This window comes from Stegostoma tigrinum, chromosome 16, assembly GCF_030684315.1.
Source record: "Stegostoma tigrinum isolate sSteTig4 chromosome 16, sSteTig4.hap1, whole genome shotgun sequence".
NCBI lineage: Eukaryota > Metazoa > Chordata > Chondrichthyes > Orectolobiformes > Stegostomatidae > Stegostoma > Stegostoma tigrinum.
Window position 1 is genome coordinate 53,435,625 of NC_081369.1, and position 72,089 is coordinate 53,507,713.

The 72,089-nt window shown below is 42.8% G+C and overlaps 2 protein-coding genes across 2 annotated transcripts; one reads left to right on the forward strand and one right to left on the reverse strand.

The window, feature by feature from the left end:
• Positions 1 to 1,726: 1,726 nt before the first annotated feature.
• On the reverse strand, positions 1,727 to 17,756 carry cenpn (centromere protein N). Its single transcript, XM_059651555.1, has 11 exons — positions 17,526 to 17,756; positions 12,803 to 12,980; positions 12,467 to 12,512; positions 12,126 to 12,185; positions 11,944 to 12,023; positions 9,450 to 9,620; positions 8,192 to 8,293; positions 7,563 to 7,620; positions 6,592 to 6,707; positions 5,286 to 5,412; positions 1,727 to 4,404 (listed from the first exon to the last, which is right to left on the reverse strand). Exons 1-11 carry the CDS (start codon positions 17,528 to 17,530, stop codon positions 4,292 to 4,294), a joined length of 1,056 nt encoding a protein of 351 aa, XP_059507538.1. The 5' UTR covers positions 17,531 to 17,756; the 3' UTR covers positions 1,727 to 4,291.
• Positions 17,757 to 25,840: 8,084 nt separating this feature from the next.
• On the forward strand, positions 25,841 to 49,228 carry cmc2 (C-x(9)-C motif containing 2). The gene is made up of 4 exons (XM_048546759.2): positions 25,841 to 25,924; positions 35,066 to 35,196; positions 39,514 to 39,585; positions 42,663 to 49,228. Exons 2-4 carry the CDS (start codon positions 35,116 to 35,118, stop codon positions 42,735 to 42,737), a joined length of 228 nt encoding a protein of 75 aa, XP_048402716.1. The 5' UTR covers positions 25,841 to 25,924; positions 35,066 to 35,115; the 3' UTR covers positions 42,738 to 49,228.
• The last annotated feature ends 22,861 nt before the right edge of the window (positions 49,229 to 72,089 follow it).

Consider the following 72,089-nt stretch of genomic DNA (forward strand, 5'->3'; position numbering starts at 1 on the left):
TTTATACTTGATAATAATTGATCATTTTAGAGCTCCAATACGGCAAGGCAAGTCAGATCACTCTGGTCCTTTGTCAGTACCCAGAAAACTTCAGAGAGGAATGGGACAAGCAGGTTCACTTGTTGGGGTTTTTTTGTGCCCCATCCCACCTTCAGCCCACGCTTTCAAGAGATCCCTAGTGGTGGCAATTGTTTGATTTAGAATAAGTTGAACAAAATATGCTCCAACTGTGAAGAGCTTTGTATAAACAATTTTATTAATTGGATAATTACTTTCCTATCTAGTGTCATTTTGCAGCTATTAAGAATATTTACTTTTTCCACACCTCTACTCCAAGAACTCAATGTCACAACTTCCAAAATTCTGCTTACGTTTTAATTAATTTGGTCTATAGTCTACTGGAGAATAAACAGCAGGGTATCACAAAAGAAACAATCCCTTGGAAATGCCAATTGGTTCGGTTAGGAGAAAGTATACTTTGAAAGATACTAACAGTTGCATGACATGCTTGAGTCTAGGGCCTGGGGTCTTTAATACTAACTCTGCATTTCTTTTCCTCAGTAAGATATCATATGCATCTCGTGCAAAAGGCATGAAATTTAACTAGAGTACAGGACTGAAGCAGGTCATTCAGCTGAACTGGCCTAGGTTTGTGACCCACGCGTTCTTCTCTCCTCCACTCATTATCATCAGATCCTCTTAGCAGAACGTCTTATTCCTCAATTACTCATTCAGCCTGAAAAGAGGCGGCATCTGTACTACCTACCTCAAAATACACTACGTAGGATTGAATACCACATTCTAAATCGCTGACTCGATCGTTGCTAAACACTAAATCATTCATGCTTTGTTGAAATTTCACCTAACTCTGTATATGGTCCCTAAGGTTTACGTAAATCATGTATTGCACATCAATTTTAGTTAGTATCTTAGGATTAAAAAGAAGTTTGCATTGGGGGTAATGGCAACCATTTAGTACATTTGAAGATCACATAAGTTAGTTGACCATATTAGTATTGTTGGTACTTAATTTGTGAATGCATTAATTAGGAGGTATTTAAAAACTTTAACTCACAACTTCTTTCCAGATTTTCTTTTCTTATGCTTCCAATCAGTTTTGATTTTGCCCATGTTCTGGGTGTTAACCAGTAAGTGGCCAAGCCCAAGCAACTGAATTGAAGCTAGACTTCTGTATCTGGAGTTACAAATGCCCTTCAAAACAGGAGGAAATCAAATCTAAACAAAAACAAAAATTGCTGGAATAGCTTAGTAGGTATGGTGGCATTTGTGAAGAGAAATCAGAGTTAAAGTTTCAGGTCCGGTGACCCTTCCTCAGAACAATTATAGCCTGGTTCCAATCCATCGTCACTGCCAGCATAGTGCATTTTCATACCTCAAGTATCTAGTCTCCTTACGGTACTGAGATATACCATCTGTCACAACATATTTGGTTTAAGCACTAAATGTGCGGAATAACTTCAGCCTTATTTGCAAGGAAGTCAATTTTATGTAGATATAGCAAGTTTGGACTATGCTGTAAAAATACAGAGCGTGCATTCCTGGATAAGTTGTATGTAAATCACTATCAACTTACCACCCGTCACATTCAATGGCAGTTAATAGCAACATACACTAGGTTTGCCAATAAAGCATGCACATTCTATAAACACAGAAAAAGATTACAAGCACTCGATCTTTAAATTTGAACACCAAAACAAAGTAAAGCTCCAAGTAACTACAAAAATTTATTACATTTACATAAATAAAACTATTCAACAACTTTACATTGTGCAAATGAAAGTCAACAGTTTTCAAAGAATACCTTAAAGAACAGGCAGGGCTAGATTCCTAATTTTGCAACAAGACTGGACCAATTCATCCCCACCAAATATCAGTTATACTGAAGTTTCATTTGGACTGCATGTAGAAAAGCTTTAATGATGAGTTGTTGTAATATTTGTATAGTTAGACCTTCATCAGGAGCTTATCAAAAATCAGGTTTATAAATCAAGTAATTAAGACACATGGACATTTAAATCTGGGTGCAATTCCCTAGCGTGCGCAAAGTTGTAATTTGAGTTAGGATAATACAATTAGCTTCCATTTCCAAAAATCTGAAAAGGAAACTGGTACATTTTTGATGACTGATATTCATGTCCTGCAGATAGCAACGTGTGGACAGTCAGGCTCAGCTGTTATATTTCAAAACTGAATAACTGGACGTTCACTGCTGATTCATACAAAAATACAGGGATTTCAAATGAATGGCTAGAGAACAAATGTTCATAAACTCCAATTGTGTGCAATGCTCCACATTGACCTGAGGTCACATATTGTAAGAGCTCACCACAAGGAAGACAACTGGAAAACTACAAACTTGAATGCTGTTTATTGGATGTGCAGATCCAGAAGCTTTTAGTCATTATATTGCAATGAGTTATTTTTAACTAGACACAAAAGATTAAGCCCAATGCAAGATCTCAGATAACCAAGTGGAAATGATAAGCACAAATGAATATGAATAAAACAAGAATACTTATGTTTCCTCGCCAAGACATTTTAAGCAAAGCCTGGGTTAAAAATGGAAGTGGAGGTGTACCATCTCACTCATACTCTCCCCAAAATGAAACTTTATTCACATACATTCCTTAGAAAGGAAAGAAGAATGACCTTTCTAGCAGCATAATTTTGAACGCACCTTTCACTGGAGGTATAGTCTTGATAGAGCAAGCTACTAAATTCTCATTATTTCCACGGCAAAAAGGAGAATTATTATTTGCATGAAATACAACTTGGCAAATGGGAGTGAAATTTGACTTACGTTAAGTTAATTCTAAATGATACTTAAAGCAGGGATTTAACCAAAACCTCAACTAACATTCTGACTTAAACTTGGTATATGGTTTTAAAAAGAAAATTCACTTCTGGTAAACTGGTTTTCTTGCCAATTAAGGAATAAGTGGATTTTGTTTCAAAAGATCTACAACCAAATATTGCAAGAGCATATTCAGCATGTTCTTAAACGTAGTGGCTGCTCCATTCTTCCAGATGCAGATTAGAAAGCGATTTACTAAACATTAACTTACAACCCACGTAAATACAGGAATCTGACAGTATGCAACTGGAAGACCCACAGTGAACCACTTTTCACTTCTAACCCACTAACCTGGGCTTAAAATAAAGTCAAATTCAATGTAATGAAGCTTTAATTGGCCATCCCAAAATTTAGAGTGGAACATTCTCCAGTTATGCTGGTTGGCACATTTTCACCACATGAAATTTCCACGTGTTTCAGTATATAAGGGATGTTTGAGATAGAAGTCAGTTTGTTGTACTCTTATTGATTGAGTAAGTAATCTTTTAGTAATCATGAATACAAACAGTAGAAGCAGCAAAATAGAAACAATTTCAGTAGCTTCGGGAAGGAAAGAACATTTTGCAAAAGTACAAACGTAGCAGTTTTAATGAAGTAATTAGTTAAATATCTAAATTAAAACACCTTTTACATTTTTTTTAAAAGCTGAAAGCCCAGATGCTACAGAAATATTTATTTGAAGCTAGCGTCTGAAAGGGAAATTTTCAATGAGGAAATGTACCAACTTTCTGAAAAATGTAATGGCACAACCATATTAGCACTTGCAAACCAAAGCTGCATGACATTGCAGTGTTTTAGTCTATACGCAGCTCCCACACAAAAACACACTCAAAACGAGTTGTAACAATTCACGTTATAGCAAGAACATGAACTTGGAGTGGGCTGTAGGGCACAGCTGGGCTGAAAGACATCATTGGCGGGGGTGGGGGGTGTTGTTTAATCAAAGTTATTAACCATCTATTTAGCACGTTGAACCGTCATAGTTTAAAAGGTTGCCAAATTCTTTCACACATCTAGACTGACGCTGTTATGCACTTGTGGATCTATGACTGGCGTTACCAAAGCTAACATTGAAAGGGGAATCACACTCCTGCTCAATTTCCCCATTCCTGTACATGGGGAACCCAAAAAGCATAAAACAAAATGACTTTCAAATATATAAATTTCCTATCCTTGCAAGAGACATTATGCAGGAAGGATATACATTTTTAAACTTTGAAAAGACAGGAATACATGAATAGCTTCTGATAAAGTGAAGATTAATTTCAGGAAGTAACATTAACAATGCCACATTCACATCGTGCAAAAAATTTGTCAACAGACATGGGTAAATTTAAAGCTTCATTACAGAATAGACGAGGCCAGAGTTTTCCATAGGAAACATACAAGTATTTACAGAATGTCCTAACTATAAAGTTAGGGGCCTGGTGTATTTGGCCCAGCTGTCCTTTTATCCATTATTTTGAAATAATTCTTCCCTTTTTGCGGTATACTGCTGAACATGGTTGAAATGGGAACATCAGCAATCCCTGAAACAAATTGTCATGGTTATATAACAGAAGTCTGCTGCAAGTCTTCCATCAAACGCGAACTTCAGACATTCTATAATTTTTTGCTCAGTCACCTCTGAAAAGGTACAGAGCAAACTACAAGCAAGCATTTTATCAATTTAAAAACCTTGGAGGTTTTCATCACCAACAAGTAGTGAATAAACTAAAATCAGCAGAGTATTAACACAAAAAACCACTCATTAAAAGCAGACAGTATCTCTTGCAAGCAATCCAGAAATTTAGATCCTGTAAATGCATCCCCAGCCTTACAAAAAAAAGGACTGCACACAGTTCTAAATGCCACACTTCAGAAAGAGTGTGAACAGAAAAGATTTTGAAGGATGTTTCTGGGGTTGAAAGACCTCAGTTTGGAAAATAGATTGGTGAAATTGGGAATATTTTCCTTGAAGAGGAGAAGGCCAAGATGAGATTTGATAGAAGTTTTCAAAAGAAATCAGAAGGGATTTGGACAGAGGCAGTGAGAACCTGTTGCCATCTGTAAAGAGATCAAGGAAGAAAGGGCAAAAATTTAAAACTAATTTACAAGAGAAACACATGCAAAGAGAGGAAAAGAAAAACTTCCAAAGTGAGCAGTCAGGATCTGAAAAGCAGCGCTTTGGAATGTGGTGGATGCATGAAAAGGACAGGAGTTAACCAGATGAAAAGAAATATTGTATAGGTTTATGGGGAAAAAACGAAAGAGAGGCAGAAGAACAGCACTAACTCAATGCACAGACAGCCAGTGCACACGTGGGCTGATTTGCTTCCTGCACTGTAATAATTTTAACACAAAAATTGAGGTGGCAGGAGAAAGAAATAAGGAGACACACATAATATAAACAAATGCATCACACACATACCAAGTGCTGGAAGTGCTCTCAATGACTCAAGGATGTTTGGGCTGGAAAATTTTGCCACACATCGGAATGGTTTTCTTCTGTCTGATAGGATGCCCATGTTGTGTTCATCCTTAAAAACAGTTTGTAACTGGCAGAATATATTTGTTATTAGAATTAGGGATACAACAATTGCCAATTTAAAATAACAGTAGAACAGCTTATTAGAAACTCATTTTTCAGACTGAAATATAAAGACAACATATTTTTATAACTATTTTTCATCAGACTTCATTCAGAGAAATATCTCACAGAATTGCTACTCCCTGTCACTCATTATCAACCTTAAGTGAAAATGCAATTGCAGACATTTGGCTGTGAACATTTACTATCATGGAATATGCTTTAATTAAACTAAGGATAACTTGCAAGTAACATTAAGACAGGTAGCAAGAGTTTGCTCAAACTTGCAAAAAAGGAACAGAAGGCAGAGTGAACATAGGCCCTTTGGAGAATGAGACTGGTGAAATAAGAATGACAATTTAGAAAATAGTACAGAAATTGAATAGGAGTTGAAATACTTTACATCAGTGCTCATGGTACAAGACACCATAACATCTCCAGAAATACCAAATAATTAAAAAAGGGACTAAAGAAAATGGAGGAAATAAACAAACTTTTATTAGAGAAAAAATGCTAGGGAAACTGTTGAGAAATAGAGGTTCCCTGGATCTGATGGGATACATCCTACTGGAGGGAGTAGTTGCAGAGACTGTGAATGCAATGGTCATAAAATTTTCCAAGAATCCTCAGATTGTAGAAAGGTCCCAGAGGTTTAGGAAATTGCAAATGTAACATGTTTATTCAAAAAAAAAATTAACAGAGACAAAAATAAGGTAACTACAGGCCAATTAGCTTAGCCTCTATATTCAGAGATGCTGTCAAACCTGCTGAATTTTTCCAAAATTTTCCATCTTTATATTAGATTTTAAGCATCCTCAATATTTTGCTTTTATTTAGGTGGACAGAACTTCAGTACGTATGCCTCATTTGAAAAAGATAATGATCAAGTCAGCTGATCCTCAGCAAATGCCCTGCATTAAATGTCAGTTAAGTTATTTATTAAAGACTGCAGAATGGAGCTTGACAAAAAACGTTTGGACCAAATGGGCTAGTAATGAACTGGAGCTACAAACTAAGACAAAATGACAAATCTCTGGAAGTTCCAGTACTCATACAGAGTGGATTATATGGCTTTCCTGGCCTAACAACATATACTATGATCTTCAATATATTGTATCAGATTAGAGAAACAGTATTCAGTACAAACCTTGTAATGAACCTCCTCCAGTTTTGGAAGCGACCCTTCCCCAAAAGTTGCACATGTTAATCTTTTGGCATCTTCTTTCTCTCTAAGATTTTCTATGGTGATTCTTTGATCTTGTACTTAGAAGACAGAAGGAGGAAAAAAAAAGTAGAAAAAGTGTCATCAGTGCTACCTGTCTGGGTTAAAGATCAGTTAACTAATTTCTATTACTCAGTAGGAACATCTATTCTGTTTGAATCAGAAAAACAAGCAGATTACTTAAAAGCTTCAGTTTAATCCTGCAAAAGATATCTATATTAAAAGTTAACATGAGAACCCCCTGCAGGATAGCTTCACTCCAAATATATAGGTTACTGCAAAATTGAATAAAGAAAAATCACTATGCTCAACCTATTATTGGTGTAGATGAATGTGTACCATTCTGCTGGTGTGTGGCAGTCTTTACCTCTGGTTCGGAAGTTAGAGCTCAAGTCCCACCTTGCCCAGAGGTATGTCATAATGGTTTGTGTTCAGATTGGATATAAATTTGTTTTTCCAATGTTGCTATATCACAGACAGGCAATACACAAAAACAAACCAAAAGTCCAAGCTTAACAAAAAATTATTAAATTCTAAATACTGTTGCTGATAACAGTTTATAATTTCCACCACTGTCAAGAAATCAATGCTAAGTAAAGAAAAACTATTATTTAGATTCTATGGCACTCTTCCTCTGCCAGCATCCGTAAATAAAAGGTTTTCCCACTATAAAGTCACAGCACTTAACTGCAATCAGGAAGGAGGTTATGTGCACCTACAACACAGAAATAACATACATTTCTTTCCCAAAAAGGTCCAAAAGTAAATACACCTTTTTATAATTTAGCACAAGGCATCGCTCCAACCGAGCCTATTATCATTTTAGTTCAGTAATTCAATTGACTACTGCCAGAATATGGGAAGACTGCAACCGCGTGGAAATAATAAATCAGTACCAGATTCCTGGTTGGTGTTTATCTGTTGGAAAGATTTCCTGTGGTGCATAGAAAGTGCCTGAAATTAAAATAAAGTACAATGTCAACATAAGTGTAATCAACAGCTTTATTTACATAGCAACTAACAAAGCAAACCTTCCTAAGGTTCCCATAAAAAGAAAAGCACTAATAACAAATCCTTGATGGCAGAGGCAACAAAAAAGCTTTATCCAATGAGCTATGTTTTGAAAATAACTCTTTAAAGCCAGAGACAGATCTCTCAAGAAGTGGTTTGGATAACCCAGGACTCATTGATGAGTGGAGAAGACAAACAAAATGTCATTAAGACTCTATTCATGTGGACAGTAAAGAACACAGGCAGTATCTTTTATAGGCAATGGGTCTGCCAAACAGTAGTTCTGATGCCCGAAATCTTTTTAAGTCTTGAAAACTACTATCACTCAAGAGGAAATCAAACCAAAACAAAAAGGAACAATCTATGAGTACCTTTGCAATACTTGATTCGCGCCTGAGAATTGGGAGTGGGGTGGAGGAAAATGTTTTTCAAGAAATCAATCCAGCTCAGTGTCAAGAACTCAAACCTAGATTGCCGCAAATATTTTAGGGGAGTAAAGAATGCCTTTTATTACCGGATTAAATCTTTTAAGAGTAATGTCTCGGAGGGAGTCCAAACAATGTCCTCGTAGATCTAATTCTTTGAGCATGTTATGGTCTGTAGCAACAACAAGTGCCTGAAAAACATATCAGTCAAATTAGGAAAGGATTAGTACTTGAAACTTCCAGTAATATGCACCTAATTCTAAGCAAGGGGTGAGAAACTCAAACTGTTCATGCAGTCCAGCCAAATTCATGCTGAAGTTGGTAAGATGATCAGAGTTCAGTAGCTTTAAAAGATCATATTTAGATTATTTCCTAAAATGCTAGCATTGCCTCCACTGCAAAAAAATTAAAAAAACCCTAAAAATTCATAGCCAAGAGATTTTTAGTCAAAAGTCCTTGGGCCCTTTCAAAGTCCATAGGGAGTGCACATTTCATTTTCATGGCATGGAACAAAAACAACATGCCAATTAATATTTTCTGCACTAACAACACCGTATTCCTTTCAAATGGCCGTCAGAATATTAACCCACGATCCCAACAGTGACAGCATGCACCGATCTCATACCGGCAGCACAGTGGCTCTGCAGTTAGCACTGCCACCTAACAGCGTCAGGGACCCGGGTTCAATGCCACACTTGGGTGACTGTCTGTGTGAAGTTTGCACGTTCTCCACGTGTCTGCGTGGGTTTCCTCCGAGTGCTCCAGTTTCCGCCCACAGTCCAAAGTTGTGCAGGCTAGGTGGATTGGTCACGCTAAATTGCCCCTATCGTGTTCAGGGGTGCGTAGATTAGGCGGATTATAGGGGGATGCTCCAAAGATCAGTGTGGACTTGTTGGGCCGAAGGGCCTGGTTCCATATTGTAGGGACTCTAGGATTCTAATTTCACCTAACGAGGGGACCAAATATCCAGAGTCAGCCCATAAATTTAAGAAAGGCTGTAATTTCAATTTAACTTGTTTTTTGGGTTTCTGATGAAAGACTTGGAAACATTAGTGCTCCTTCCTCCACAGATGTTTCCTAGCCTGCTGAGTATGCCCAGCATTTTGTATTTAATTTCAAAAACCCAGCATCTTCAGTATTTTGCTTTTGTATGCTTGAGAGATATACTAATAAACTGTAAGATTAGATTGCTTGGTTTACAACTGGATACATCTGAAGGCATGTACTAAAACACAATATAGTACAACAAGTTCTTAAATATTATTTTGGAGGAGGGAGAAATGGAAACACATTTATCAATGTTACATAATCCAAATTTTCAGTAATATCCAAGTGGAGCTGTTTTACCTGAGAAAGATACACTCTGTACTGTGCAACAATATTAGCCATGAAAACATAAGGAGTCTGTGGGTAGTACACTGCATAAGCAGCCCGTTGCTGGTTAGGTGGGGAGTGGTGTTTGCCCCACGCAATTCGGATCCAAACTGCTTCCCCATGCTCCAAAACGTTGACCATGACCTATGGAAGAAAGTTCAATTGAGATCTGAAATTACAACCAGTAATAAGACCATCTAAACATTACTATAATTCTTTTAAGAACAACAATCCACAGAAAGTCAGATAGCATGATTTAATTGAAAATGCATATGAACCATTAACTTGTTGGAATTAAACAACACAAAAGAAGACAGATGGCAAAATTACAGTGCTGGTTTAACTCTTATAAAACTTTGCCCAAATCAGCCACTCGTTCCACCATCTTAGGTTACTCAGGTCATCTGCAAACAATCCAGAACAGTACACAGAGGTTTGATAATCCAGTTAGCAGATGTTAAGGAGGAAATGCTGGAATTAGACACTGAATCTGACAAAGCTTTAATGAACTCTAGGTTTTCTTTTATACACTGACCAACCTGCTTTGTGCCTCAATGTCTTATCTTCATAATTTTACAATTTCTAATATTTATGCACCTCTACCCTGAACACCACTGTTAACGTTATCATATTATCAATCAGTGGCTTGGCCCAGTTGAGATTGCTCATCTCAGTCGAACCATGTGGTTGAAACCCAGTTTAAAATTTAACAAAGCCTAGAAACTTCCATGCAATTATGTCCAGGTAAATGTTTTCTTAATCCTTGATAACACAATTGAAACAGAACCAGTGGCATTCAACATCAAACAAAAAACACAAAATCACACAGTTAACGTGATGACTTGATTAAAATGTTTGTTCATTCAGCTTTTTGGCAGTTTGTGGGAACTTTACTGGTAAGTAACAAATGCTGAATTTGACTGTATAACAGCTCAAACAGAAATGCAAAGTGTCTCAAAAAAAGGAAAAAGAAAATAAAATCACATTTGATGCATGGTCACTGCTACAAGCACAAGAGGCGGCTATTTAGTTCGGTATGCCTATGCCAGCTCAGAAAAACTATGCAATTGGTTCCATTCCTCTGCTCTTTGGCTCACAGCCCCACAAACATCATAAATAGCAGTGGGCTAAGTATTTGCATTGGTGAACTAGCCGAAACCTACATGTGACTTTGAGATTCTCAATCAGCTTCACAGGAATTTATGTATTTACAGTTAAGCACAACACTTTCTTGACTTGTTTGCAAAATATGACATACTGCTCCCCAATATTTAGTACTGATCTTTTATACAGAAATTTAACAGTTTAATGTACACCAATAAATGGAAAAGAATCACCATCATATCCAAGCACTCTAATGAAAATTTTTATGAGACAGGACTCAAGTACCCAAGTATAGGATAGTCCCAGTTTCTTCATCAAACTTGGGCTTTGATTGAAAGTCTGCTCTAAGGTTAGAAGGAGATATAGGAAGACTGCAAGAACTGCAGATCAAAATTCAAAAAACTTTGTTTTGTCACAATTTGTGACACACAAGATCTTGCACAAAACAAAAACACAAACTTTAAAAGGAGTCCATAACCAAATACAATCTTTTGATTTCCCCACTGCTCTGTTTCTTAACTCTCGCTCAGAAAAAAAAAGACCCTTGAATGTGCATTTTGTAGCATCATCCTATGCTTTTAAGTCACCTCAACTGGAACATGAACCCGAACCTTCTGACTCAATGGAGACTGTTTTAACCATTCACATATAAGCTGACAAATTCTGATAAAAGCTGCAGTGTGACAGGGCTGGATTTTTCCAGTCCTGTGGAAAAGTGTTCGGTGGGTACAAATAAAAGGGATGCGGTGCTCCAAAATTATGGTTGGAGCACTCTAGGATACATTCCAGAGCCAATTCTGCTGAGACAGGCAGCCAAATAGCCTAATGAAGTGCTTGCTCAAGGGCCACTTTGGTTGAGGATTTCATTTATGTAGCAGGTCCCTAGCATGCGCAGAAGCTGAAAGCTCCATGTACCATGATGGAGCCACAGGAATAAAAGGCTGCAGACCCATCAGTTAGGCCTGTGCAGCAGTTTCTCTTTGGACCCGATGTCCTCAGCAGCTTTAGTCCTCTGATTTATAGACACATTTGCCTGCCTGCCACAGCAGCACCCATCGTTCTCAATAAGGTTGTTAGATTACAGGACCTCAAATTGGGCTTGCTAATTGGGAACCACTCTCTCTACTTCATAGTACAGCAATGGTGCAGGCAGACAATGAACAGGCCACCTCATGGAAAGAGAAAGAATATGCCAAAAGGAGTGGGCTTGGAACGACTATACGAACACAATGACTGATTTGCTCACTGCCTGGAAAATCCAGTCTACAGCACCTTCTCACTGCACTTAGAAAGGCAAAACAAAATGAGTGCCATGGCTGAATGAATAGGAGCTAAAGGTGATTTGGGAAGTAGCACAACTTACATTTCTAATGAGCATTTTGAGGTTTCTTTCAAATGTTTTCTTGAAGTCTCCAAAATCAAATAAAGTTGCTTCCTCACCACCTGTAAAAAATATGAAATGATGAAACAACATCTGATTGCAAAGCCACTACTAAATGCTGTGCAAAGAAATGGGCCTGGAATTTTAAAAGATGATTTACATACCTTTTGACCGAAACATTTGATAGGAATTCCATCTTTTCTTCTGAGGGTATGCACAATTATCTGTATGTGTATACAATTCAGAAAATAAAACACAAGGTAAGCATCCTGGCATTTAAATGTCAATATAATAAATATTTCTTTTGATAGCACGTCAAGCAGAACGCAAATTAAAATATTGGCATGCAGCAGGGGTATAAACTGGAAACAGTTAGCAGATTCCAGTGTTTAAAACAAGAAAAAAGGTCAGGATGGAAGTGTCTAACTTGATAGTAAAAGTTCTACTGTAAACTGGTTATAAATGTGACGGACTAAGCTGTGACGCAAATTAAATTAATACTTACAAATAATGTCCAAATCTGCTACTTGATTTAGGGTTACTCCATTGCCCTAGAATAAATTTTAAAAAATATTTGGTACTGCTATAAAAAATTTCTAAGCCACTGAAAAATATATTTGATTTTTTTCTGTTTTTCAACATACAACATTGTCACCATCAAACACACTAGTGTTTGCTTAGAAAAGAAATGGCACATTTTAATATTCATAAACGTGGCAGAGCTCAAGAAGTTAAATTGATTAGCTGCCAAAAGGTTATTTCTTTAAGAGACTATTAAAGGGGTTCTATAAAGAAGGAAACTCAGTCATGCATAAACTATTACATATACATTGCACATCACCTCACAGAGTGCAGCTATCTCCAAAATTAGGTCTTTTCGTGTATATTCCTTGAAGTTTACTTCCTGGAGCTGACTTGCAGACAGGAAATCCCAGGATTTCAGTAACTTGGGGAAGTCATCAATTCGAAACCTTGAGAGCACTTTAATTAGATATTCTGTTGCATCCATTTCCAGGTACCTTATAACACACAAAAATCTATTGAACTGAGTGCAGAATTCAACAAGCTTCAATAAGTCAGCTGTGGCTCAATGGTAACACTCTTTCCCGAGGCAAATGATTATGTCCCAGACCACACTTGAGCCTTAGCATTCAAACCTAGGATAGCATTTCAATACAATATTGAAAGAGTGCTGCACAATCGGAGATATCATCGTGGAGAGTTTAAACAGATCTGGTCAGACTTTTCACGTAGCCACAATAAGTCTAACGGTGCTATTCAAGGAGGAGCAGGGCAGTTCTGTGTTCTGGGGAAGGCTCAACAATCAACATTAAAAGAAGATAATCACGCCAATCGACAGTTTCCAGTGCACAAATCAGCTGTCATTTTCTCTACATCAACACTCCTTAAACTGACATCTGTAGGCCTGTAGAGACATTCCAGGGGTCTGCAAAAATGTCGGTGCTTGCTGATCATTTAGGTACCAAACAGGAGTTTGGTGCGAGCTGGGAGTGGAGTGCAGCTGCGACAAATGTAGTGTAAAAAAACCATCCATGTGGTGAGGAGGGGAAAGCACAAGGATGAACAATTTCTGCAGTAAAGAAGGACACTCATTTCACTGACATCTCTCATAAATCGCAGAAATAAGGGCTTGGCCTTTCAAGACTGAGGTGAGGAAGAATGTCTTCACTTAGAGGATGGAAGGGCTTTGGTGCTCTCCATCCCATAGGAGTGTGAAGTTCACTCATTGAACAATGCAGAGATTTCTGGAGTTTGATGGAATCAAAGGATAGTGACATGGAGGGTGAATAGCTATTATCTAATTGAATAGCAGTGCCAACTTGACAAGCTAAATTAGCAACTTCTGCTCCTATCTGTAAGTAAATAGTCCTTTCATTAGGAATATTATTAAAGTCAAATGTTCATCACTTTTATATTCTAAGTATTACAAATACAATTACAATTTTGATGGGAGGGGGTTAGTCAGCAATTAAACTGCTTCAAAAGGGGCCCTTCACTCCACTTTCCCAAATTACAATAACAACCATTCAAAACTAACATACAAATTGTAAAACACTGAGCTCCAGGTACTCTTATGGTCGGACATAAAAATGCAAGTATTTCTCCCCCCATCGCCCTAAATTTCTACTTTCACAGACAAGTAAATAACACCAAATTGGGTGCGTTCAATGCTATTCTATTGTCAATTGAAAATTAAACTCAAGATTTAAATCACAAACAGCAAGAGGGACATGTGACATTCACAATTTGTTCACTCATTAGGAACAAAGTCTGTGGAGCTGGAGTTTCAACATGACAGTGGATTCAGATAGATCTAAAACAATTAAAGTGTACGATGTGGAGGTGCTGGTGTTGGGCAGGGGTGGACAAGGTCACAAATCATATGATGCCAAGTTATAGTCCAACAGGTTCACTTGAAAATCACAAGCATTTGGAAGGCTGCTCCATCATCAGGTGCTTAAAATGTTGTAATCATTCCAGCCTCCACCACTTCCTCAGGCAGCTCAGTCCATACACGCAACACACTCTACGTTAAAAAGTTGCCCCTTAGGTCCCTTTAAACCTTTCCCCCTCATGTTAAAACTATGCCCTCTAGTTTCAGACTGCCCTACCCTGAGAAAAAGACTTTGACTATTCACTGTGTCCATGGCCTTCATGATGTTATAAAATTCTATAACATCATCCCTCAGCCTCTGACGCTCCAGGGAAAAATAGCCCAGGCCTAGTCATAGCCTCCCCTCATAGCTCAAATCCTCCAACGCTGGCAAATTCCTTGGTAAATCTTTTCTGAACCCTTTCATTTGACAACATCCTTCCTACAGTAGGGAGAGCGGAATTGAACGCAATGCTCCAAACGTAACCTCCAATGTCCTGCACAGCTGCAACATGACATGCCAACTCCTATACTCAATGCACTGACCAATAAAAGCAAGCATGCCAATTGTCTTCTTCACTATCCCTTCTAATTGTGACTTTACTTTCAAGGAACTATGAACCTGCATTCCAAGGTCCCTTTGTTCAGCAATACTCCCCAGATCTTACCATTAACTGTACAAATCCTGCCCTGACTTGCCTTTCCAAAATGCAGCACGTCACATTTATCTAAATTAAACTCCATCTGCCACTCCCCAGCCCATCTCATCAAGGTCCTGTTGTACTCTACGTTTACCCTCTTGACTGTCCACTACTCTACCAATTTCAGTGTCAAACTGCACACTTACTAACCATACCTCTTGTATTCACGTCCTTTCATTTCTATAAAATGACAAAAAGCAGTGGACACAGCACCAATCCTTGTGACACACTGCTGGTCACAGGCCTCCAGTCTGAAAAGCAACCTTTCACCATCACCTTCGAGCCACTTCTATTTCCAAATGGCTAGTTCCCCCTATGTTCCATGTGATCAATCTTGCTAATCAGTCTACCATGCAGGACCTTGTCAAAGGCCTTTCTGAAGTCCATGTTAATCATGTCCACTGCTCTGCCTTCATCAAGCTTTTTTGTTACTTCTGGAAAAATCTCAATTAAGTTAGTGAGACATGATTTCCCCACACAAAGCCATATTGACTATCCCTAACCAATCCTTAACTTTCCAAATACATGTAACTCCTGTCCCTTGGAATCCTCTTCAACAATGTGCCCACCACTGATGCCAGGCATAAATATGAGTAATTTGAGACACTGGCATGAAACATCAGGGCCAATGCATTCCACTATGCAATCTTCTCAATACGCTTGGGTTTGTTGTAGATTAGCTGAGAGCAATCAATTACCACGATTAATCAACGAATCTATTATTACTTTAATCACAGGACAAGAACGGTATAATGAGGGTTCCAAGTAGATAGTGCTTGTCACCTTGAAAATAAGAATTAGGCCTTCAGATGCACAGGTGCAAAATCCAGTCAAAACAAATACAGGCTGGGGTCCAATCAGAGCATGAAATCTAACCTTAAACTGTACTCAAATTCACAGCCAAGACATCTTTGCTATAATTACATCTTCTCAAGTATATACAATGAAACTTCTCATCCATCGTATCCTTGAATGCAGTTCTCTTATACATAAAGAATTAATCTAGCTTGAATGGCACAATGACTGACACCTGATACAGAACAGAAAACAGAATCAATAAACAAAGTGGAAATATTTAACATGTTCATTAACATCTGCAGGCTTGGAGAGAGTTAACATTCAGTTGAATATGGATCTTCGGAAACAAAGGTTGAAATGTGATAGGTTTTATAATGTTAAAATGTAGGGGACAGAGATGGAGAACAAAAGGATATACAGATGAAATAACAATGTTGCATAATAGGCAGAGACACTGGAAATGGTTGAGCAAAGAAACAATGTTGCTCTTAGCGAGCGTGAACTATGCGGTCTGAAAACAAGATTTGGATCAAGTTAAGTGTTATCAGGAACAGGCAGAGAAAGAGTTAAAGCCACAGTCCGATTTTATCAAAAGGGAGCACAAACTTGAGGAGCTGAATGGTCTACTCGCATACCTAATTCTTACAGGCTTTCACCGTCACATTGCAATAAAATAAAAGATAGGGAACAGACATTATTGACGAAGCAATCATCAGAGGCTCACTGATGATGTAACCTAGAATGGTGACGAAACATCTGAAAACTAACCTTCCAGCTCAGCGAGCAAACTCACATCCAGAATCCAAGATAACAAAGTGTGAAGCTGGATGAACACAGCAAGCCAAGCAGCATCTCAGGAGCACAAAAGCTGACATTTTGGGCCTAGACCCTTCATCAGAGCCTTGATCTGAGTCTGCCACATTCCTGCCTACCCAGATAACTCTTCATCCTCTCATTTGTCAAGAAGCTTTCTGCTTCTGCTTTAAAATTTTCAAAGACCACATTTTGAGGAAATAAAATCCCAAAACCTCATAACCCTCTGGAGAAAAATGAATGCATGTGTCATAAACAGGCAATGCCCACAATTTTCAAAATCTTGTCAAGATCACTCAAAATCCTGCATGTTTCTGTCAAGGCAATCTCTCACTCTTCTAACCTCCAGCAAGTATAGGATTAGCCAGCCCAACCCCTTGCCACAAAACCTACCAATTCTGGGTACCAACCGGTAAACATTCTTTGAACTGCTTCCAACTCATTTACATTTTTCCCTTAATAAGGTGAAAAATCATGTACAGAGCACATCAGATGCAGCATCACCACTGTCAGACGTAACTGAACCATAACCTACCTACATCTTTGCATCCAATTCCCCTTACAGCTATGATAACGAGCTGTTAGCTTTCCTAATTACTTGCTTCACCTCTCCATCGAATTATTGGGACCCATGCGCTAAGACACCTAGATCCGCCTGTACCAACAAAGCTCTGCACACTCGCACCATTTAAAATCAGCCGTTTTTAAATTAAATGCATCCCATTAGAATAGGCAATTGCATATATTCCATACATTGGGCAAAGATCTGGACATTCACTACAGCAGAGACAATATCATATTCCGCCCAGAACAGGACATAGCCGCGCTGGGAGTGGTCACTTTTTAAGAAAACATACACCATTGGGAGCCCAGAGGTAACAAGGTGGAGAGCTGGATGAACACAGCAGCATCAGACGAGCAGGAAAGCTGACGTTTCGGGCCTAGACCTTTTGAAGGGCCGGGGTTAATAGAAGGAAAATGGGTTGGAGGACCCAGACTCATTCGACCAGCCCTCCTCCTCTGAACCCGAGGACCATCTCCGGTCCCACATTGCTTCAGTTACCGAGACTGGCCACTGGAAGTCCCAGTTCCCCCGAACCTACGATCGCCATACCTTACCTCAACCTCCAGCTCCAACCGCCACCCGTAAACCCCGCCAAAACCACCCCGTTTTCAAAATCAGCCAATCAGCGGACACCGACCGCTGGACCCACCCCCTTCACCCCGCCTCTTCGCCTGACCCGCCCCTCCGACTCAGGCTCCGCCCCATAACCTGCTGACTCCGCCCTACCAGCCGCTGACTTGCCCCATCACATCAGGCCAGCGTCTCTAACCCAGACTGAACGCGAAGACTCTCCGCCTCCCGGACTCGCCCCGCCCCATCATACGCACGCCCCTTCAAAGACCCGCCCCAGCACCGGCACCTCCCCGCCCCTTTACGGCTCCGTCCCTCCTCTTCAACCCCGCCCCTTCACCTCTTCGTCCCGCCTCTTCAACGTCTACGTCACGCCCATGCCCGTGTCTGCAGCCCAGGATTTTCTGAAGAAGGGTCCCGACTCGAAACGTCACTGCAGTGCTTGTTATCTCCGACCTTTGGGCTTGCCTCCTCCTCCCGCTGCCCAGGCCCTCCATATACACCGCCACCCAGCCTGGCGAGGAGGTACTGCAGTTGCCCGCCTGGAAAGTTAACCAACCACCAAGTTATGCCAGCTAAAATACCTCAACTTAGAAATAAAAACAAAAGCAACAAAAATAATGGACGTAGTCAGTAGTGGAGAGAGATAATGGGAACTGCAGATGCTGGAGATTCCGAGAAAACAAAGTGTGGAGCTGGATGAACACAGCAGACCAAGCAGCATAATAATAAAATGTGAGGCTGGATGAACACAGCAGGCCAAGCAGCATCTCAGGAGCACAAAAGCTGACGTTTCGGGCCTAGACCCTTCATCTGATGAAGGGTCTAGGCCCGAAACGTCAGCTTTTGTGCTCCTGAGATGCTGCTTGGCCTGCTGTGTTCATCCAGCCTCACATTTTATTATCTTGGAATCTCCAGCATCTGCAGTTCCCATTATCTCTGAGACCAAGCAGCATCTTTGGTTTGGGCAGCTCTTTTTGTACAGCTGCTGCCTGACTCGCAGAACATTTCTAACATTTTCTGTTACGACTAAAAGAAATATTGTCAAAACATTTCAAACAGGACATTACAGAAAATGAAATAAAATACACATTTCCTCCATTCATCACGTTGCACGCTAGACAAATTTTTGATCAGTGATAGATTGAAGGGTTATGGGTAGTGGGCAGCAAAGTAGACATTAAGAGATAGTAGGAACTGCAGATGCTGGAGAATCTGAGGTAACAAGGTGTAGAGCTGGATGAACACAGCAGGCTAAGCAGCATCAGAGGAGTGGGAAGGTTGATGTTTCGCGTCCAGACCCTTCTTCAGAAAATGGGGGAGGGGAAGGGGATTCTGAACTAAATAGAGAGAGACAGGGAAGCAGATAGAAGATGGATAGAGGAGAAGATAGGTGGAGAGGAGACAGACAGGTCAAAGAGGTGGGGATGGAGCCAGTAAAGGTGTTTGTAGGTGGGGAGTTAGGGAGGGGGTTGGTCAGTCAACAGAAGACTGACAGGTCAAGGAGGTGGGAAAGAGGCTGGTGGGTAGGAGGGAAGGGTGGGGGTTGAGACGGGAGGAGCGGATGGGGGAGAGGAAATACAGACAGATCAGGGAAGCGGAGATAGAGCCAGTAAAGGTGAGTGTAGATGGGGAGTTAGGATGAGGGTAGGTTAGTCCAGGGAAGATGGACAGGTCAAGGAGGTGGGGATGGGGCTGGTAGGTAGGAGATGGGGGTTGGGGGTTGAGTTGGGAGGGGCAGATAGGTGGGAGATAGGTGGAACACCTACACTCGGTTCACGACAAATGACTGCACCTCCCAATTGCAAACCACTTCAACTCCCCCTCCAACTCCTTGGATGACATGTCCATCCTGGGCTTCCTCCACAAAAATGCCACCCGAAGGTTGGAGGAACAGGACCTCATATTCCATTTGGGAACTCTGCAGGCCAAAGGTATTAATGTGGACTTCATAAGCTTCAAAGTCTTCCCACCCCTGACCGCAGCCTAAAACCAGCCTAGCTCGTCCCCACCTCCCTAACCTGTCCGTCCTTCCTCCCACCTATCGACTCCTCCCACCTAAACCCCTACGCCAACATCCAACCTACCAGCCTCATCCCCGCCTCCTTGACCTACCATAATATGGTAGAGTTCAGTCTGCAGTTTGAAAGAGAGAAGGCAAAATCGGATGTAATGGTGTTATAGTTAGATACAGGTAATTACAGGGGCATGAGAGAGGAATTGACAAAAATCGACTGGAAGCAGAGCCTAATGGGGAAGACAGTAGACCAACAATGGCAGGAGTTTCCGGGTGTAATTGAGGACACAGTACAGAGGTTCATCCCAAAGAAAAGAAAGATTATCCGGGGTGGAATTAGACAGCCATGGCTGACAAAGGAAGTCAGTAAATATATCAAAGAAAAAGAGACAGCCTATAAAGTGGCCAAGAGCACTGGGAAATCAGAAGATTGGGAAGGCTACAAAAACAGACAGAGGATAACAAAGAGAGCAATAAGGAAGGAGGAGATCAATATGAAGGTAGGCTAGCTAGTAATATTAGAAATGATAGTAAAAGCTTCTTTCAATACATAAGAAACAAACGAGAGGCAAAACGAGAGGCCACTCCAAATTGATGCGGAAGGCTCATGATGGGAGATAAGGAAATAGCTGAAAAACTTAATAAGCACTTTGCGTCAGTCTTCACAGTGGAAGACATGAGTAGTATGCTAACAATTAGGGAGAGCCAGGGGGCAGAGTTGACTATGGTAGGCATGACAAAAGAGAAAGTGCTAGAAAAGCTAAAAGGGCTAAAAATTGATAAATCTCCTGGCTCCGATGGGCTACATCCTAGAGTTCTGAGGGCGGTGGCTGAGGAAATAGCGGAGGCTTTGGTCGTGATCTTTCAAAAGTCACTGGAGTCAGGGAAAGTCCCAGATGATTGGAAAATTGCTGTTGTATGCCCCTTGTTTAAGAAAGGATCAAGGCAAAAGATGGAAAATTATAGGCTGATTAGCCTAACCTCAGTAGTTGGTGAAATTCTAGAATCCATTGTCAAAGATGAGATTTCAAAATTCCTGGAAGTGCAGGGTCAGATTAGAACAAGTCAGCATGGATTTAGTAAGGGGAGATCGTGCCTGACAAACCTGTTGGAATTCTTTGAAGAGGTAACAAGTATGTTAGACCAGGGAAACCCAGTAGGTGCTATCTATCTAGACTTCCAAAAGGCCTTTGATACAGTGCCTCACGGGAGGCAACTGAGCAAGATGAGGGCCCATGGTGTTCGAGGTGAGCTACTGGCTTGGATTGAGGATTGGATGTCTGACAGAAGGCAGAGAGTGGGGATAAAAGGCTCTTTTTCGGAATGGAAACCGGTGACGAGTGGTGTCCCGCAGGGTTCAGTGTTGGGGCCGCAGCTGTTCACCTTGTATATTAATGATCTGGATGATGGTTCTGGGGGTATTCTGATGAAGTTTGCCGATGATACAAAGATAGGTGGACAGGCAGGTAGTACTGAGGAGGTGGGGAAGCTGCAGAAAGATTTAGACAGTTTGGGAGAGTGGTCCAAGAAATGGCTGATGAAATTCAATGTGAGTAAATGTGAGGTTTTGCACTTTGGAAAAAAGAATACAGGCATGGACTATTTTCTAAATGGTGAGAAAATTCATAAAGCAGAAGTACAAAGGGATCTGGGAGTGTTGGTCCAGGATTCTCTAAAGGTTAACTTGCAGGTAGAGTCCATAATTAAGAAAGAGAATGTAATGTTGTCGTTTATCTCAAGAGGGTTGGAATATAAAAGCAGCGATGTGCTTCTGAGGCTTTATAAGGCTCTAGTTAGGCCCCATTTAGAATACTGTGTCCAATTTTGGGCCCCACACCTCAGGAAGGACATACTAGCCCTGGAGCATGTCCAGCGGAGATTTACACGGATGATTCCTGGAATGGTAGGTTTAGCGTATGATGAACAGCTAAGGATCCTGGGATTGTACTCATTAGAGTTTAGAAGTTTGAGGGGAGATCTCATAGAAACTTACAAGATAATGTATGGTTTAGAAGGGGTGGACACTAGGAAGTTGTTTCCGTTAGGCAGGGAGACTAGGACCCGTGGGCACAGCCTTTAAATTAGAGGAGGTAAATTTAAAACTGAAATGAGACGGCATTTCTCCAGCCAGAGAGAGGTGGGCTTGTGGAATTCATTGCCACGGAGTGCAGTGGAGGCCTGGACGTTGGATGCCTTCAAGGCAGAGATCGACAAATTCTTGATCTCAGAAGGAATCAAGGGCTACGGGGAGAGTGCAGGGAAGTGGTGTTGAAATGCCCATCAGCCATGATTAAACGGCGGAGTGAACTTGATGGGCCGAATGGCCTTACTTCCACTCCTATGTCTTATGGTCTTATGGACCTGTCCATCTTCCCTTGACTAACCTACCCCCATCCTAACTCCCTGCCTAGACACACCTTTACTGGCTCCATCCCGGCCTCCTTGACCTGTCCATCTTCCCTTTATTTTTGAGAAAAAAATCTCTGGTGATATGATTCAGCATTTACTTAATTATTTGAAGGGATCCAACATCAACTTTTTTTATGCCTGGTGCAAAAGTATTTATTTATAAAATATGTCTTAGCTGTGGGATTTTGTTGCTACAATAGCACTTTCAGCAAAGAAACATATTAGCCAGCATCTGAAAGAATGATGTTAAGGTGGAACTCATTAGAAATCCAAGTAAGACAAACCCAAACTGTTGGTATTTTTTATCATTTGCAGATGTTCATTAATCTCTTGGGATTAGATTCTTGTCAACAGCATTGAGACGGTTTAATCCCATGTCTGGCTGAGGAAGTCTTTGGGGCCTGTCCCCCTTCTGTGTTTGTCATAAAAAGATCACAGCACCTTGCTATATGTGATTCAGTAAATAATCATCCAGGGAGTGAGCTGAAGCAGATATTTCTGTTACTAGTCATTGAGTCATACAGCATGGAAACAGCCTCGGTCCAACCAGTCCATGTCAAATATAATCCCAAACTAAACTAGTCCCACCTGCCAGTTCCTGGGCCAGTTCTGTCTAAACCTTCTCCATTCATTTACACAGAGGCTGGTTCATTCCACAGGTTAACCACCCCCTCTGTAAAAAATTTGCCCCGATGACTTTTTAAAACCTCTCTCCTCTCTTACTAACTTAATTTCACGAATGAAGTAAATATTAACGCAATATGGCCACTCAGATATATCCTGTAAATTGTACATTTAGAAGTTTAATGGCAATATCAGTGACTAACCTACCAAATTTAAAATAGGTTTGTGAGAATTGAAAGCAGAAATTTTGCAGGCTGTATGAAAGGTCAAGGAAATATTGTTCTAGACTTTACTAAAACCATTGGGTCTGAAATTCTAATGAGGCTTAGGGTGCAACAGGACACAGGAAATTGATCTGATTCACCTCATTTAAAGTTAGATTAAATTCTCTACAGTGTGGAAACAGGCCCTTCAGCCGAACAAGCCCACACCGCCCCTTAGAGCATCCCAACCAGACCCATCCCCCTATAACCCACACACCCCTGAACACTACAGGCAATTTAGCATGGCCAATCCACCTAGCCTGCACATCTTTGGACTGTGGGAGGAAACCGGAGCACCCAGATGAAACCCACACAGACACGGGGAGAACGTGCAAACTCCACACAGACAGTTACCTCAGGCTGGAATTGAACCTGGGTCCCTGGCGCTGTGAGGCTGCAGTGCTAACCACTGAGCCACCGTGCCGCCCCAACTAAAAAATGGCACTTTATATTCTGATGAGGGAAGTGGCTACATTTTCCACTGTCCTCTCCCTCTGAACTGAAAGGGTTCCCTGGTTATCTCTGGAACTTTGCCCTGAATAGAAGTCAATAGAACTCTCGCCACATGAAAGTTGGCGTGGATTCATTTGAGGCCTCACTGATTTGTCCCTGGATCACAATAACAGGTTGCATCTGTCTGTTCCCAACATTGATGCCTGAGTTCCTGTACATGAGCAAGGGTTTGCTAGGTGTGTTAAGGAGGCTCATGAGCATGGAAAGATCCCAGCCCATTTGACCCTCATATAGATTGAACATTTTTCATCAGTACGAGGCTGTGAATCCCATTCTGACAGATGCAAGTGTTTAAAGTGGATGGATCCCTTTGTGCGAATCGTCCTCTGCCATCTAAATATCTTACTAAGTTGATTCACAGACTGCCTGTAATGGGTGCAGCCTGGAAGTACATCGGCTGGGGTCAGGAAGTTGCATCTCCTCTCCCACTATTTGAAGGGGCTATGCCTCAGTTTCTGGCCACATCTCTGTCCCACATTCCTGATCTTTGGTTGCATGACGCAGAAATGAATGGGCAGCATGGAAAAGCTCCTGTCCACCTGTTCCCGGGATTGGCCAAGGTAGACATTAAAATCCGAAAGAACTACGTAAATCAGGAACAAAAACAGAAGTTCCTGGAAAAGCTCAGCAGGGTGAAGAAAAAAAATCAGAGTTAACGTTTCGGATCCAGTGACCTTTCCTCAGAACAAGGTAATTATTCAACCCTCCAACGGGGTATAAACAATGTGATTGCTTGTTCCACCTGCCTGCCTCTCCTCTCTGTCTATATCCCCAACCCGGTGCCATGGAAGGGGAGCACCGCAGTGTCTGACAAAATCTTGAAGAGAATCTGTAGCTGCTGGAGGAGTGTTTGACAAGGAAATTACATTTGGAATGTGATACCATTTTGTTATATTTTGTGGAAGGAATTGTTTGAACCCCTATTATAAAGAGGGCACGCATTTTTCAAAGAATTGTTACAGTACAGATGGAGACCATTCAGCCCATCATCACTGCACCAGTTCTATTACTTGGTGCCAATCTCTTTCCTTTTCCACATATCCCTGCACACCACTCCTATCCAAATAACCACCCTATGCGCTCTTGAATATCTCAGTTGATTCTGCCTCCACCACAGTAACGGGGAATTCATTCCAGATCTAAACTACCCATTGTGTTGAAAAGTTTATTTTTCATATCACCTGTGCAGGATTCCCAAGCAGAATATAAGTTGCTGTTCCTGCACCCTGCAGCCCAATGGTATCACTATGGATCAAAGATAATGGGAACTGCAGATGCTGGAGAATCCAAGATAACAAAGTGTGGGGCTAGATGAACACAGCAGGCCAAGCAGCATCTCAGTTTTTTCTGATGAAGGGTCTAGGCCCGAAACGTCAGCTTTTATGCTCCTAACATGCTGCTTGGCCTGCTGTGTTCATCCAGCCCCACACTTTGTTATCTTGGTATCAATATGGATTTCACAAGCTTCAAGATCTCCCCTCCCCCTACCACATCCCAAAACCAGCCCAGCTTGTCCCGCCTCCCTAACCTGTCCTTCCTCACACCTATCCCCTACTCCCACCTCAAGCCACACCCCCATCTGCTATCTACTAACCTCATCCTGCCCCCTTGACCCGTCCGTCCTCCCTGACCTATCCCCTCCCTATCTTGCCAACTACACTCACCTCTACTGGCTCCTTCCCCACCCCTTTAACTTGTCTATCTCCTCTCCACCTATCTTCTCCTCTATCCGCCTCTCCTCTCTCCCTACTTATTTCATAACCCTCTCCCCCTCCCTCATATCTGATGAAGCTTTTTTTGCTCCAAAGACACTCCCTGGACAAGGACAGCACAGGGCTGCATTGAGAGTGAAGGTCCCTCTATACCATCCCCATTACTCCCTGGACAGGCACAGCATGTGGTTAGATAAAGAGTAAAGCTTCTTCTAGATCATTCCAATAATACATTCCCTGGCCGGAGACAGCACAGGGTTTGATACAGGGTAAAGTTCCCTCTACATCATCTCCTTCAAACACTCCTAGAACGGGGATTGCATGGTGGAGTGCCTGCCCCTTTAAACTCATTGGCAGCTGTCAGTTCCTGCCACAAAATGTTATAAAACATTGCTCCCGCCTTCTCCGGACGCTGACTCGTGTTTTTGAAAGGACCCGCCCCTTCTGCGATTTCTTATAGGAGGATTACATTCGACAGACAAGTAGATGTGGGTGATTGGTCAGTTCCTTTGTCAATCATCCACAAATTGTTACTTCCTGCCATGTAGTGGCACAAGGTACTGGGAACAGCTTGATTCAGAAGGTGAGTGCTGGGGAGGTAGAATAGTGCATTGGGAATTGTAAATAAATGGGTCTTAAAAGTGTTATAACTAAAACCAGACGTTAAAGCCGTAATGCACCAGTAACTGTTGGCGTACATGCAGAAAGTAATCTCATCCTCCTTTCATTTGCCATCGAATTCTGTCTTGTGTCCTAGAATGTCCTTTTATAATAATTAAGTCTTAATTTATCTCATCGCTATGGCTGAACTTTGCATCAGAGTTAGAACATAGAACATAGAACATAAACATAGAAAATTACAGCACAGTACAGGCCCTTCGGCCCTCAATGTTGTACTGACCTGTGAAACCAATCTGAAGCCCATCTAAGCTACACTATTCCATTATCATCCGTGTAAATGCCCTTAAAGTTGGTGTTCATCTTTCTAAGATTCACTGGGTTCTAGAACAGTTCCTATAGATTGGAGGGTAATTAATGTAACTACACTATTTAAAAAAGGAGATAGAAAGGAAGATTTATAGACCAGTTAGCCTAACATCATGAGTAGGAAAAATGCTAAAGTCCATTATAATAAGTTTTAGTAGCGGTGCTCTTTGTAAACAGTGACAGGATTAAGCAGGATCAGCATGGATTTACTAAAGGGAAATCGTGCAGGAAAAACTGACTAGACCTTTTCAAAGATGTAACTAGTAGAGTTGATAAGGGGGAGCCATTGAATGAGATTTATTGGACTTTCAGCAGGCTTTCAAATAAAGTCTCACATTAGAGATTAGCTTGTGAAATCAAAGGACATGGGATTGGGGGTAGTGGACTGACACAGATAGAGAACTGGCTGGCAGGCAGGAAGCAAAGAAAAGGAATAAACAGTACATCTTGATCAGATGGGCCAATGGGCTGAGGAGTAACGATGGAGTTTAATTTAGATAAATGTGACGTACTGCTTTTTGGAAAGGCAAATCAGGGCAGGACTTATACGCTTAATGGTAATGTCCTGGGGATTGTTGTGGAACAAAGAGACTTTGGAGTGCACATTCATAGTTCCTTCAAAGTGGGGTCCCAGGTAGACAGGATAGTGAAGAAGACATTGGTATGTTTGCATTTATTGGTAAGTACATCGAATATAGGAGTTGGGAGGTCATGTTGCGGCTATACAGAACATTGGTTAGGCCACTTTTTGTCCCCCATTAACTTATGTAACAGTAATAACAGCATTTAGCTATGGCTGTTTGCTAGCATTCATTTGTTCTTATGATGTGGGCGTCTTTTGAAGCTCATTTTTAATTGCCCTCGAGATGATCATGTTGAAGTACCTTCTTGAACTGAAGTACAGACACCCATGGTGCTGTTGGTGGGGCATAGTTCCAAGAATTAAACCTAGTAACACGGAAGGAACAATTCTGGGTGGTGTGTGACTTTGAGGAGAAATTGCAGACTGAGGTGTTCTCTCAAATCTGCAAATCTCCTGTATCATGGTGGTAAAGGTTCTGTGTGTGAATGAAGCAGCTAAAGATGGTTGGGCTGAAGACATACCCTGAGGTTCTCCTGCAAAGATATTCTGGAGCGGAGATGAATGTCCTCCATCCTCACTGAAGAAGGTTATCAACGAGTGCAAAGCGATCTTGATCATCTAGGCCAGTGAGCGGAGGAATAGTAGATGGAGTTTAATTTCAATAAATGGGAAGTGTTGCATTTTGGTAAGATGATACCTGAGCAAGTGACTACAAGTATCAGGGCAAGTTAGTTGAAGATGGTGGCAAAGTATGGACATTCATGCTGGTGCTCTGCGTGTTCTTTTCCTTTCTTTCTGTCTGTTTTTGTTTTCTTCCTCCCCATCATTGCCCCACAGCACCAGAGCTGTATAGTGGCAGGTGCTGGCAGCAGCGAGTCCTGGTGTGCAAGCCTGGGGAATGAGCCAGAACACTGTGAAGCTGTGACCTGGAGCGGCCCAGGGAACGAGCTGGTACACAGTGTGGGCTGTGAGCCCTGGAACACCGCGTGGGGAATCCCAAGTTCCTGAGCGGCACGCAGGAGGTGAAACCCAGTAAAGTGTGACTTATCTTGTGGCTGCTGAGTACCAGTGAGGAGAGGACTGGAGGCTGGTGTGAAGTTGGACTTGGGCCTGATGCCATGTGCTGAATGGGGAGGCAAGGGTCGAGTGGTATTATTGTGGGACTGTTCATTCAGAAACCCAGATAACATTCTGGGAACCTGGGTTTGAATCCCGCCATGGCCGATGGTGAATTTGAATTCAATAAAATATCTGGAATTAAGGGTCTACTGATGACCATGTATCCATTGTCGATTGTTGGAAAAACCCACCTGGCTCACTAATGTCCTTTTTAAAGGAAGGAAGCTGCCATCCTTACCTGGTATGGCCTGCATGTGACTCCAGACCCACAGCAATGTGGTTAATTCTGAACTGCCCTCTAGGCAATTAGGGATGGATAATAAAAACTGCCTAGCCAGTGACGTCCTCATCCTGTTAAAGAATTTTTGTAAAACTGCTGTTGTTTAGTAATCTTACCGGACTATGATGTAAATCCTTACCTCTTAATCCTCTTTTGTATAACAACATTATAATTTTTTACTCTAAGATTTGTATTTAGGTATTTGTACCTAAGATGATGCCATTAAAAGGCAGCCATTGTAAAAGCTTTTCACCGTACTTCTGTACTGGAGTACAAGTGACAATAAAAGATATTCTATTCTATCCTTGAATCAGAGGATCAGGAATTGTATGTTTCCAGCAAGTTTTGGTTTGACACTTCAAATGTACAGGCTATAGTTTTGCGTTGACTGGAGCTGGGAAGCTGAGTGTAAATTATGCTGATTTGATGAAATGAGCCCTGTGCTTTTGGTTTCTGCCCGAAAATGCATACACACAGGTACAAATGTAAAATTTTCCATGAACCAGTAGAATTGGTTGGTGTTAGAGTAACAGTTCTTCAATATATTTAGTGATTACATGGTTCAGTTCTATTAATATAGATGTAATTTGAGGAAAAAAAATCCTTGTGATTTAGGTATCTCTGACAAGGCCAACCTTTGGAAGCTCATTCTAATTTCCCTTGAGATGATGGCGTTGAGCTAACTTCTTGAGCTGCTGAAGTACAGGCACCCATGGTGCTGTTGGTAGTGTGTAGTCACCAATAATGTGATCCGGTGCCCCCGACAGAACAATGTTTATACTTGCAATTCTGAATGGTGTGTACCTTTGAGGAGAATTTGCAGAAGAGATGTTTTCATAAATCTGCAAACCTCCTGTATCATGGTAGTAAAGGGTGCATCTGTGTGTCTGAGTGTGTGTCTGTCTGTTAGCTAAAGACGTTTGGGTTGAGGACATTACCCTGAGGTTCTCCTGCAGAGATATTCTGGAGCTTACTTGATTGTCCTCCATGGACAGTGAAGGTGGTTTTCAATGAGTGCAGAGGGATCTTGATCATCTACGCCAGTGGGATGAGGACCACCTACGCCCAGGTCGCTGGCAGGGGCAGTGTGGGGCCAGCCCCCCCCCCCCCCCCCCCCTGAGGAGAGGAAGGCACCAGGGCCCAGCAAGGACCCCCACTAATGTGCAGGAGGGCCAGGCCCCGCAGGATGGACCCGAGGCCAGCAAAGCGCCCCTGCAGGCCCCCCTGCCGACAACCCGGAGTCGATGGAGGCGGCGACAGGCGACCCGGGGAGTGGACGATGGTCCGGAAAGCGAGGAGGAAGATGCTTCGGCAGGCCTAGGAACCGCAACCATCAGGCAGGAAGAGGCAGCTACAGGAGGGCTATAAGAGCTCCTCTGATGAAGGGGATTCGGAGAGGGCCTGCCCGAAGCAGAAGTTAAAGATCTCAAGGGAGAAGGAAAGCAGCACCACGCTTACAGGTGATGGGCGGCGTCCTGAGGCTCCCTCCAACACCCAGTCACGTGCTGCTGGGGCACTGGAGGGCCCCCCGGAACTTCCAGGCTGGAAGGAGGAAACAGCGCGTCCCCAGCCTGACCCAGAGCCGGACTCTCCTGCTTCCATACCCCTGGTGGGGGGCTGCCACCCGGAAGGCAGCACGGACGGTTTCCTGAGCCCGGAGAGCGTCCAGCAGTTAGCCCGAGCAATGGGCATGAAGGGACAGATAGAGGGGCTGGACCTTGGACTTGGGGAGGGTACTGCGGTCACTGCCCACAATGGGGGTACGAGTTGCGAGCATTAATGTGCACAGCGTCAAGTCAACCGCGAGATGTGTGTCCACATTGGCCTACCTGACCACCGTCAAGGCAGACCTCCTGTTTCCGCAGGAGTGTGGGATACCGCACCTCAGCAGGTACGGGAAATGGTCCGGCGCCTGGACCTGTGGGCCTTCGATCTGGTCGGGGGGTAACGACTGTCCCTCCTCTGGCCTGGCTATTCTGCTGCGGGGGCGCAACTTCACCATCTCTCAAATTCAGGAGGTGGTGGGGGCGTGCGCCTCCTAGTGGCTGACATCACCTACAGGAACACTCCCCTGAGGCTGATCAATGTGTACGCCCCAGTGGTACGGAGTGAGCGGTTGGCCGTCCTGCAGCGGCTTCCACCCCTGCTGGCTACGTCCAGGCCGGTCATTCTAGGCGGAGACTTGAATTGCATCATCGATGCAGATGGAAGATCCGGCGTGGGACAGCGGGTGGGGGGAGTCAACTGAACGTCACGTCCAGATTCCTGATGGGCACGGTGAAGGACGCTAAGCTGCTCGACGTCTTCAGCGCCCCTGCAGACGGAGCGCAGCGGAGATACACCTGGTCGCAGCCTATTTGCTCAAGGATAGACTTCCTGTTTGTGTCATGGGCATTCTCGGTCAGGTCCACCGGCGTCGAGCCGGTGTTCTTCTCTGACCACTGCCTCCTGCTGGCCGACTGTCACTTGCCGGCTGGCTGGTCGTCCTGTAAGGGGACGTGGAAGCTCAACACGACTCTGTTGACCCTAGAGAACGTCGAGGAGCTTAAGAGGGAGTACGCCATTTGGAGAACTGTGAAACCCCTCTTTGAGTCTCTGGGCGACTGGTGGGAGACGGTGAAGGAGAACATCAAGAGGTTCTTTGTCCTCAAGGGTGTTCGGAAGGCGAGAGAGAGAGAGAGAGAGACGGGGAAAGCTGTTGCGAGTCCAGAAAAGGATGCAGAACCTGCTCCTTCTGCAGTTGATGGGGGGGGTCGATGTCACGGAGGACCTCCGCGAGGTGAGGGGCCAGCAAGCCTCGCTCTTCGCTGCGGAGGCCTCCAGGATAATCTTCCGGTCCAGGGTCCGCTCCGTGGAGCAGGTCGAGACGTGCTCGCTTTCCTTCTTTCAGAAGGTGCACAAAGAGAGCTCTGTGCTTAGCCGGCTGAAGGAGGACGACGGCTCGGTGACGTCGTCTCGGCCCGACATTTTGAGGATCAGCAGACCCCCTTCTATGCCGGACTGTACGACGTGAAGTCCATGGACAGCACGGCCTCCGAGTTGTTCCTGTCGTCTATCACGGAGGTCTTAGATGATGGCACGAGGGAGTGGCTGGACCAGCCGATATCCCTGGACGAGCTGACCAGAGCCCTCAAGTCCTTGGAGAGGAATAGGACTCCCGGGAGCGACGGCTTACCGGTCGAGCTGTATTCCGCTCTGTGGGACCTGGTCGGCCAGGACCTGCTGGAGGTGTACGATAGTGCGCTTCGAGCAGGGGAAATGTGCAAGTCCATGAGGAAGGGCATCATCACCCTCATTTAGAAGAGGAAGGGGGAGGGGGAGAGGGAAGAAATTAAGAATTGGCGTCCCATTTCACTATTGAACGTGGACTACAAAATCCTGGCCAAGGTCATAGCCAACCGGGTCAGGTCTGTCCTGGAGTCGGTGATTCACCCTGACCAAACCTGTGCTGTGCCGGGCAGGAAGATCGCTGAGAGCCTCGCGCTCATCAGGGATACGATCGCCTACGTGCAGGACAGGCGGGTGGACACCTGCCTCGTCAGCCTGGACCAGGAGAAGGCCTTCGACAGGGTCTCTCATGCTTACATGAGGGACGTCCTCTCCAAATTGGGGTTCGGGGAGGGCATCCGCAATTGGATCCGGCTGCTCTACACCAACATTGTTAGTGCAGTCTCGATCAAGGGGTGGGAATCGGACAGTTTTCCCGACAGATCTGGAGTCAGGCAGAGCTGCCCGCTCTCTCCTGCCTTGTTCCTGTGCTGTGTGGAGCCCTTCGCCGCATCCATCAGGAAGGACGTGAACCTGAAGGGCGTGACTATCCCAGGCAGCGGAGGCCTTCAGGTCAAGACCTCCCTGTACATGGACGATGTCTCCATCTTCTCCACCGATCGTTGGTCGGTGAGTAGGCTGTTGGACATCTGCGGCCAGTTTGAACTAGCCTCGGGTGCCAAAGTCAATAGGGGTAAGAGCGAGACCTCGTTCTTCGGGAACTGGGATGACTGCTCCTTCATCCCCTTCACCGTCAGGACAGGCTACCTGAAGGTGCTGGGTGTTTGGTTTGGTGGAGCTGGGGCGTTCACTAAGACTTGGGAGGAGCGTATTACCAAACTGAAGCAGAAGCTGGGCAGGTGGACGCTCGGTCCCTCTCCATCGCGGGTAAGAACCTAGTTGTCAGGTGCAAGGGGCTTTCGGTACTGTTGTATGTGGCGCAGGCCTGGCCTATTCCCTGGACCTGCGCCACTGCGGTCACCCGGGCCATCTTCCACTTCATTTGGGGGGGGTCGAGGATGGACCGGGTCCGCAGGGACACCATGTACAAAGACCTGGAAAATGGGGGAAAGGGCGTACCGAACGCCACCCTCTCCCTGATGGCTACCTTTGTGTGCGGCTGCATCAAGCTGTGCGTAGATCCTCAGTACGCAAACACCAAGTGTCACTACTTACTGAGGTTCTACCTGTCCCCGGTGTTGCGAAGGATGGGCCTGGCCTCGTTGCCGTGGAACGCTCCGAGTAGTTGGACCGTTCCGTACCACCTGTCCTTTGTGGAGAAATTTTTGAAAGGAAACACCTTTTGACCACAAGGCCGTCAGGCAGTGGTCAGCATGTAGTATCCTCGAGACCCTTCGGGAAAAGGAGAGGGTGGATCCTGTCGTGTGGTTCCCCACGCAGACTGCCAAAGTCGTTTGGCAGAATGCCTCATCACCAGAACTTTCAAACAAGCACAAGGACATTGCTTGGCTGGCGGTGAGAGAGGCTCTGCCAGTGAGATCCTTTATGGATGCCCGGAATTTCTGCGCCACCGCACGCTGCCCTCGAGGTGGCTGCGGAGGGACGAGACTGTAGATCACATCCTTCTGGAGTGTGCCTATGCGCAGGAGGTCTGGAGGGGGATGCAGTGGTATTTGTCGAAGTTTGTCCCGAGCAGCTCCGTGACGCGGGACTCCGTGCTCTACGGGCTGTTTCCCGGGTCGCACACTGAGACCAATGGAGGACCATCAATGCGGTGAAAGACGCTCTTTGGTCTGCCCCGCAACTTGCTGGTCTGCCAGCTGAAAGAACTGACCCTGACCGAATGTTGCAGGCTGGCGCACTCCAAGGTCCAGGACTACGTGCTGAGGGACGCGCTAAAGCTTGGGGCAGCCGCCGCCAAGGCGCAGTGGGGAAAGACCACCGTATGAAACCCCTCGTCCAGAATAGAAAAAAGGGCCCTATCCTGTACCTGGGCCCAGCTGGCGCCTTCCCCAACTGGTCAGGGGGCCAACTGGGACTGTGCGGGGTGACGACTGCCGGGGTATTTTTTCTTTGTTTTTTTTCCTTCTTTGTTTTTTTCCTGTAGTTGGTGTACATACCCCCAGGGTAACCCGGAGCGGCTTGCATGACTGGGTAGGTGTATAAATGTTTTGTTTTTTTTGTACATCTTATGAATAAAGTATATTTTTTCAAATAAAAAAAAAGCGACGAAACGTCTGAAAACTAACCTTCCAGCTCAGCGAACAATCTCACATCCAGAACCTCAACCTGAGCTACAAATCTTCTCAAAACTCGCTAGAGGTATATCTGTTCGGAGGCAACTTTTAACTGAGGCCCTGTCTTCACTTTTTTCAGGCAAATATAAAAAACGTCTCATAGCATCATTTCAAAGAAAACCACAGTGTCCTGACCAACATTTATCTTTCAGCCAGCTGCACTCCCTGTATTGTTGTAAAATACCATTGTGTTTCCTATTGTGCAGAACTGGCTGTCCATTGGGAGGAATTCATTGATTGCAACTTTCCCAACTTCCCAAAATGCTTTACAATGTAAATTTGGGCCTTTGCTCATAGTGAGCTGGAAGAATGTTTGGACTTTGAAAGGAAATGAGTGCACTGCACTTAAACATGTTCAAATGCAAGCTTAGAATTGGATTGAGTGGGGGTGCTGAGAGCACTCGAGGTGGGATGGTTTCTTTTCTTCAAAAGGAACAGCTGGGGCTATTTTCCCTGGAGTGTCAGAGACTGAGGGGTGACCTTATAGATCTTGATAAAATCATGAGGGGCATGGATAGAGTAAATAGGCAAGGTCTTCTCCTCCTTCCTCTTTCTTCTCCACACCCCGCCACTCTGCATGGTAGAGTCCTAAACAAGAGGACATAGGTTTAAGGTGAGGGGTGGAGGGAGATTTAAAAGGGACCTGAGGGGGAACTTTTTCATGCAGAGGGTGGTGCATGTTTGAGATGAACTGCCAGAGGAAGTGGTGGAAGCTGGTACAACAACATTTAAAAAGGATCCGGATGGCTGTATGAATGGGAAGGATTTAGAAGAATATGGGTCAATTGCTGGCAAATGGGACTAGATTAATTTAGGATATCTGGTCGGCATAGATGAGTTGGACCAAAAAGAGTCTGTTTTTGTGCTGTACAACTCTGACTCTATAAGCTGGCCATACTGTCCTTTTTGGAGGGAGACCGCTTTCTTTTATTATTCTGGCTGGCTGCAGCCAGCCAATCTAGCTGCACTAATGAGTGCTATTAGCATGAGGTGGCGTAAATTTGAATCATCTCGCTCATAAAGAACAAGTTAGAAGGTGTCTCGTGATGCACGAGTAGAGCCCCTACCCCGGACTGGGGATCCCGGGTTCGTGTCCCACCTGCTCCAGTGACTTATAATAACCTGTCTAAACAGGTTGTTCAGAAAACTAGGTTAAATTTAGAAAAACAGTGTGAATTGCTGATTATGGTACATGTTATCCTGACTTTGGTGGGTTTTTTTTAAAATCAGGACGTGAATATTAAGGATCCAAGTTAACGAAGAATAAACCTTAAGTGAAGATGCACCCAGATCTATCCCCACACTTGCATACGGAGGAATGCAACATTATCATCCAGCGTCTGAAACAGTGTCATAGAGAAGTCAGTATGAGTTCAAGTGGAACCTTTTTTACATTTTTGAAGTGTTGTCTCCAATGTTCTCAATGAAATCCTGGGCACCATTTTGAGGCACTTTTTATAAAATTTTTAGTTGGCAAAAGCATGCTCTGAAGTGAGAACCCGGCGTATTCGTGGTAACAAAGTGTGGGGCTGGATGAACACAGCAGACCAAGCAGCATCTCAGGAGCACAAAAGCTGACGTTTCGGGCCTAGGCCGAGGTAGGGGCTCGACTCGTGCCTAGGTCCGCAACGTCAGCTTTTGTGCTCCTGAGATGCTGCTTGGCCTGCTGTGTTCATCCAGCTTCACACTTTGTTATCTTGGATTCTCCAGCATCTGCAGTTCCCATTATCACTGACCCATTGCATTCGTGCCCTTTTTAAAAATTGCATTGCTCCCAGCTTGGAAGAGGATGAAATGTTCCATTGTTCTCTGTTGGCATTGACTAAGTGAGAAAATGCCAGTTACCCAAATTGTGTGTTTTTTAAACCATCCATGATTATTGGTTATAAAAAAATTAAAAAGCAGCCGCTTCTGTTTCATTTGCAAACAAACCTCCAACACAGTTTTTCCCCCCCAATTTTAATTGTTTGACTAACACAGTACCCTGTTTCGTGTTACTACCTCTGACACTCCTTCAGGCTTATAACTACATGTTTTTCTCTTTCCGTATCCTCTTGGCTCTTTATACAGTTTCACTCTTCCCTTTTCTTTGTGCTTCCTTGGGAGATCAGAATATATGGCCTGCAGTGCAATAGGCTGAAGAGTATAAAATCTAATGAGGATGCAGAGATGATTTGAATTCGAAGCCAGTGAAATACAAACAACGACAAAAACAAAGTTGCTGGAAAAGCTCAGCAGGTCTGGCAGCATCTGTGGAAGAGAAAGCAGTTAACGTTTTTGGTCCAGTGACCCTTCCTCGGGACTGATGGTGGCTGGGAAAACATCAGTTCATATGCAGAAAACAGGGAGGCGGGTGGGATAGGGAGTAAACAATAAGATAGAGCCCAAAGAGAGAGAAAGACAGTTGGACAGACAAAGGAGTTGCTAACCATCAGGCTGGGAGGGTGAATAGTTGTTAATAGGGACTGTTAGTGACTAACAACAGGGGGTGTGTAGTGGCAGGCTATGTGGTCACAAGGCCTGGTGTGTGGAGTGGGGGCTGGGACATGGGTGAGTTTGGGCCCGAAAATTATTGAACTCAATATTGAGTCCAGAGGGCCGTACGGTCCCCAAGTGGAAAATGAGGCGTTGTTCCTCCATCTTGCATTGGGCTTCACTGGAACACTGTAGCAAGTCAGAGACACAGATGTTGGGCAGGGAGCAAGGTGGTGTATTGAAGTGGCAGGCAACAGGTAGTTCAGGGTCTTTTTTGCGAGCAGTGAAGTACAAAACTAGACTCCAATCTCTTTTTCTCGTTACTGTGATTGGTATAGTTAGATAGTTCAGCATTACATACATTTTCCTTCTCGTTACTACTGAAGTAGAAGTCTGTCTATAAACTGTTTCAAGACTACAGTAATCAAACTAACTGAACAGCTACCCTTTAAGCAGATACTATGTTAAAGTTTTATTTTGACACACTTATTGAATTCGAATGTCAGTGGCATAAGTAATGTAGGCCCCACATTTCGCAAAGTTGTCTTTGGAAAAAAAACCTAACACTGCCTTCTGTGTGTGTGATATCTAATCAACATAATCACAATTGGGAATGTGGTTTTACCTACAATGTGTGGACTGTAGCAGTTCAAGAAAGCAGCTCACCAATACCTTCTCAAGGGCAACGAGGGATGGGCAATAAATGCTGGCCCTGCCAGGAACACCCACATCCTGTGAGTAAATATTTAAAGAGAAAAGCCCTTAATCCTACTTTTTAATTGCACCATTAAGAGGCTCTCTTCAAGAGAAAGTTTGTAAACTTTTCATGTCACAGCAAAAATATATCTTGAAGGCACTTTCCACTTTCCCCAGATGTTCTGCCTTCCTTTTAAATCAATCAATTTATCTCCTTTGCCTCTTACCCAGTCACTTTTGCACTGTGTTTACAGCACAGAAACAGGCTACATTGGTGTGTAGACAATGCTCCACTGGAGACGACTTTTAGATATTTATGACACATCTCCGGGACTTGAACTCTGGACTCTTGCTTGGGAAGATAAGGATACTAACACTGTGCCACCAAAGCTCCTGTAAATGATAGGCAGACAATTGGGGCTCATCCAGGAACAGTCCATCTTTTTAATCTTTATAAACTTGACTTTCTCCTCCTGTCACCCTCACTTACTTATCTAACTTCTCCTTCAATATACCTGTGATAATCCTTTCAACTACTGCTGGCGATAGTGAATTCCACATTCTAGGCATCGCAGAATCCCTGCAGTGCAGATATAGGCCATTTGGCCCATAGAGTCTGCACTGACCCTGTGAAGAGCAACCTGCCTCCCCACCCTGTCCCTGTAACCTTGCACTTCCCATGGCTAGCCCACATAGCCTGGACACCATGGGGAAATTTTAACATGGCCAATCCGCCTAAGTTGTTTATCTTTGGAGTGTGGGAGGAAACTGGGGCACCCAGCAGAAATACATGCAGACACAGAGTCAGTGCAAACTCTACAAAGACAGTCACTCAAGGCTAGAATTGAATCCTAACCCTAACGCTGGTCCTGTTAAACTCCGATCCACTAGGTTTTAGCAAAGATCTGTAGCTCGGGTTGTGGGTGAGGTTGTTAATCTGCTCGCTGAACTGGCTTGTTCTCATTCAGATGTTTCGCCACTGTGCTAGGTAACATTATCAGTGAGGCCTCCAATGAAGTGATGTAATTCTACTCTGTTTAGAATTTATACTGTCTGACCTGTTACGGTGAGTACGGTCCTTATTTCCTTAATATCAGTACACACTGACTGAAGGCCATCAGTTTAGGTGGGACAACGTAACCATAGTAGCCCAAGCCAAACAGACACGCATGGAAATTCCTAGAAGAATGCATTATGGTTCGAGAACCATAATGCAGTCAACAAACACATAGAATTGGACCCCATATACAAACCCATACAGAATAAAACCAGAAATGACAGTACTCACCATAACAGATCAGACAGTATAAATTCCAAGTGTAGTAGATTGACATTGCTTCATCGGATGCCTCACTGATGATGTCACCTAGCATGGTGATGGAACTTTTGAACGAAAACAAGCCAGCTTGGCGAGCAAGACAACAATCTCAGATCACTAGCATCAGTTGTGTGAATTCTAATTGAACTCTGGCATCTACAGCCTTTGAGTAAGGAGGTGTAAATGTAACATATCCTTTGGGTGGAAGAAGTGCTGTCTCACCTTTTCCTTTCTGCCTTGTAAATGGCCTGGTTCCAATTTGAATGAGATGCCATCTCTTGTCCTGGATGTCCCCACCAGAAGAAAGGGTTTCTCTGCGTCTCCCTGTGTTTTTTTTTTATCTTGGAACATCTTCGTCAGACCATGCTCGTGAGCTTCTGAACTCATGGACAAATTGTCTCCTGTACCCATCATACCATTTAGCAACTATCTTATGCTTTTCCTATTTTTCTTTTTTTAGTTCCCAACTGATGTTCCCACACAACGTGAACATTTTCTAGTCAACCTGTCAGGGATGTTATTTTGCTGGGCCTCCTGGCTCAGAGGTGGGGACACTACCATAAGCAGAAGAATCCTACCTGAATGTAGTGCATCTATCATCTCACTTTTTCAATTAAGTAGTATTTGGTCCAAAATACATCCATTTGCTATCAACTTAATATCTTTTAAAAATTGCAGCATTGTAAGTGTAAGCCATCAGCATAATTGTTAACAGAGACAATGGGAACTGCAGATGCTAGATGAACACTTCAGGCCAAGCAGCATCTCAGGAGCACAGAAGCTGACGTTTCGGGTCTCGGCCTGAAACGTCAGTTTTTGTGCTCCTAAGATGCTGCTTGGCCTGCTGTGCTCATCCAGCTCCACATTTTGTTATCTAGCATAATTGTTCATGCCTTTATCAGAATGTGTTCAAAAGTAACACTTCTGATGACTTTTTAATTATTTGACATTTTTAATCAGTTAAAGTGTGACGTCTCCTCTCATTCAAGAATGTTCATTCAGTGACTGTAGTCTTATTTTTTAAATTCACTATACTAAATATAATGTAGGAAGACCACGATGTTCTGTGACAAGGCATGCACAGGGCAAATAACTATATTCCAGGAGTTTTCTCAAAGTGAAATTACTCACCGCTGTTGGCTAGCATGATCTGTGTTACAATTTAATAACTATCCTTTCACTTCTGCAGCATAGCTTCCTGAAGTTTCTGGGAAAATGTAATGATATTGACAGAGAGATGAGGCGCTGCTTAGAGCTAGAGGTAAGGTGATCTTCAAAGTTGAAGATATTGTTGTTTCACTCGTTATTGGTACAGACCCTTCTTTTGTATCACCTTGTTTACATAAACACAGTGGTCCTCTTCCAGGCTTCTGACCCTGAGGTGTAGTCTCCTGTTTCATCGCAACTGTTCTTTGGATCATAGAGTCACACAATACAAGAAGAGGCCCTTTGGCCCATCAAGTCTATCCTGGAAATATGCCACTGCCTACACTAAAATGAGGAAGCATTTCTTCACTTGGTAGTGGGCCTGTGGAGGCAAAGTCATCTAAGATGGCAGTGGTACTTTTAAAAAAAAATTTAAATTATGCCTCTGGTTCTAGACTCTCAAACCATATCTTATCTGTCTCTCCCTTCTGAGTATTTTGCACATTTCAATGAGATCACCTCTTATTCTTCACAACACTGGAGAATACACCGATCCAGTTTGTCCAATCACCCCTCCCCTCCCAAGGAACAAACGTGCTGAACCTTTGTTGCACTCCCTCTAAGGCAATAATATCTTTCTTGAAAAAAAAAGACCAGAACAGAAACCACGCCCCCCCCCAACCCCCAACTGTTCCAGGCGCAGTCTAACAAGCTCCTGTACCATTGAAGCAAGACTTTACTTATTCCTGTACTCGAATCCTGTTGTGATAAAGGCAAGCATCCAATTAATCTCCAAAATAACATGCTGCACTGGCATATTAGCCTTCAGTGACTTATCGACAAAGTCACCCAGGTCCTTTTGTACACCAGTCCTTAAAGAATAGTTTCTCCCATCAAAGAGTGTAACTTTAAATTTTTCCACCTTTGAATATTCAACCTGCCATGTCCCTGTCCAAATCCATAGGAAGCCACTTTACAGCTTCCTCACAAAACTAAACTGTGCTCAGGAAGCTCTCCGCAGGTCCCTGTGGCTGCTAGCACCTTCTGTTTTAACTGGAGTTATTTCTTCCTCCAGTCTGCAGAAGGTTGGATAGAGGGGTGGGCCAGAAAAGAAAAGAAAGAGTTTGATAGAACAATGGCGTTTCGTTGACTTCTGTAGGCTTGGGAACTCGAGGACTGCTAGATGGATAAAGACTGTGATACACTCTCTCCCATCTTGGCAGCCCAATTCTTCACCACCCCCAATATTGTTTTAGAAAGGTTTGCAATCTATCATGAACAATTCTACAACAGATACATAGAAGATTGCAGTGACAACGAACTTTGGAAACATGAATGGGGTCTTTTGGGAAAGTGATTTCTAGATATTGTTCTCCTCCCTCTTTTGTTGTGCTGAAAGTGTCCAACATGCTCTTTGACGGTCTGATCAAAATGATTACATTTTTAATCTAAAGCAAATTTATTAGCTTCATCTACTTTAGATATATATAAACTATGAGTAAGTCTGTTAGATTAAACTACTTTAAACAAACATATTCCACAAGTGAGTGGTGCTGCCCTTCGGGGACACTTGGGGTCCTATCTCCATTTCCGTGGCATTGGCCTCTCGAAGCCCAGTCCTATGGTGAAAGATCCCCAATACCGAGACTGTGATGAATCTGATATTGTGTGCTGTGTTGCCATTGAGTGCTTTCCCCAAACATTCTTTTATGCCTGGTGGTCAGAAACAAGCCTGGGTGTGGCTGCAAGACAGCCTGTTCCTATTTCAAGGCAAGGTCATTGCAGTTACCTTGCAGTGAATTAAGGCAGCTTTCCCATTAAACCTCAAGATAGCAAGAGCTGCCAGTGCTGGAGTTGGAAACCAACAGTGTGGAGCTGGAGGAACACAGCAGGTCAGGCAGCATCAGAGGAGCAGGAAAGTTGACCTGCGAAGAATGAAAAATGGAAGAGGTCCTTAGCAAGTCTGGGAGAGGGAGGCTTTGAGCTGGGGTGGGCTTGATCTGATGCTGCCTGACCTGCTGTGTTCCTCCAGCTCCACACTGATCTTTTCCAGTAAATCAGTTTTTCATGAAGTTTCCTTTAATTGCGCATTGCTATTTCAGTTGCCACTTAATGATTAACCCTTGGTGATCTGGATTGGAGATATTTTTAAATCTAAAACTTTTTTTGTCTGTCTTGCTCTTGCTCTGTTCAAAGGGAGTTGATGCCTGTTTGATTTTAGTGTACGATTCATCTAGCCCCTCTGAGCACTGCTCCACATTTTTGAAATGCTAGGAAGTGGTAACCGCCAGGCTCTGTCACATTACAGCCTCTCCCTGCCCACTGCCAGTTAGAGATGGCACAGGTCTGGACACCTTGGCAACCCCCTAATCCACACAGAATTCAAGTGATAATTCACAATGAATCTTAATGGCCCCCCACACCCTCCATTATTTGAAGTCAGAGGAACAGGAGTATTCCATTCAGCCCCTCGAAGCTGTTCTGCTATTCAAATGAGATTATGGTTGAATCGTGACCTAACTCCATCTCCCTGCCTTCGTCTCGTAACCCTGAATACCTCGCCTAAACAAAAATGTACTTATGTCCGATTTAAAATACTCACTGACCGAACATCCATTGTTTGTGGAAGCGAATTCCAAATCCCTCTCAAAACCAAAAGAACTGCGGATGCTGTAAACCAGGAACAAAAACAAAGTTGCTGGAAAAGCTCAGCAGGTCTGTCAGCATCCGTGAAGGAGAAAACAGAATCAACGTTTCATGTTCGGAACAGATGCTGCCAGACCTGCTGAGTTGGCAGCATCTGTTCCGAACATGAAACGTTGATTCTGTTTTCTCCTTCACGGATGCTGACAGACCTGCTGAGCTTTTCCAGCAACTTTGTTTTTGTTCCAAACCTCTATCACCCTTGGTTTGCAGAAGTGCTTCCTTAGATCTCTCCTGAATGGTCTGCCCCGTGGCTCTAGAACCCCTAAACAGCTGAAGTTGCTTCTCTTGACCCAGTGTGACTCTTTCCTGTTTTCTGACCGTCTGGGGAGTGAGCCCCGAGGCTTTCTGCTCCATATAGTTTCTGTTTCGGGATGAGCCGATTGGAGGTTTTTCTTTTGGCTTTCAGATCAGTTCTGTTTTGTTCAGATCCAAATTCTAAAAGATTCCTGTCTTGCACCCCCCTCCCCAACCCTGCAATCCCAACAGGTAAAAGCTAAGCGAGCCAGAAGCAGAGAACACGCCGCCAAGATTCAACGCCGACTGAATTCATCTTCCGAGTAACTTTTCTTCCAGTCAGATGGAGTGCCCAAACTCTGTGAACTCATCTCCCAGAGCTGTTTACAGCCGCCTGGACCTTATACACAAACCCAGTGTCAGTTGGGCTGATTTTTGTTGTTTGACTACATTTGCATTTTCTGTGCTGGCAAATGTATTCTTATTTTTTTTTGATATTTATTGGGTTGGCTGAGTGTTTAAATCTTCCACAAATGGATTGTTACACGACCTGTGATGTTTAAACTCTGCAATCTTCATTCTGCCGCCGTGAATTATATTATCATCACTCCACACTGACCTGCAGCTTAATCACAGACCACTCTTACACTGACACCTGGTGGGCGTAGAACATATTGCATTGGAAGGGCGATAGATAAATTTTCCAGCAACTCGATCTCGATTGCTTGCAGAGATAACAGTTTGGAGAAAATAGTAATTTTAGAAGTTTCCAAATGAATAAAGTTCATGTTTTATCATTACTGTTTGACTTATTAGAAAAATCCATTTTGTGAAATAATTTGCACACCACAGAATGAATGATAACAGATTCAGAGACCAGAGAACAGTAGAGCTTAGAAGGCGGCCCCTTGGCACAAACATGGTGGGTCAACTATGATGCCATTCTAAGGTAATCCCATCTGCCTGCACATGGTTTGTATCCCTCAATTCCCTACCTGTTCATGGCTGTCTAAATGTTGCTATTGTATCATTTTTGACCACCCTCTGTATTTTTTAAAAAAACCTTGCCTTGCATATTTGCTTTAAACTTTCCCCCACTCTCACTTTAAACCTACGCTCCCTAGTATTTGATATTTCCACTCATTTGTATCTATTCTCCTCAATTCCATAATCATTCATTACTGTTGCCAAACAATCTGTCACTAACTTTAAAACTCTGTGTTCATATAAACCCTTTCTATTAATTTTATGCTGTCCCTTACCTCCTTAGATGTCCATGGATTGTTTTTGTTTTGTGAGGTGGAGGTTTTTTTTTGTCATGGATCAAACAACTCCTGAATTAGAAAGAGTATGGGGTAGAGCAGCAGCCAACTGAATGGTTCTGAAAATCAAAACATTATTTCAGCCTGAGATCTGACCTCACCAATAATATTATCAGCTGGGATCATAGCATATTAAAAAATTCATGTTAAGTCAGAATTGTTGATATTTTTGACACATAACTCTACTTGTTAAAAGTCCAATTCCCTTCTGTCTCCACCCACCAATGCTCTACACACACACATACTTCAATGGTGCCAATCCTGTGGATATGATGGAGCTCTGCCTTTAGTTTTTCTTTTGGGTCTTTTGCTGCATCACAGGAGGCACCGAGCAACTGGTACACAACTGATAAAGTCTCTGCCTTTTCAGTTAAACAGAAAAGCTTACATCAATGGGTGGGAGAAAAAAGATGCATTTCTTCAGCTTCAGGTACTTGTACTGGAGAGAACAACTCCACTTCTACCCCAGAACCCCAAGGACTTCTCACTGTATCCTCACACCCGCATGTTGATCAGCCACTGAGGAACCAGAGTGGCTCTGGTCAGGCTGATGACCTTTGGCTTCCACAAGTCAATCAGCAGCCTGTTGCTGACCAATTCTCACTTTTTATACATACCCCAGTGCTAGCCCTTTTACAAACTGTTTTCCCCACTGCTTCGGCAAAGCAGCAGTGTAAACACCACACACGCTGAATTTTAGTTGCTTGCTTTTTTAAAAGTACTGCAATTCATTCCCCAGTTCCTTGTCATAAAACAGTCCCTTCCCCCAATTTAGTCCACAATCTAAAAAATGTAAAATAAAGAAATATAGTCTTTATAAATAAATTACACACCTTACATCTCAACTGCAAGCAGTTCTGGCTGGAGCAGTGCAAACAGGAACTTTTTTTTGATGTGCTCACAGGATGATGATATCACTGGCTGGACCTGCCTTAGTTGCCCATCCCTAATTGCCCAGAGGGCGATTAAGAATCAACCACATTGCTGTGGGTCTGGAGTCACATGCCGGCCAGACTAGGTAAGGATGGCAGTTTCCTTCCCTGAGGGGCATCAGTGAACCTGATGGGCTTTCCCTGACAATTGACAATGGATTAATGGTCATCATTAGATTCTTAATTTCAGATTTTATTGATTTCAAATTCCACCATCTGCCATGGTAGGATTTGAACTTGGAGTCCTCGGAACATTGCCTGGTTCTCTGGGTTAACAGTCCAGCAATCATGCCACTCCCCATAAATCAACTACTCGATTGATTGCTACAATTGCAATGTTGTGTGACTTGGTTAAGGTTGTTGACTAGATCAGGGTGAGATTTCTCGATTACTTTTTCTCCTTTATCAAACCCAGGACTATGGATGCCAATTATTGTGTCTTCACTACACTGACTGGAGAACTGACAGCATAGCTTTGACCGAGATCCAAAACTAGGCTCATTAGGGCACAACAGTACATCAGCACAAATGTGAGATCTATTACAAAGAATTAAAAGGGAAAAGCATCTCAATATACTTTCAAAAAGTATCAAATGTAAAATTGAAAAGTTTGTTCATGTTGTACGTCTTTAGATTTGCCCTCTGTTTAACCCCTGCAGAATTGGGTCAATCTGCAGAGGCTTTAAATGGTATCAGTCTTTCATCTCCTACTATCAACAGAGGACAGGCTGTCATTTGTCTTTTCTATTTAGTTGCATCACTTCGAGAAACTCTCTCGCTTTAGTCAAAGTTGTTTCCTGCTCTTATCTCCAGCGTATTGGGATGTGCCAGTCTCGAGCAGACTAATCCCTTTCTTTATCTTTCTGATCTTCTTAAAGGCATCAGCTTTTTTAAGCATGGGCTTGCTATATAGTACAATACCATATGTTTTTTCTTCACATTAACTTTATAAACATTTTCACACTGCCTCTTCCCAACCAAAACATTAGTTGGGGTTGTTAATGGAGGGTTTTGGGGAGTTTCAGTTGAAGAGAATTCCAGCTTAGTTTTCAATGTGATGCAGTCAGGGAACAAAGTTTTCCAGAGTGCTCGGGATCTCTCTCTGATGGCTGAACAAGTTGGATTGTTCTGAAGGGAAATGGTGAAGTGAGGTGGCTGGGGATGTCCTCAATGAAAAAGCTGGAACTCCTTTGATGTCTCATGGTTCTGTCATCATTACCAGTTTAGTTCCTGGCCTACCCAGTGCCAAAGACTCAGAGTCATTGCAGAACTGAGGAATTTCACTCAGCCCATCAAGAAATCCATTCAACCCCATTCCTTCACTCTCCATGTAGTCATATATGCTTATTACCCTCAAGAGCCCACTGACAGCCCCTTGAATTGTCTATCCCATTGGGTGGATCCTCTATGTCTGTGTGCAGAAGGCAAGATATGATTGGCATCTGCAAACTTGATCATGCAGTTTAAAGGACCTTTGGTCCCCGTCCATTTCTTTTTGAAATCATTCATGGCTTCAGTCTTATTGCTGTCAAAGGTTATTACCTCTCTCGGTGCTTTTCAAAAGGAAAAATGTTCTGCTTCACGTTCCTCACTGCATCCTGTGTGTCCTTATATGATCAGCTAATGGAAAGAGTTCCCCTTTGTTTACTCTATCCCTCCTATTGATACTGTCATCGTGGACGGATGCAGCTGCAGTAGATAGATTGGTGAAGACCAGGCCAAGTTGTTTTTTTCCTTTAGTTGTCAGCTGTGAGCCCAGTCTGGCAGATATGTCATTTAGAACCTAGCCGGTTGGTCAGTGATGGTGTTTCTGAGACACCATTGGTGATGCCCATTGATGTCTCCCAACCAGTGTATATTAAGTACACTTATTCCCTTCATAGGTTCTTCCATCAAGGAGGAACTCTCATTCATCAGTTGAGGGAGACTGCTCAGGAGGTTTCCATGCTCATGCTTGACCTGGGGTGCAGCAAGAAGCTGTTGGTATTGAAACTCATCTGGAAAATGAAGCTAGTCTGCGCAACAGTGACCAAGTAACCATTATTGATTGTGGTACAAGCCCATGTGATTCATTCATGCTCTTGAGGCAAAGAATCTTTTTGATCTACACGTGACTCCACACCTACAGCAATTGGCATGACTCTTAATTACCCTCTGAGTGAGCTTGTCAACTCAAGGGCAATTAACAATGGGTATCAAATGCTGGCCTTGCCCATGATCGGCTCATCCCCTAAAGGAAAAGGAAAACTTCACAAGATCTGCAGTTGATGCTGGTAACTCCCAGTCCCTGAATGGCCTTAATAGATTGGGATGGATACTATGTCCTAACAGGCCATTTTGGAAAGAACAATGCAAGGCTCAATCTCTAATTAATTGGATGCTGTCCCTCATCACAAATGGCCACTGACACTGTGGAGGGAATAGTGAGGCATTTTGTTACTTTCTTAAAATTGTCCTGTTTTCTTTTATATTTAAAAATGCAACTTTACAAATATTTGTGGTCTCCTTCCTGGATATGAATACAGTTTCAATAATATTAAATCATTCAATTCATCTGGTAGTAAAGTATTTTTGTGAGCGACTATAACTGATGAGATGAGGCAGAGTTAATGTATTGTTCAACTTGATGCATGTAGCACTCCCACAGCAAATCCTTTTGAATTCGGATAAAAATTAGATGATAGTACCCAAGACGGTTTCTTCTCTGTCTTTTTGTTAAATGGCTCCATTCTGCATTCTACCCATTCCAACAAACTTGGCCTGGCTTCTACATACAAATCGAGACCAAGGCAATGACCTCATTGCTCACTGCTCTAGGTATCCGTGAGTAAACTCAGCAGTGTGTTCATTACGTTTGTTGCCACAGTTCATGCAAGGACATGAAAATGTACACCAGTATGTTTGATATTCGTTTTGTACTGCAGCAGACCTTTTATTTACAATGCTTATATCTTTCACTTTGACTTTATCCCGATTGCATTTTAATGTATCCTCTCAGTACTGTGTTATACATCATTTTTCCCCTAGAATGCACAAAATCATTTCTTCAAGAATGTATTTTCTCTCCTCCTTTCCTGGAGTTGATGACTCAGTGAAGGACCCCAGTAAGTTGAATCCTGGAAAATTGTACCTCACAAGCCATGTTTTGGAGAGGATAAGAACACAATTTTTTCTGGGAAAATAATTTGCAAAATGGCTGAATAATTTGGTAAAACATTAGAATTAAAGATTCCTCCTGGCGATCAATTGTAGCAGTATTGTAAGTGCAAAGAAAAAAAATGCAATACCAATTTTAGAACCCATACAATGTGGAAGCGAGCCGCTCAGCCCATCAAGTCCACACCACCCAGGTGTGCCTCTACATTTCCCATGGCTAACCTACAGAACCCTGGATACTGGGCAATTTAAGCATTGCAAATCAACCTAACTTGCACATCTTTGTCCTATGGGAGGAAACCAGAGCAAGCCCACACAGATGTGGGAAGAATGTGCAAACTCCACACAGTCAGCTGAGACTGGAATTGAACCTAAGTTGGCTGGTACTCTGAAGCAGCAGTGCTAGCTACTGAGTTCTCATTTCACCTGTCACTCTTGATTTGTATGCAGAAGCCCATCTTCCCACTGAATGAACCATAGGCAGCCTGGCATTATCCTTTCTCATTTTTCTAATTTAAAAATACACGGGTTAAAATTGACCAAAAATAGCAGTGGGTAAAAGAAAAATGCTGACCAATGGGAATGAAAGATCATGTGGTGTGAGAAGAATACAATGGAAAATACCTATTATTATATGTATAAATGTATATTAGAGGGAGGAGCTATAGTGATATATGTACAGGCTTCATTGGGAAACATGCCATAGCTCTGCCTGTAAAGCACATAATGTGTAATAGAACACAACAATTGGCCTGGTGTCATTTGAATCAGCAACCAGTTCTGTCCCAGCAAGTGTTAAAGATGATAGAATTCTCTGGAGTTGACGCTTGGAATGTGATTATTCCAACAACATGGAACACACATCATTGTATAATTAACTTATAACAGATCAAACAGCAGCACCTGAAGAATATTGAATTTTAACGAAAAATTAAAGTGGCATCGATGAAGGCACTTAAATAAATGATATTCCCAGATTCTACTGCCTTTTACCATCTTCAAGTGTTGTTGATGATATTATAATTTGTTAAGTAGATGCTTTGAAATTTCATGTGTTACATTCCACTTTGATGTCATGTGCTAGAAGAATGCACACATTTGGAGATAACCATTTGCCCATCATCTGTGTGCTATCTCTTTGTTATAAATAACTGGCCTGAATTAAGTGTTTCATTTGCTTTGGTTATTGGACGGGCACATCAACACTTGACCTCTCCCTTGTGAGGAATTGTGACTTATTTTGATTTGGCTTTTGACAATGATTGCGGGCCTGATGGGTTCTAATTGAGTTTAAACCTGTCTTTCAAAGGAACATTTAGTCAGCCAGATATTACTTCAATACAACAAATGAATGGTTTATTCTCATGTGTGTTTTACATTGAAATGTAATAAAATACAGTGAAAAGCTTTCATTTGCTACCATTGTCTGGCACCATTTTGATAGTTTAAGATGAAGAGAAAATGAAAAGATACAGCTTAAAGAGAAGTCCATCTATGTATGAGTTCTCACTCAGCTCAGAACCACCATGACCATACCAGAGCCGACTAACATTGAAGTCGCTGATCCTCAGGCGTCAATTTTTGCCCCTGGGCTGATTCACCTTCACCATCACTAAAAATGGGCAAACTGATGGTGGAGACTATTGCTGCGGCCACCTCCCGCTACTGATATGCTGCCACCTTAATCAGACCCAGCCAATGACAAAGTCGCTCAATCCTCAGGTGCTATCTTTCACCACTGGGTCTACCTCGCTGACATCGCCTTGGGGTTTGCAGTCCTCTGAGCTGGGCTTGCTCTCCCTCAAACCCCCATGATCCTCATCACCGCTGATGTTGGGAGGATAATAAAATGTGAGGCTGGATGAACACAGCAGGCCCAGCAGCATCTCAGGAGCACAAAAGCTGACGTTTCGGGCCTAGACCCTTCTCTGATGAAGGGTCTAGGCCCGAAAAGTCAGCTTTTGTGCTCCTGAGATGCTGCTGGGCCTGCTGTGTTCATCCAGCCTCACATTTTATTATCTTGGATTCTCCAGCATCTGCAGTTCCCATTATCACTGATGTTGGGAGGAGCTGACTCTGACACCGCAAGCAAAATGCTGCAGATGCTGGAACTTGGAAATACAGTGTGGAAACAGGCCCTTTGGCCCAACAAGTTCACGCCACCCCTTGAAGCATCCCACCTGGACCCATTCCCCTATAACCCACACATCCCTGAACACTAGGGGCAATTTAGCATGGCCGATTCACCTAGCCTGCACATCTTTGGACTGTGGGGGGAAACCAGAGCACCTGGAGGAAACCCACACAGGCATGGGGAGAATGTACAAACTCCACACAGACAGTTACCTGAGGCTGGAATTGAACCTGGGTCTCTGGAGCTGTGAGGCTGCAGTGCTAACCACTGAGCCACCGTTCCAACAGAACAGAAACTGTTGGAGTAATTTAACGGGTCTGGCAGCCTCTGTGGAGAGAGAAACCATCTACAAGGCAGAAGTCAGGATGTGTGATGGAATACCCCCCACTTGCCTGGATGGGGGCAGCTCCAACAACACTCAAGAAGCTTGACACTATCTAGGTCAAAGCAGCTCGCTTGATTGGCACCACATCCACAAGCATCCACTACCGACACTCAATAGCAGCGGTGTGTACTATCTACAAAACTTACTGCAGAAATTCACCAAACTACATCTCTGATCAAGTTTGCAGGTCATTGACACTTCCATATGTGTCTCTGTGTGAAATCTTGTCTGACAATACTCTGTGGCTTTAGACATTTTTGCTATGTTAAAATCGCTATATATACACAGCGTTTGTTGTTGACACAAGCATCAATGGGGCTGTGCGATTAAGAACCCACCTCCATTTTAGCAGGTTAACAGGTCTCTCATCACAGAGACTTGAACATACAATCAGGGCCAACAGTACAGTGCACTACTGAGGGACAGCCGCACTGTTAATGTTGTTTTACAGGTGACCTATTAAAGCTGAAGTCTTATCTGTCCTCTTGCATGGAAGTAAGAGATCTGTCGTGAAGATATGTAATTTCACGTTTCATATTATTGAAAAGTGGTAAAAGGGTCTGAAAGGTTTACAATGAGGAATTCCCTAAGCACCACCCACATTGATGGTGCCATAAGGACTTGGCTGATGAATGGCTTAGGAACTTGAATTTTATTTCTGTTCATTTGATTTGATTTATTATTGTCAAATGTACCGAGATGCGGTGTTTTGCGTGCTAACCAGTCAATTCAAAGCTCACGGAAGTTATCAGGGTAACAGACCAGAATGCAGAATACAGCATTACATCTGTTGGTACGTGAGATCTACCATTCACTGCACCTTGTTCACAACAATGGCCTCTTCCCATTAGATTAGCAAAGGGGTTGTTTTCATCATACCAGACCAAGCTGGTCCTGTAGATGCCAGCTGTAAAAGGGGATGGTGACAGCACAGCCACCTCATAGTCAGTAATAAAGCTTCTAGCCTCAGACCATAAATATTGTTCATGCTGTGGACATGTTGTTAAATTAAATTTGTAAATGTGAGGTAATTGAAACTCTAGAAGTTGCCAGATCACCAAAGGTATTTATACATCAAAGCTCATTCAATGTGTACTTACCGAGTCAGAGTTCTAAATGTGCAAACCATAAAACAATAGATGGGCCCATTTAGCTGTGGAGAATGGCCCTGTCCTCATTAGAGATCTGAACATAATTTTCCAGTTTAAAGAACGTTTGAAATGCAACTGCTTAGTAAAATAAATACTTAATGTATTTTCTGTTGAAAGGTTGAGAATTATGGATAATTTGTTTGAATCTCAATTTGTAACCTTGTAGATATACCACTTGGCCATGGACAGAGATTGCAAGAAGTTATCCTTTTGGATTATGTTTCTAGTCATAGTGTCATAGAAGTCTACAGCACAGAAAAGGCCTTTCTGCCCTTCGAGCCTGTGCCAGTCAAAAGCAACCACCTAACTGCTCTAATCCCATTTTCCCGCACTTGGTCGTAGCCTTGTACGCATTAGCATCACAAGTGCACACCTGAATGCTTCTTAAATGTTTCCAGGTTTCTGCCTCTAGTATTCTCACAGGCAGTGACTTCCAGATTCCTGCCTACTTCTGGATGAAAAGTGTTTTCCTTACATCCCCCTAAACCTCCTGCTCCTTACCTTAAATCTATGCCCCTTTGGTCATTGATCCCTGAACCAAGTGGAAAGATTCCTTGCCATCTATCTATGCCCACCATAATTTTAGACACCTCAGTCTGTGTGGTTTCTTATTCCTCTGGCAGCTGTCCTTCTCATAAGACCATGGTTTTCACACAGGCAAAGGCAAAGAGAGAGAGAGAGGAAGTTGCCATACATGGATGGATGGATGAACATAGATGAGACCAGTAGATATTTGCAAGGCTGCTTTCTAGTTTTGGAGTCTCAAAGCAAGAAAGCATCGAAGATCAAGCTAGAACTCAGGGATATCCATAATTGTGAGAATTGGAGCATCACCTAGCTGAATGCCAGTGGAAAATTCCCATGGATCTCACAGAAGATCAGGAATGTAGAAGAATCTAAGTGAATTCCTAAGGGTTGTGGAATGCCACTATTTGGTCTCTGGTGATGTAATAGAATTCCAAACACATTAGAAAGAATAGGGAATATTTCGGATGGAAATGGCCTGTTACGATTTTCAGGTTGAAAGAATAAGGCTTCATGAAATGTAGTGTGGAGCTGGATGAACACAGCAGGCCAAGCAGCATCTCCAGAGCACAAAAGCTGACGTTTCGGGCCTAGACCCTTCATCTCTGATGAAGGGTCTAGGCCCGAAACGTCAGCTTTTGTGCTCCTGAGATGCTGCTTGGCCTGCTGTGTTCATCCAGCTCCACACTTTGTTATCTCGCATTCTCCAGCGTCTGCAGTTCCCATTATCACGAAATATGGTGTTAGGTTAACTGTATTTACTTAATTTAGTTCTTGTACAATAAAAGTTCTAATTTAATTTGTGAAATCTTGTTGCACAATTCTTTCAGTGAATTTCTTTTTCAGAAATGATGGTCTCGCTTGAGATTATCACGGATCCCCTGACATTATTTTGAAAATGCCTGGAGGAATTATTCTTAGTGCCCTGACCAATATGTATCCTTCATTTCATATTTTAAAAACAGCCAGACAGTTTGGTCATTATCACATTGCTAGTTGAGGAATCTTGCCGTACCAATGGTGATCACTTCTTTGAGTTCCTGTATTTGGTGATCATGAGGGATGCTTCATAAATGCAAGCCTTTCTTTCTTGTCTTGTGATGTTATTACTGCATAAGTCTAATTCCAGACTGAAATATGGCTTGATAGACCATAGCTTTATTTTTGGTTTTAAAAAGGTGCTTTTTCACTGAAACAAACACATGCAAATGCTGCAGATTTAGTTTTAACAATAAAGCAAAAATCATGCAATAGAATTGAAGATAAAATAGAATAGACCAAACTATTTGCACATAACATAAATTTGAAGATTTCAAAACACACAGTGAGCTAATCCCATTAATCCCAACATTACTCCTTTACATAACTCACATCAGAGATAATTCCCTTCTTTTTCACATCTATAAGGCTTATCTTAACCATGGCTTCAATTCTCCATCTTGACAGTCCAATAGTCTGTTTCTGGAGCCTTCACCTGACAAAGGAACAAGGCTCTGAAAGCTTGTGACTTCAAATAGACTTGTTGGACTATAACCTGGTGTTGTGTGACTTCTGACTTCGTCCATCCCAATACAGTACCAGCACCTCCACATTATTCCTCATTTTAATATAACCTCTTTAAGATTTTAACAAATCACCTCTGATTTGGAACTTTAAAAATAAACTCCTTACTTTGAGGTGACCTCTTTCTTAAGAGCCCTAAATGCCTTTCTCTTTTTCAGGAGCAAAGGTTTTATACATTCAGCTTCAGGCAAGAATTCTGCAAACAGCTCCAAATTGAAACTGAAAAGCTTATTTCCAGACTTTGAGTGTTTCTTCTAAACCTTCCCCAAAAAGTTCCAGAATCTTCTGTTTGAAAGTCTGCTGCTTACTTTGTTCACTCATAGGCTCTCCCATTATAAATAAAACCTTTTACACTCTAAAACTGCATCTTAAAACAAATCACCATGGCTGCAGAATTACACGTTCATCATTATCCTCTTTAGACACATGGAAAATCCATATGCCACTACTTTAAAATCCAAGAAACAACAGAAAGGAATGATACTAAAGTAAAGTTATATCACGCACCTTACATTACATTTGCTAATACAAGTAGCCTGTGGTTTGAACAGTGTTAACAGCAGAGACTTGGTTGAAATGAGCAAGAGTATGATGTCAAAGAACAAAAAGAACAAAAGAGAAGTACGGCACAGGGGCAGGCTCTTCAACCCTTCAAGTCTGTGCTGATCATCATGCTCTAACAAATCTGAAAAACAACCCATCTGCCCTTATTCAGTCCATATCATTCTATTCCCTCCCTATTCATGTAACCATCCAGATACCCCTTTAATGTCATCAATGTGCCTGCTTCCACCATCTCATCTGGCAGTGCATTCCAGGCTCCTACCACTCTCTGTGAAAAACCTCCCTTGCATATCTCCATTAAACTTGCCCCCACTAACCTTGAACCTGTACCCCCTTAAAATTGAAACTTCAACCCTGGGAAAAAGCCTCTGACTATCCACCCTATCTAAGCCTCTCATAATTTTAGACCTCTATCAGATCTCCTCTCAGCTGCCGTCTTTTGAGTGAAAGCAATCCTAGTCTTTGCAACCTTTCCTCATAATCAATGCCCTTCAAGACTGTCATCAGTGCCTTGGATACTGCACAACTAAATAAAAACACTGCAGCCGTATGTTCCCACTCAGTGAATTAACTGATATAGCTGGCAGACATTCCTTTCCAGGATTTAGCTATTGGGAGGAGAGACTCCCTTCGCTCTTGAGAGGTTCATTTCTATAAACAGCAGCCAAGTGGCGCATTCATCCTGCTATCACTGGATTAGTGTGCAGACAATGCCAAAGGCTTTGTTTACTCATTATACACAATTACATAAGAATATAGGAAATAGGAACAAGAGTAGACCATATGGCCAAGTGAGGCTGTTACATCCCTTCAATATGATCATGGCTGATCTTGGGCTTCAACTACATTTTCGTGTGAACAAGGAACAAAAGTAGGCCACTTGACCCTTGGCGTCTGCTCTATCATTCAGTAAGATCACAACTGATCTGATTTTAACTACAACTCTAGATTCCTGCCTATGCCCCTGATAATCTTTCATCCCCTTGGTATTCAAGAATCTATCTACTGCCCAAACCCACAATCCCTCATTTCATTCATAGACCAAAGAACTGTTTACCTGAATCTCAATTATATTTAATGATGTCACATGCACAACTCTTTGGGACAGAGAGGTCCTAAATGATTGATCCCTTATCATTAAACAGTCACCCCTTGTTCTAGATCTCCCAGGCAGTGAGGAATCAATGTCTCAAGTACATCAGGTCCTAACTGTACATTTCCCCACTTAAGGCCAACTTGTTTTATAGCCATTTATTATTTAGCTCCTTGGGGGTTGGTTAGCTCAGTTGGCTGAGCAGCTATTTTGCAATAGTGTGTGATGACAACAATTCCTGCACCAGCTGAGATTACCATGAAGGACTCTCCTTCTCAAGCTCTCGCCTCTCCTGTGGTGGCCCTCAGATTAAACCAATACTAGTCATCTCTCTCTCTCATAACCCTCTTTACCTTTCACTTGGAATCTCTTCTTCCAATTATCATCTATCCTCTACAGTGTGGAACATTCGACCCACTGATTCTTTACCAACTGAAGAACATCACACCCAGACCTAAGCCCTGTCCTACGCCTATAACCCTGACTTTCTCATGGCCAATCCACCTAGCCTGTGTAACCTTGGACTGTAGGAGGAAACTGGAGCACCCAGAGGAAACCCACACAGACATGGGCAGAACATGTAAACTCAACACAGACAGTTGCCCAAGGGTTGAATCAAACCTGGGTCCCTGGTGTTGTGAGGCAGCAGATTAACCACTGAGCCACTGTGCCACCCAATTTGTGTCACAATTTTCATTTTTATATCATTTTTATATCATTTGTAGCATGGGAGTTGTATGTTATCAATGCATGTCAACATCCTGTAAGTGAGCAGAAATCTTATTGTCGTGAATTCAGGCAAAGGATACAAGAAAGTCAACTGAAGGTGGTTGAAGGGCTTGGGTAGTCATCTGTAACACAGGGTTTAATGTTTCCTTCAAAGGGTGAAGAATGCTTAGGAAGAAAATCATTGGGACAACTGAATACAATGTGTAGCGTTGAGATGTGGAAATGCGACGCACTATATCTAAACTGAAGTTCTTTAACAGAATTGTATTCAGCTGTGAGAGTTGAGGAGCTGCAGGGGAAAGCAAGCAAGGGACAAGATTTCTGAAACTCAAGAGAGGAAAATGTGGTAGACATTTTCTGTAGAGTTTAGAGGAAGGATAAACGGGCCACATATAGGGCCTTCTCCTCTGTTTCTCATTGTAGAATTGTGGAAAAATCAAGTTGTACAGTACAGAGAAAGTTATTTGGTCGATCAAGCTTGTGCTGGCTCTTTGAAATGGCATGTCAGCTAGTCTCAGTTTCCTTCTCCTATTCCATGGCCCCGCAATGTTTTTCCTTGAATGGAGCACGGTATTTATTTTTTATTCAGTGACCAGTTTTATGATGTTATTATTTCAGGGAGGAATACATAATGCTACACATGTATGGTACAGTATTTTGACTAGGTTTGTCTAGTTGGAATTTTTTTTTCCTTTTTTTTCTCAAAATGGCAATGGCGCAACATCTCATTGTTCAGGCTCCCTCAGTCCAGGAACCTCGAGCTCGTCTACTCCACCTGCTTTTTCTTTCTATGCATTTTTAATGTCTCCATTTATTATGGCAACTTACCTTCTTTTAACAACTTCGATGGAAGTTGGCTTCTCCCAGGCCCAGTGATGAGGCATCTTCCAAAAACCTGGAATGGCGATATAGGCCTGGCACTGGGCAGAGTGGTCTCTCAGTGTGGCATTCTTGTCCTGGCATAGAGGCCTCATCCTGTCATGAAAGGCTTCTTGGGTGGCTTCTGGGTATTCCAGCAGCCTGGCATGAAAGTCTCGTTCTTGCTTCAGAGGCAACTTCTGTGTCTTCCAACAGCACAACATTGAGGTCTCATCTTGGCATGGTAGGATGGTCTTGGCCCAGCCCTATGTGGGCGATTTTGGCCCAATTTTCTAGCCGACCCTGAACCCAAGAATCTTTAATTGAATTATGATGAGCTTTTACTTTTTTTCTTCTTACTTATGACTTCTGTCATTAATTTAGGCACTGTGGTGTGGTGACTTCAAAACTTTTCATTTTTTTTGTAAAAATACACATGACAAATAAATCCTTTTGTAAAAATACACTTGACAATAAATTGCTATTCTAAATGTCTGAAGGAAACTAACCCAGTCTTTGACATTTATTCGAATGGAAGAACATGATTCATTTTGTTGTTTTATGTCACACAGCTAATATGCAATATGCCTTTAAGAGCCGTGCTCAGGTTTTTGTCACTGAGTCGAAGTAGGTGGCCTGATGATATAAAGGCCTCAGCCTCCATCTTACTGGGGGTATTTGCAGCATGAAGTGCTGAGGGAAGCATCCTATTGTTTGTAACTAAATTTCTCAGTATCAGCCCAGACAGGGAAGTGCCTTTTCTAAAATTCATTCACATGTTGTGGGCAACATTGTCTAAGCCAGCATTTACTGTCCATCTCTAACTTCCTAAAGTGCAATTAGACCTGACAGGGTAATGATAGCAGTTTCCTGCCCCAAAGGAAATTAGTGAACCAAACAGCTTTTTCCTGATAATTGACAGCAGTTTCACAGTCATCATTAGACACTCAATTCCAGATTTTTGATGAATTCAAATTTCACCATCTGCCAATGAAGGACTCTAACCAAGATTGCCAGTGCATTATCTGGGTCTCTGGCGTAATAGTCTAGCAATAATACCACAGGGCCATCACCTCCACTGAATAATGCTCATTGATGTTTCTGCCAGCGACCGTAATATCTGTAGATACCAGGAACTGTAATAGATATCCATTGACTCTTTCAGTGCTGCGTGACTCATATCTAGTTTTTACATTATAGGAGCTAACATAAGGATCACCTCATCAGGTATGAATGGCTTACTGAAACTAAAAAGACTATCACTGTATCAATTGCACATTGAGAAGACAGAGCAGATCAGGATTAAGAGCAGTATCTGTTTATATAGGAACTCTCTCATCCCTAGTTCTGCAATATAAGTATATCCTTCCTTAAATATGGACACCAAAACTGAACCCAGTATTACACATGTACTATCACCAAAACCCTGTGAAAATGCAGCAAGATATATTTATACTTGCCAAGACTTACTTACTCTTGTACTCCAATCCCCTTGGAATAAATGGCAGCATGCAATTTGCTATTCTAATTGCTTACTGTACCAGTATGTCGACTTACTTTGTTCCTGTACAAGTCCTTGGGGCATCAACATTTACACATTTCAAGCCTTTAAAAAATGCTTTACTTTCTATTCTTACAATGAAAGTGAATAACCTCCCACTTCCCCAAATTACACTCGATGTGCTATCTTGCTGTCCACATACTTAACCTGTCTACATTTCTCTACAGATAATAAAATGTGAGGCTGGATGAACACAGCAGGCCAAGCAGCATCTCAGGAGCACAAAAGCTGACGTTTCAGGCCTAGACCCTTCATCAGAGAGGGGGATGGGGAGAGGGAACTGGAATAAATAGGGAGAGAGGGGGAGGCGGACAGAAGATGGAGAGAAGAGAAGATAGGTGGAGAGGAGAGTATAGGTGGGGAGGTAGGGAGGGGATAGGTCAGTCCAGGGAAGACGGCAGGTCAAGGAGGTGGGATGAGGTTAGTAGGTAGATGGGGGTGCGGCTTAGGATGGGAGGAAGGGATGGGTGAGAGGAAGAACCGGTTAGGGAGGCAGAGACAGGTTGGACTGGTCTTGGGATGCAGTGGGTGGGGGGGAAGAGCTGGGCTGGTTGTGTGGTGCAGTGGGGGGAGGGGACGAACTGGGCTGGTTTAGGGATGCAGTAGGGGAAGGGGAGATTTTGAAACTGGTGAAGTCCACATTGATACCATTAGGCTGCAGGGTTCCCAGGCATCCCTAAACCAGCCCAGTTCGTCCCCTCCCCCCACTGCACCACACAACCAGCCCAGCTCTTCCCCCCACCCACTGCATCCCAAAACCAGTCCAACCTGTCTCTGCCTCCCTAACCGGTTCTTCCTCTCACCCATCCCTTCCTCCCACCCCAAGCCGCACCCCCATCTACCTACTAACCTCATCCCACCTCCTTGACCTGTCCGTCTTCCCTGGACTGACCTATCCCCTCCCTACCTCCCCACCTATACTCTCCTCTCCACCTATCTTCTTTTCTCTCCATCTTCGGTCCGCCTCCCCCTCTCTCCCTATTTATTCCAGTTCCCTCTCCCCATCCCTCTCTCTGATGAAGGGTCTAGGCCCGAAACGTCAGCTTTTGTGCTCCTGAGATGCTGCTTGGCCTGCTGTGTTCATCCAGCCTCACATTTTATTATCTTGGAATTCTCCAGCATCTGCAGTTCCCATTATCTCTGATACATTTCTCTACAGCCTCTTTGCCTCACAGTTTGCATTTCCACCCACCTATGTATCAAAGGGGAAGCATCATGAAAACAAACACTTGAGTCTCACACAGAGATATTGACTCAACATTAAAAATCTCACACTGAAGCCATGTACACAGAATGCTCTTACAAAGCTTTGGGTTTGCAGATGGTTCCATCAGTTGCATTCTTGTGTCTGAGTCAGAAAGTTCTGAGTTCAGATTCCACAGCAAAGTCTCGAGTGTATAATATGGGCTGACATTCCTGTTAAAATTAAAATGTGATTCAACCTCTTTCTTTCACATTGGTGACATTTGGTGACAGAGATGCGGAGCATTATTCATAGGTGAGTGGTCTAATTATATACAGAGGATAGATTTTGGTTTCTGCTTTTAAAGTTTGAGCCCTCCAAACACCATTTGAAAACTATGTTCTTTTTTCTTCCCCTCATTGCTTACATGAAAGGTACTTTCACAGGAAATATATATCTCATATATTCTAATATATTTATTCCTAAATCCCAAAGCCTAACTGACAAATACATACAGTTATTTAAATTCTATAAAGCAAGTGACCTAATTGTCCTTAAATCCCTTGTAGGTTTATTGTTACCTTTCTACACTGTAAATCATAGATACTTCTAATTACATTGATACTGCTAGCCACCAAAATTACACCCTAATCACTCATGGCTGATGTTATACCGTCCTTTATTTCTCCACACAAGCATTTTTTGTATTTGGCAATTGAACAGTTCTTCATGTTCTTAAGCACCCTTTTGGGATTGATGATGATTTGTTTTCCCTCCAGTTCAATGGCTGACAAGCCCATATGTAATCCGCAGACTCCACTCCTTGTGGAGGTGGCAGTGCGTGAAGGATTGGGTGAATGGGTCATTTAGAGGTTTGTGCATACCCTCCAATGCCTGGGCTTTGCCTCATTGTGTACCTCACAGACCTTTGCGATGTCTTCAACAACTTCCCAAATGAGCCTTCTCCATTTAGGTTGATCACAAGCCAAGGGCATTACAAGAGTCAGTGAACACATTCGATCTCTTCAGGGACACGATGAAGACATCCCACAAACCATTCCTTGGCTCGCTGGGAGTCTCCTGTAGTAGAAAACATGCCGTGTTTTATTTCCTTGCAAAAATTAGGGCATCATGTTTAGATTTGAAAGCCCTTTCCTCCAAGTTGCAAAGAAGTTTAAACAATAAACCTTGACACTCCAAGGTGTTTGATGCAGCATTTACTGCGAGAGTGAGCATGCACCATCTCAAGATTTGCTACACTGCATCACCAAGTTTCCTTTGGCAGCATTTTCAAAGCTTGTGACCTCTACTATCTGAAAGGACAAGAGGAGCAGTTTGTTGGAGTGACAACTTTTAGGGGAGATGTGACCCAAGGCCTCATCGGTGCTCTCGGGTTAAGGTAGAAGCTCCTATGTCACTATTTGATGAAGAGTTTGTCCAGTCCTTCAATCAATGTGATCTAAAAAACACGGATGATTTGGCTGCTGTTTGCGAGACGGATGTATGCAAATGAGCTGCAGTGTGTGCCATAATGCAGCAGTGGGTGTAACACAAAATTGTGCATTTAAGGACTTCCAGAGATCAGGAAAGGAAATGTATTTTAATCATTCATGAGAGGTGGGCATCACCGGCTGGACCAGCATTTATTGCTCACCCCTAATTGCTCTGGAAAAGGTGATGGTAAGCTGAATTCTTACGCTGCTGCAGTCCCTCAGTGTAGGAACACCCACGGTGCAGTCAAGGATGATAATGAAAGAAAGGTGTGTGGAATGGAGGGGAAGTGCAGATGGCATTGTTCCCATCTATCTGCTACCATTGTCTTCCCAGATAGTAAAGGTCATGGGCTTTGAAAATGTTGGTAAAGACGACTTGGTGAAATAGCACAGTGAAACTTGTAGACGGTGCATACTGTTGCTACAATGTGTTGCCAGTGAAGGTGCTGAATGTCGAGGGTGATTGGCTGTGTTATCGATCAATTTGGTTATTTTGTCCTGAGTGGTGTGAAGCTTCCTAAAGATTGTTGGAGCTGTATTTGTCCAGGCAAGCAGTGTCTATTCCATTACGTTCCTGACTTAAGATCATTAGGCCACAAAACATAGAAGCAGAAGTATGCTATTTAGTCCAATGAGTCATGGCTGACCTCAAAACCCTCAATGCCAATATCCTGCCTTTTTCTTATAATTCGTCATTCCCTTACTGATTGAAAATCTGTCTCTTTCAGCCTTGAATATACTTTACAACCCAGCCTCTACAACCCTCTCAAGTGAAGAATACCACAGATACTTTACAATTCCTTTCCTCCATTCCTTTGAAATAAAGGCAAACATCCGTAATATCTGCTGAACCTGGATGCTAGCTTTTTGTGACCCATGGATGAGGACTCTCAAATCTCTCTGTTCTGTAGCTCTCAGCTGTTTTTCTCCACTTAAATAAAATTCAGTTTCACTATTCTTCCAGTCAACACGTATAACCTCATATTTTCCCACATTATATTCCAGCTTCCAAATTTCATCCCACTTAATATCCCCCTGCAGAGTCTTTGTGTCAACATCACCATTTGCCTTCCCACCTATTTTTTGCATTATGTGCAAACCTGGCTTTCATATATTCACTTTCATTATCCAAGTCACTAATATATATTGTAAATAATGTAGCCCCAACACTGATCCCTGTGGCTCACCACTGGTTATTGTTGCCATCCTGAAAATACCCCATTTATACCACTGCCTATGCAGTATTGGTTAGCCACTCCTTTATCCATGCCAATATATTACCTCCAACATCATGGGCTTGTTTCTTGTTAAGTAGCCTAATGTATGTTTGTGCAGTTTCTGTCCACTTAACTAATCTCCACCTCCTCAATTCTTCCTGCCAAAGTGCAGAGCCTCACACTTACCTCACAACAAAAAAAGGATTGCTGCCTGCTCAGTGTCAAACTGAAGATTAATCCTGTTAGATGTTGCACTCACAAACACACTCCAACTGTTTATTAATGGTTGTAATTTGTCTCTTTCAATGGTGACACGATCATGAGAGATTGATTAACATCTTCTTTGAGTTAAGTGCATTCAGCTTAACATTCAATATCTCCCAATTTCACATGTCGAAGTTACAATTTGCAATCTGCTTGTGTCAGCACCCACTGAGGGACGAAGTACACAAACATTTCTTCACCTGATGAAGGGCAACTCTCTGAAAGCATGTGATTTCAAATAAACCTGTTGGACTATAACCTGGTGTCATCTAACTTCTGACCTTGTCCACCCAAATCTAACATTAGCAGCTCCACCTCAAACTCTTTGCAAACTTTGCAATTGCACAAGCGAGTCAAAAGCATATTAACAGGGGATTGGGTGGCTGGTCCTCTCAATAACATTGGAGTGAGAGGAGCAAAATGGCTGGGTGTGTACTGGGAGCTGTCTTATGCCTCTGAATGCATTTTCAGATATGTTTCATCAGCTTGTGACACTCATTGGACCTGCACAGAACAGGTTTCCACAATGTGGATCAAATGAGCAGGAAGGGTGACTCATGCCATGATTATCGCTGTATCAAAGCTTCTGGCATATGCATTGAATGCATGTGTTGGAACCTTTAATAACACAGGGTGTTGCATGAGAAGTAGCCAGAGATCCCCACCCTACCAACCTCCGAATGCAACCAATCATCCTCCGACACTTCTGCCATCTACAATCTGGCTCCACCACCAAAGATATTTTTCCATCCCCACCCTTGTCTGCCTTCCAGGGAGACAACTCACTCCGGGACTCCCTTGTCCGCTCCACACTCCCCTCCAACCCCACCACACCCGGTGCTTTCCCCTGCAAGTGCAGGAAGTGCTACACCTGCCCCCACACCTCCTCCCTCACCTCCACCCCAGGCCCCAAGATGACTTTCCACATCAAGCAGATGTTCACCTGCACATCCACCAACAGAGCATACTGCATCTGCAGTACCCGGTGTGGTTTCCTCTACATTGGGGAAACCAAGTGGAGGCTTGGGGTCCACTTTGCAGAACACCTCCGCTCGGTTCGCAATAAACAACTGCACCTCCCAGTCGTGAACCATTTTAACTCCCCCTCCCATTCCTTAGACGACATGTCCATCCTGGGCCTCCTGCAGTGCCACAGTGATGCCACCCGAAGGTTGCAGGAACAGCAACTCATATTCCACTTGGGAACCCTGCAGCCCAATGGTATCAATGTGAATTTCACCAGCTTCAAAATACCCCCTCCCCCCACTACATCCCAAAACCAGCCCAGCTCATTCCCGCCTCCCTAACCTGTTCTTCCTCTCACCTATCCCCTCCTCCCACCTCAAGCCGCACCTCCATTTCCTACCCACTAACCTTATCCCGCCCCCTTGACCTGTCCGTCCTCCCTGGACTGACCTATCCCTTCCCTACCGCCTCACCTGTACTCTCTTCTCCACCTATCTTCACCTCTATCCATCTTCGGTCTGCCTCCCCCTCTCTCCCTATTTATTTCAGAACCCTCTCCCCATCCCCCTTTTCTGATGAAGGGTCTAGGCCCGAAACGTCAGCTTTTGTGCTCCTGAGATGCTGCTGGGCCTGCTGCGTTCATCCAGCTTCATACTTTGTTATCTTGGATTCTCCAGCATCTGCTGTTCCCATTACCTCTGAGATCCAACACATTCCTTGTTTTTCATGTGAGTGCTTTGAAAGCACCAGCAGGTATGGATTCCAGCTGGACTCTTTTGGCCATCTGCATTAAATCATTAGGAGGCACAGCTTTAACTCAGAAATAATAATAATTTTCTGTCCTCTTTCTTTCCTCTTTGCTACAAAAGGATTTTTTTTTGCTGAAACCCATTCTCTACAATTTTAATTTTTAAGGCATTCAAATTATAATTTGGGTATGATATCGAAATATCAGAATAATAAACAATTTTTCTTAAACAGCCAGGCAAATATTTTAAATAGCGTAACACAGGTATGTTTTTCTGCAGTAATTAAATTTTACAGAAGTATTCAGGTGAACATAGAACAAAGTCTCACAACTTATTTAAAAAAACTGAAAGAACTACAGATGCTGGAAATCAGAAAGAAAAGCAGCAATTGCTGGAAAAGCTCAGCAGGTCTGGCAGCAGCGTCTTTGGACAGAAATCAGAGGTAACATTTTGGAACCTGAAACGTTAACTTTGATTTCTCTCCACAGATGCTGCCAGACTTACTGAGCTTTTCCAGCAATTTCTGTTTCTGTTTTTCTCAGCTTATTTGTTTGACATTTAATTTCTCAGTAATACTCAGGGCATGGATGAACATACTCATTATATAATGAATTAATGTACTTTATTTTATTTGCTGTTCTTGTTTCACGTAAATTAGCTGTTGTGTTGTCTATGTTGCAAGTGACTGCATTTCAAAAATTAGATGATAGCTGGGAAGTATGCCGGTCACCCTAAGGAAATATGATATGAACACAAGCTCCTTCTTTCTTTGTATTGTAGCACGCATACAACTATATTTGGCATTCAGCCACCGAATTTGGCTTCATCTTCTGGAATAAAGACTACAATATACTCCTATTAGTTTGTCACTCAATTCCCACTCATTTAATTTCCTGGAAGTGCGGTGGCATTTTTTCATAAATGCACCCAAAATAGCCAGGCAAATATCATAGGGTTAAGTACATGTCTATTAATATAGACATATAGTCAAGGTGAAGAACTATAAAGAGTAAAAACACCAAGAATAAATTAATTTTCACTATTATGAAGCAATGAACGAGCCTGTGTATACACAGACGCAGAAGATAATTGAAGATTCTGACACAGTAAAGGTACTGATACAGTTGTTATGGGCCATAAATCTCAATTTGACCAATACACCATCATGAATGCAATATGATGTGTACTGTGCTATATTGAGGACATTGCTGGCCAGCATTATTGCCCAAAAGGCAGTTAAGATTCAACCACATTCCTGTGGATCTGGAGTCACATGTAGGCCAGAGCATGTGAGAATAGCAGTTTCCTTCCCTAAAGAACATTAACAAACTAGATGGGTTTTTCCCCTGACAATTGATTCATGGTCATCGTTAGGCAATGCATATTTTTATTGTTTTCAAATCCCACCATCTGCTGTGGTGGAATTTGTGCCTGGGTTCCTGGGACATTATCTGTGTTTTCAGACTAACAGTCCAGTGATAATGGCATCAGGTTCTATGTTCTATGTTCTACGTTCTATAGGCTGTCACCTCCCTGCAGGTTGTAATTTAGTTTGAGGATGTCTAGAGAATGGATGTGTCAGGATTTGAAAGAACCAGCAACAACACAACATTGCAAGAATTTAAATAAAAACACCTTTGATGTTGTCATGTTGGGTGGCAAACAAATGTGAGAGAGTAGGAACTGCCTATGTTGGAGAATCTGAGACAACAAGGTGTAGAGCTGGATGAACGCAGCAGGCCACCAGCATCAGAGGAACAGGAAAGCTGATGTTTTTGGTCTGGATCCTTTTTCAGAAAATTGTGACTTGTCTTTGGTCTAATTTGCTGTCACCAATCTTCCTTACCAAATATTTTCTAATATAATCTGGAACAGGTGGCCTTTGAGCCCAAGTCTCCTGGCCCAGAGGAAGGGATACTGTCATTAGACCACTAGAGCCTCAAAGATGTTTTTAACCAACCTGTTTGAGAGGTTACAATACACCTCTGGAGTAGACAATTGAATTTGAGTTTCCTGATTCAGAGATAGGGGCACTACCAATATACCACAAGAGCATTCAAGATATTTTTAATCAACCTGCTCTGAGATGTGATGAAACACCTCTGGAACAGGTGGGAATTGAACTTTTTAAAATTTATTCATTTTGTGGGATGTAGGCATCGTTTTTTTGTCCAGCATTTATTGCTTGTTCCTAGTTTGCCCTTGAGAAGTTGGTGGTGAGCTGTCTTCTTGAACCACTGCAGTCCACCTACTGAGGGTTGACCCACAATGCCATTAGGGAGGGAATTTCAGGATTTGGATAGTGCCAGTGAAGGAACAGTGACATATTTCCAAGGCAGGATGGTGAGTGTCTTGGAGAGGACCTTGAAGGTGGTGGAGTTCTTATATATCTACTGCCCTTGGTCTTCTAGATGGAAGTGTTAATGAGTTGGAAGGTGCTGTCTGAGGATCTGCAGTGAATTTCTGCAGTGCATCTCGTGAATAGTATACAGTGATACTGCTGAGCGTCAGTGGTGGAGGGAGTAGATGCTTGTGGATGCAATGCCAAGCAAGTGGGCTGCTTTGTCTTGGAATGTGTCAAGCTTCTTGCATGTTGCTGGAGCTGCATCCATCCAGGCAAGTGGGGAGTATTCCATTACACTGCTGACCTGTGCCTGTGGTTGTGATTGTGGATTGGCTTTGGAGAGCCAGGAGGTGTGTTACTCGTCACAGTATAGCTAGCTTCTGACCTGTTCTTGTAGCCACTGCATTTATGTGGGGAGTCCAGTTGAGTTTCTGATCATTGATCACTTCCAGGAAGTTGATAGTGGGGGATTCAGTGATTATAACACCATTGAATGTCAAGGGGCGGTAGTTAGATTGTCCCTTGTTGGTGATGGTCATAGCCTGGAATTTGTGTGGTGCAAATAGTACTTGCCACTTGACAACCCAAGTCTGGACATTGTTGAGATCTTGTTGCATTTGGACACAGACTGTTTCAGTATCTGAGCAGTCGCAAATGGTACAAACATTGTGCAATCATCAGTGAACATTCCCACTTCTGACCTTATGATGGAGGATAGGTCATTATAAATCAGCTGAAGATGGCTGGGCCTAGGAACTTAGGTCTCCTGATTCAGAGGCAGGGACAGTAACCACTGCACCATAAGAGACCCCTTTTTTCTTTGCTGAATCTAATGGTCTGTCTAATTATCAGTGGTACAGGATAAATCCCTGGAGAGTCGAAACAAGAAGGGGCAATTATCTAACATAACGAGTTGTAGTTAATTGCGTGACAGCAATAAGTTCAAATAATATTAACTAGTTTGCCATATTGGCATGTAACAGAGCCAGCGCTGACATGTGTATCTTCAAAAGGACCTTCTGTTAACTGCTTGATTTTCCACCCATCTGAATGATGGTCATCAGATCGAGTGGAACTTAATGCAACCAGAACTTCAACTTTTTCAGAAGAAATATCTTATACAACTGGCCTGTAAAATTTAAATGCCTATCTTGCCCCAGGGAATACAGGTCACTAAGGACAAATACACATTCGTTACACCCAGTGCTGTTATGTTTTATTAATTTCATTTGCATGCAATACACAGCATAATATCACTTGCAGCCTTGGGTGGGAAATTGCAGCGTTGATTATAAAATGAATGGATGTCCGGTAAAACTCACTTACTACTCCTGTACTTCTAGTTAAGATGCAACTATAATAGAAAACCTAAGCTAAAATCTACAACAGAACAGGCATACAAAACAAGTGAAAAAATTGACAAGCTAACAAATCCCGGTGTCCATAATTAATCTGTGAAAATTAGTAGGTGACTGAGCCAACAAGAGGTTGACATAACATACATGGGGGAGATGATGGTTTAAAGGGATAATAATCTGATAACCCGAACTAATGCTCTAGGTTTGTGGGTCAAATCCAACCTTGGCAGAGGGAGGAATTTAAATTTAATTAATTAAACTCTGGAAGTGAAAATTAATCTCTGAACAGCAACCATGACTAATTGTTGTAGGAATTATTATCCTTTAGGCAAGGAAATCTGTTGTCCTCACTTGGTCGAGCAGACTTGTGAGTCCAGACCCACAGTAATGTAGTTGAATATAAAATGATCCTATTCAACAATTCCATTAAAGGACAATTAGAAATTGGCAACTGATGCTGGTTTTGTCAGTGAAACCCACAGCCCATGAAAGAATAAAGGGAAAAATACTATTCTTTTAATTTAGAGCCAAAAGAACTGTGGATGCTGTAAAGTTGCTGGAAAAGCTCAGCAGGCCTGGCAGCATCTGTGGAGGAGAAAACAGAGTTAACGTTTCTGGTTTGGCCTGAAACGTTAACTCTGTTTTCTCCTCCACAGATGCTGCCAGACCTGCTGTTCTTTTAATTTGTTTGGGCTGTGGGTATCATTGCTAAGGCTATCATTTACTCCCCATCCCTTGTCACTCTTGAGGAGTTGGCATTGAGACACCTTCTTGAATTGAAATCTTTCCAAAGGCTGTCACTGATCAGGAAGGGAATCCTTGGGAGCTTTTCTTCTCTCTTATCTGTATCATCGCCCGTTTGAGGCCAACAATTTCAGCACAGGCCTGGGTGAACAGTCGAGTTGTACAACGAAATACATGCATTCCAACTAAAAACAGACACAATGGCATTAGAGTGTGAATAAAATGCAGGTTTTAAAGATGTGTGTCTCTTGTCAATGAAGATCTTTTTCTTCTGTTTTTGATTATTTCATGTGATGACATCTTCAAATTATGCAAAACCTAATTGACGTCACATAAATATCACATTAATTCAGACAAGTGACTTTGTGCATTATTGTGCAATTGAATGCTTATTGCAAGCACTATGATTCTCTCCCTTCTTCCCCAGTAAAAGTACTGGAGACAATGAAAATGTCACTTTCTGTAATTTGAGCAACTGCGAATGGATGGCAACATAAAAGTTTACAAATTCCGCCTAAACTCTTTATTCACCATGGGATAAACTTTTTTCAAACTGGCCTACCTTGACTTGGCACATATCTGTCACATTATAGACATTATGTTGTCTTCAGTAGCGTAAAGGAAATGGCTATAGAGGTAACGGATGCCCTGGTAAAATCTTCTAAGGTTCTGGAAAAATCTCAGAAGGTTGAAAAACTGCCAAAGTCACACCTGCCTTCAAAAAGTGAGGGGTTCAAACACTGATCAACTATAGGCCATTTAGTTTAACATGTGTCATTGGGAAAACGTTATGTGTCTGTGATAAAGGATTACTAGTGCAACATTTGGAAATATGACATAAATAAAGGGGAGCCAGTAGATGCAATATATTATATTTACAAAAGGCGTATGATAAGGCACTGCTCATTAGGCTATTGAACTGGAGGAGTTCATAGAGTGGGAGTTGGTATATTAGCTTAGGCAGAGGATTAGCAAACTATAAGAAGGCAGAGACTTGAAACACTGGGGGCACTTTCAGAATGGCAACCAGTAACTAGTGGATTACCACAGGGGTCAATGCTGAGGCAACAAATATTTACAACATATATTAATGATTTGGATAATGGAATTGGATGCTATAAATACAGGTGGGAAGGCATGTAGTGAGGATGACACAAACAGACTAATGAGGGATATAGAAAAAATAGGTGAGAAAGCAAAGTCTAGGGAGATGGGGTGCAACATGGGAAAATGTGAAGTTGTGCGCATTGGCAAAAAGAATGGAAAAGTTAAATATTATTTAAATTCTTTGGGGACGTGACAAAGTTGATTGATGAGGGAAAGGCTGTGGATGTCATATACATGGACTTCAGTAAGGTGTTTGATAAGGTTCCCCATGGCAGGCTGATGGAGAAAGAGAAGTCACATGGGGTCGAGGGTATGCTAGCTAGATGGATAAAAAACTGGCTGGGCAACAGGAGACAGAGGGTAGTAGTAGAAGGGAGTTTCTCAAATTGGAGACCTGTGACCAGTAGTGTTCCACAGGGATCTGTGCTGGGACCACTGTTGTTTGTGATATATGTAAATGATCTGGAGGAAGGTGTAGGTGGTCTGATCAGCAAGTTTGCTGATGACACTAGGATTGGTGGAGTAGCTGATAGTGAAGGGGACTGTCAGAAATTACAGCAGAATATAGATAGACTGGAGAGTTGGGCAGATAAATGGCAGATGGAGTTCAATCCGGGCAAATGCAAGGTGATGCATTTTGGAAGATCAAATTCAAGGGCGAACTATACAGTAAATGGAAAAGTCCTCGGGAAAATTGATGAACAGAGAGATCTGGGTGTTCAGGTCCATTGTTCCCTGAAGGTGACAACGCAGGTCAATAGGGTGGTCAAGAAGGCATACGGCATGCTTTCCTTCATTGGGCGGGGTATTGAGCACAAGAGTTGGCAGGTCATGTTGCAGTTGTATAGGACTTTGGTTCGGCCACATTTGGAGTACTGTGTACAGTTCTGGTCACCACATTACCAAAAGGATGTGGATATTTTGGAGAGGGTGCAGAGGAGGTTCACCAGGATGTTGCCTGGTATGGAGGGTGCTAGCTATGAAGGGAGGTTGAATAGATTAGGATTATTTTCATTAGAAAGAGGGAGATTGAGGGGGGTCCTGATTGAGGTCTACAAAATCATGAGGGGTATAGACAGGGTGGATAGCTAAAAGCTTTTTCCCAGAGTGGGGGACTTAGTTACAAGGGGCCATGAGTTCAAAGTGAGAGGAGGAAAGTTTAAGGGAGATATGCGTGGGAAGTTCTTTACACAGAGGGTGGTGGGCACCTGGAACACATTGCCAGTGGAGGTGGTAGACACAGACACATTAGCGTCTTTTAAGATATATTTGGACAGGTACATGGATGGGCAGGAAGCAAATGGACACAGAACGTTAGAAAATAGATGACAGGTTAGACAGAGGATCTTGATCGGCGCAGGCTTGGAGGGCCGAAGGGCCTGTTCCTGTGCTGTAGGTTTCTTTGTTTCTTTGTTTCTATGTTGTTTCTTTGTTAAATGGAGAAAGACTGCAGGACATGGCAACACAAAGGGATCCCATGTGCTTGAATCAGAAAAAGCTAAGGGTTAGAGGGATAAGGCAAGAAAGTAAATTTGAAGATTATCAGATCTATGTTGATGTCTATGGTCTTTACTACCTCCAGAATGTGCTACTCCCCTAGCTAAGCTGTTCCAGTATAGCTACAACACTGGCATCTGCCTGACAATGTGGAAAATTGCCCAACTATGTCATGTATACAAAAAAAGGACAAATTCGACATGGCCAATTAATGCTCCATTAGTGTACTTTCAATCATCAGTAAAATTATTGCGAGGGTCACCAACATAAGACAATAAGCTATAGGAGCAGAATTCGGCCAGTTAGCCCATTGAATCATTGATCATGGGTGACATGTCTCTCAACTCCTTTCTCCTGCCTTCTCCCATTGACACCCTTACTAATCAAGAACCTGTCTTAAATGCACTCAATGACTTGGCCTCCAGAGCCTTCTGCAGCAGTGAGTTCCACAGATTAATCACCCTTTGGCTGAAGAAATTTGACCAAATCTCATTTGTAAAGGGTCAAACCTTCACTCTGAGAATGTGTGGTTTGCCCCTAGTATTTACTACTAGCGGAAACGTCTTCTCTGTGTCCACTGTATCCAGGTCTCTGAGTAGATTGTAAATCTCAATCAGATCCTCCCTCATCCTTCCATGGTGGGTACAGATCTTCCAGTAGCTGTTTCTAAGCAGCAAAGCAAATGGGAGGAAAATGAAATACCATGACAACAGCCGGAAGCTTTTCTCTCTCCTTGTTTCTCTCAAACTCAGAAACTGCCCATTGTAAAAGTAAATTGAAAAAA

Bases quoted from the DNA above. Each gene is read 5' to 3' on its own strand.
- cenpn (XM_059651555.1), bottom strand. The intron at 12,513-12,802 runs GTGATGTGCAAT...AATTTATTCTAG, and splicing joins AGATAGCTGCACTCTGTGAG to GGCAATGGAGTAACCCTAAA. The intron at 8,294-9,449 runs GTAAAACAGCTC...TATGTTTTTCAG, and splicing joins ACAGAGTGTATCTTTCTCAG to GCACTTGTTGTTGCTACAGA.
- cmc2 (XM_048546759.2), top strand. From the start codon at position 35,116: ATGCACCCAGATCTATCCCCACACTTGCATACGGAGGAATGCAACATT. The intron at 35,197-39,513 runs GTCAGTATGAGT...TCACTTCTGCAG, and splicing joins TGAAACAGTGTCATAGAGAA to CATAGCTTCCTGAAGTTTCT. The intron at 39,586-42,662 runs GTAAGGTGATCT...CAATCCCAACAG, and splicing joins GGCGCTGCTTAGAGCTAGAG to GTAAAAGCTAAGCGAGCCAG.